Here is a 72,089-nt window from a genome sequence, read left to right on the forward strand (position 1 = left end):
AAAAGCAAATGTGCATGTTGCACTTGGAAAAGACTATCAATGGCCCTGGAAAATCCAGGCAAAGCCATTGTGATCAATTAAAAAAATATGTAGAATTTAAAGGTAGTCTGCCAACAAAACATTAAAGTGCCTCCAGGTACAGTGATGCACTACTTGGAATAACAAAATCTCTTACATTCTCTGTTTACATACAATCACCTGCAAAGGGTTTATTCATTAAAATGGCAGATGACTGTGTATTGATGCTCTACCAAAAGGGTATTTAGGAAAAGCAGGAATGGTATTTTTATGAGAAAACCTATAAAGGTGTTTTTATTAAGATGGAATATTATCACTTCCTGTGTCTGGGAGGAAATGTACTGCATTTTGAAGAAAACACCTTAAAAACAATGCATCTCTCCTTCCTCTAACTACTGTAAGAATGTAATTTTAATTCAACACAGTAAACAAAACATATGCACCTATACAAGCACTTACTCGTCTGCATTAAAAACACAGAAAAGAAAACACAAATTTCTCCTTAGAGCCTAAACTGCTGCATTATTTCAAAATGCTTATTGTATGATTGACACTATAAACTTCAGGGAACATAAATTTAAGCCAGGGAAAGATGCTGAAGGATTGAAGGAACTTGAAGGTGTCTATTATATGAAATCACATATTGAGTAAAAGGACAGATAAATTTCAGACCTTCTGAGTTTTCAACTCTGAGCAGTGGATAGAATTTATGTTTCAAAATTCTCTCAAGACCATGAGAAAAGTCATCACCAATTTAAGGAGATGCATTTTTTTCTTCTCTAGGGCACATATATTATCATATGTGCTCCAAAAATCTTCCTCCTGCATGCATTTTTCTTCTTGTCCTTTTGTATCTTTGCACTAGTTCCCTTATCTCTCATATAGACAAAGCATAACCAAAATATTTATCTTTGCTATTAAGGTAGTTTTCCTCTTGGATTCAGAAGTAGCTTTTGCAAAATGTAGTAGGAGCAAAAGATTATGAAACTTTTGTGTCACAAATTGGAATGGAATTGAATGGAATGGAATAAAATGAATAGAATAGAATAGAATAGAATAGAATAGAATAGAATAGAATAGAATAGAATAGAATAGAATAGTAATTTTCCTAATGTATAAAATAAATCCCTGTATCTGTATTCATCTGAGGACTGAAACCTTCCTATGAGAAATAGAATTCCTTTTTAGAAAAATCTGGAAAGTGTTTTCTGAGGGAGCAAGGGGGACACAAGGGTAAATAAGAGTATTAAGTATTCTAGCCTGAATAGTGTCTAAGTTGTGTTCCTCAATGACCTGCACTTGGCGTTGGAGACAGGAGTCTATTATACAGTGAAATAAAGCAGAATTTATAGCAGTCTTTACAAAAACGTCAAGAAGTGTTCAAGGAGAGGGGATTTTATTAGCCACAAGTGCAAAAAAATCGTCATAAGACCCTCTTCCCATTAGAAAGGGGTGGTCCTGCTGTTATTTTTTAAATGACAGTGGCATGGCAAGTGAACACTACCAGTAGATTCCTACAGCTCGTTCTGAAGTGTGTTCTTGGGAAGTTCACAATCTTTTGGAATAATTTAACACAGGTATACTTCATTAAATTTTTCATACTTATTAAATTCTCATCATACTATAATAATATAGTTTGCAGACTGTATCTAAAAAGAAAATCCCCACAAAATTTATAAAGTTACTGTTTTTTATCATATTACAGTTAGAATGGTTAAGTCAAGCTTTTCTCAGCTTTGGTTGTGCACCAAAGAAGCAGGCACTTTATTTTTACTTGATCAGTGAGAAGATAAAAAATAACAACCTTGATCTACATTAGAATTTCCAAAGTTACATTGATAGTATTTGGTAAACCACATTATGCAGTCTTTCTACTGTCATTGCATGATTAGAAATTTAGGTTCTAATGCAGACATTTACATGCTTTTTTTTATTTTCATTTTCTATAACTATTATATATTATCTTCTTTTTCTAGATTTTACTGGTTTTTTTTTTAAATTTTGACCTCTTCTTCTCAAAATGTACTCTCAAGAAAAGACAAAGGAGCATTAAAACTGTTGTAGGGAACTGACTGGAAATTAATCATAAAACAATAAACCCCAAGAAATTCAGTACAGAAGGAAAATTAGAATGCTGCCATTATGTGATGATCTTTACCCAATCAATACATTATACCTCTCCTCCTCTATTTAATATAAAGGATCATGGTACAAATAAATCAGAAATTACTGTAGATCTACATGAGTCACAATTGTGGCAATTTTTATTAACTAAGAATCTGTCTGACATGGCCATTTTTCAAGGCATGAAATGAGTCATATTTTTTAACACAATAGCAAAGAGGAAATTCAATAAGACAGAAATTTCTTTCCTTTTGCCATGCTCTCTTAACTCCCAGTCATGAGTTGCTGTGCTCCATGCCAGAGAAGTGCTCCTTTTCAGACTCATGGCGTGTTCCAGCTCCTACTGAAGCTGGGTGGATTCGATGGGAGTTAGGTCACGTTCTTAAAATGTGTTCTGAGCAGGCAGCAAAGAGCTTGGACCAGCTCCTCATGAACCAGTTCCATTGCAGTCTGGCATGCCTGAGGTAGCACTTCTCCCACTGCCTTCTCTCAGTCCAATGGCAGCTTGACCATCTGTCTATAAAGGAGAAAGCTTTGAAATGTATGAGTCACTCAGCTTTTACTCAGCTTGGGAGCATTCTGCACATCAGTGTGAAATGCTCTTGGAAAACCTACCATGACAGTTTTATGAATGGAGTCCATTGTAAATTTCAACTTTGAAATAGAATTTATGGACTAGGCTTAATGCATAAAAATGGACTCAGCTGGGGCGGGTATCTTGGAAAATCTCTATGGTTCATGAATAGTGAGCTCCAACTTTTGTTTTGCACTTCAGAGAATGATTTTGATTTAGATTTGAAGAGATTCGTTCTCCTTCATAGTGCTGATGAACTAAAGTAAGGAGAAAACAAATTTAAAAAGAATAAAAAAGAGCAAAAAAAAATTAAAAGTTTTTTAAAAAGTTCCTGCACCTAAATATGCACAAGCAATTAAAGCATCAACAACATAACCAGCAAAATATGCTTCTTTATTTATAGAGCAATTTTATGTTTCCAGGAAACTTAAAGAACTAGAAGTTTAGATTGAACTATTCATGATACTACCATGCAACAGGCATTATTTTGTCCTGAAAAAGAGCTTAGGAATAAAGGTTTCCTGTGTTCACTATTCAGATGGAGATTTGAAGACTCTGACACCTTTTATGGACAGGTTTTCCTTTGAACTTTAAGGCTTATTAACATCATCCAACAAAAATTTATTTCTAGAAACAGCTGACTGATTGTTGTTAATGGCATCTTGAAGTTTTTTTCTACCATAACTAACTACTACTCCTCTACATATTTTAGTTGCCTGATCCAAGAGTGTTCATCATTTAACTACACATTTTTCAACTGCATTTCCACACTTTGTCAACTCTTCTTTCCTTCATTCCTAAACCCTTCCATGCTTTTCAATTTCCTTTCCATCTCTTTCCAAGTGGCCAAATGAACCCCTTCCTCTACTCAGATACTGTCACCCCAAACCATCAAGCCATTGTGTAATTGGTTAACCCCAGTATATCCTTTCTGTGTGGGCATTTTGCCTGTTTTCACTCTCATCTGACTTGTGTTTTAGATTTTGCATTTGCTAGCAGAGACAGGCTAAGAAAGTTGGTTTGGCAGAGCCAAAATAATTAGTTCTGATTAGTAGCTCTGCATTACAGATTTTCTTTTATACAGTCTTTGATCTAAGCCTTTGATAAGATTTATTTTGCGTAAAATGGTGGCTCAGCTAGACAGTCCCCTGGATACCTGCAAGAGCTGACTAAGGTATCTCTGAGACAGGCAGCTTCATTGCCTCTCATTCTCTGGAAATACTGTTTTTTCACAAACTGCTTCACTTTGCTGCTCCTCACACTAACACAATCATTCTGGGACCTAGACCAGGCCAGCTTCTGCCAAATGACCAAAGGGAGCACTGAGCCATCCTCCCTGAGGCATATCTGGAATATGGTGAAGGGAAAAAGAATTTTTGCCCAATTTACTATGAATCTTCTCTACTGTTAAACTAACTCCAGAAAATATTGTCATGTTCCAGACTATTTCAGCATGCAAGAGACGTTGTTATTGAAGTAAAATTTTTCTGTATTTTCTCAATTTAAATGTTTACAATACACTGGGCTTCAATAATATTTCTTAAATCAGAACCTTTCAATTCCTCAAGCCGATATTGCCTGCATCTTAGAATTTCCGTCAGCTGCACATTACATTGATAACTTGCTTTATTTCATTATAAATATAGACTCAGATAGTCTTTCTAAAGATGTTTTCTCCATTTTCTCCAACTTTTGTAGTGAATTGCTCTAATCTCAAACTCTAATAACACTCTTGGTAGCAACAATGTGAAGAAAGTGGGGAAAAGTGTTTATTAAAATTGCAATTTATTTCACATATAAAAACAAATTGTTGAAAAGAAACTAAATTTATCAAGTGCATAAAAAGCCTACTGATCTTTTACTTTGTTTCTCAGCACATTATATATTGAAATAAAAAACAACAAACATTTAATAAAAGAAATAAAGATAATTTCTTTCCATGACATATATAAGGGGATGCCTTATTTATTCCCCTACTGGTAGTTGGAATTCATAACACTGAAGGCTGATACAGCATGAAAGCCTGAATATTGTATCTACTTAAATAATTTATTTTCTCATCAACAATAAAGGGATGGAAGCTGGCCAAGAATGATCAGCACCAGTGCCAAAATGAATATGCATCTCAGTGTCTACTGGTATGAGATTCTGGAATGGTTTCAGGTTCTGGCTGTATGGTAACTAAATGTGCCACTTAGTAAATTATATTAGTACTTTAATTCAGCAAAAGGACCAAAGAGACTAGTGAAGTCAAATGAGTGGTGAATTTGAACCCCTTCATCAAAACACAAACATAATTTGATTGAAACATTTGCATTAGGCAGGGTTTTTTTGTGAGTGAATTAAGTGTAACCCTTCACCACACTTGAAAAAATTCAGAACAGTTTTTCAGAAGGAACATAGTGATGACCACTGATTTATTTTCCTAAATATATATTGTTGGCGTGTTTTTTGGTAATCCAAAATGTCTGAAATAGTAAACTCCTTGCATAAATCTTATGATTACCAAACTCTCAACAGGCCAATGTCACGTGTTGAAAATGAGAGTGAATTATGGTGAATAGCACCCTGACCTTCCAGTCAAGTACTCATTCACACAAAGCACCCTATCTTAAAATCCAATAAGAAGTATTATTGGCAATTGAGCTTGTAGAATTACTTTTCGATTGTAGAGACCCAGGTTTGAAATCCAGTCTAATAAATTTCATTAGCTATAGCTGTTCCTTGTTTCCCATATGTTTCCTGTCCTAGAAAAGAGCTACATTCTAGTCAACCCGTGTGAAGCTTTAACCAATAAATTCATGCTCAGATTTATCTTTTGTTTGAGATAAATTCATGTCTCTCTTTAAAACCATGACAGTACAGGTAAGCATCACCTTTAAATGATTGAGGGAATAGCAAACAGGGTGACGGGTTTCTTTCAGTTTTAGAGATTGTCATCAAAGGTTGAAAGCGACTGTGAACAAAGTACGTTAAGGTAAGCTTCTCACATGGTCAGTTAATTTATCAGTCTTTTTGGATTTATCTGGCCACAGGATAAGTTAGGGCACACTTTAAAGAAATAAAAATAATCTTACTTCAGTAATTCCTTTAGCCTGAGAGCTGAACGTATTCTCAGGATGTTTGTAGCCAGAACAAAGCTAGATACAAATGAAACTTAAAATGGTCTGGTTCAATCAAACACACATACAGCTTCTGGAAGGAACACTGTGATTTTCATGGCTCCTGAGCTGGTCATATCTTAAACTTGAATTGGACTCAAAAAGAAAATGGTACTTGATAAGATAAACTATGATTAATAAAGTATTTAAGTGTGTGAAAATATTCCTAAATTCCTGTATACCACCTTCCCATCAGATTGGCTTTGCCTTCTAAAAGCATTTGCTGCAATAAGGGAACAAGGTCAATTAAACTAGACCAGTCTTTCTTCTTTCTTCTCCAAAAGTTTATTTGAAAAGGAAAATAACTTTGCTTTAACATTTAAAAAGTCATTAAATTCAGGAAATCATTACCAAAAAATTTAAATTATTATATTATTAATATGGCTTTATCTAGTGAAATTATGTTAGTTTTTCATTCTCCTGCTTTGTAGTAGTGTACTCTTTTCAACCCTACTCTGATTCTGGCATCACTTGGAATTTCAATTACTCCTTTTACTTTAATCATCAGGAATAAAATCAGATTCCAGAGTCACATGCTGCCTTATTCTTCTGGAAATGTTCATATATTTCTTGATTGCTATAAGTGATGAGACCGCACACAAAGTGAAAGCAGACTAAGGACAAATTACAGAAAAAAGCCCACAACTCTATCCCTCATGCTTATCATGTGGTTTGGACTGAACAGAGCACAGTGCGACTATCTCATAAATAAGCCTATCCTAAGATGGCAAATTCTGTACCTCTGAATATGAATAGACTGAAAGCAGCAATTTGGTTTCAAATAACTCCATTCAGATCCTTAGGCAAGTGTGTGTGCCTTGGATTTTTGAGCTGGGAATCTTAAATCTTCTCAATAGATTTCCAGCACTTTCTGGTATCAGCCAGCATGGAAACAGCCTCTGAGAATTTAACTTACAGATGTGTTTATTAATCAGCTCAACCATCAGCATCTAAAGATCTGTAAACTCTGCAGAATTATGGCATCCCTAAATTTTTCTTTCCCTGCCCCTGCAAAAAGTAGTATTTAAACAAGCAGTAACTGTAATTTGCAATGTAAATCAATAGTTAACCCAGAGGCTGGCTAAAATCTCCACTATTATTAAATGTTGATTAGACAAGCCTTGAGAAAACACTCTCTTGTTTGGCTTTTATCGTGTTGGGGTTTTTTCTCTTCCTCTTTTCTTTTTTTTTTTTTTTTAACATTTGAAAGAAGTGGGAACTTTAGACATTTGCAGTAATATTAATAGACCTCAGTTCCCTTGATTTTCTAAAATAAGAAGATTATTCATTCATCTATGACATATATTGCCCACTACTTTAAAAATTGCAAGGGTTTACTTGAGTATTTCCTTGTCTCTGTAATAACCTTCAGAAAATAAATCATGTAACCACTCAATCCCTAAGGTGCCTTCAAGATATTTGCTCCTGGTGTGCACTGAAGTTAAGCTACTTTGAGCATCAGGCTGTTGAAGGTTCCACTTTCATGTATTTAAGAAAACTTGTATCTAACTTAGCTTAAAAAACCCCTTATCTGTTACCACCAATAGACTGGATAAAATGAAAAGTCAACAAAATTGCAATTAAAAATTTAAATCCAACAGAGTTTTTTTTGAAAGGTGAAAACCACAGTTTGAGGTGGTTCATCTGCACAGTAAATTTGTCTTATTGTCAATTGCTGAACACAGCTGGCTCTGTGGCAGGTCTCAACTGGCTTCGTGTATTTCATCTAGGATGGTTATTTAAAAATAAGAAGTTCTGCTTCTGACAATATCATATTATGTTTTTTTGGGTTACAGAAGGAATGTGGGAAGGTTTCTATTGTGCCAGAAAAGAGGAAAATGTTCTGTAGAGGCCAGTGGACACACATGAGCAGATAATTCAATATGATTTTTTTTAAATGTTGAAACCCTATGTTTCAGGTCAGGAATACATACCAAAATAAACCAAGGATGTGCTTTCATCTTGTCACTTACCATGTTATGACACCTCATCTTTTCAGTGCCCAACAGCCTTTTAGACATTTTATTTTCCTTTCCAAGCAATGGAGATAAACTGACCTTTTTAGGTGTCCAAGAAATCTAAGAAACTTGCAGTGGTGGTTCAAGATAATGTTTCTAATAATCTATTTTTATTTTATACTGTGTACTTGAGAAGAAAGTGCTCTTTAAAAGTCTGATTTGGACTTCTGCAGAACAGTTTTCTGGTGTTGTTTTCTTTTGTTGGTTTGGGTTTTATTACTTCTTTGGAAACATGAACTTATTTATTATGTTATGAAATCTGATTACATTTTTACATATATATTGGGTCTAAGCCCTTACACTGCTTGACATGGTTGAACACAGCAAGAGAAGCTCTGGATCTCTATCCTTGTTGGCTTGTTAGTGATTCTGGTTTTCATTTCACTAACTTCTGTTCTGCTGTGTGATCTTCTCACCTTTTACTTCAAACTGTCAGAAAAAGGTCGTTCATGTATACATTTAATTTCATTAGATCTTGAATTTTGTTTCTGGCTGTTCTCTCACCTTGGATCAAAAGCACTCACTTAGGTAGATGGACTGTTTAATGCCTTTCTGTATAAAACTGCATTTGTCTACAAATTCTTCCTTTTAATTTGTTACATTTTACATCTTTCATTTTAATTTATGGATGTGAAAGAGGAATAATCAACAAAAATATCTTTAAGTTCCTATAAAAAGGAGAAAGGGAAATCAGTTCAGGTGATCCAAAGAGGATGAAATTATTTGTGGGGTTTTTTTTATTTACTGTGTAATTGCTGATAATATTTCCACCCTTCTTTCACTTGGAACCCCTACAACATCTGTTTAACCCAACATCTTACACTTTGGAAACCATTCTGAGAAAATGTGTTAAAACTCTCATTCTTAAGCCAAAAGTTGGATTTATACAAGTGTGTGAAACAACCCATTAGGGGAATCACACAGTTTTGCCATAACCTTATATTTACATTGGGAAAAGAAACCTCTTTTCCCTTCCTACATCACAGTTATACTGACAAAGACAACTATTGATCAAAACGGTTCCTTGCTCTTTATCTGAGCAAACCTAGCCCATGACAGCCAGATATAAAACTGGAATTAAACCTTCTGGCTCTCTGGGCTGGTTGCTGACTGCCTTCACCAAGCTCTTGGCTGCTGACTGCTCTCACTCTTTTCCTAAATGCCTCAGTTAAAGCAACTTCACTTTGGTGTTCTTCTGAACATTCCAGTGTTGAATTCTACATGAAAAGTCTCCACATTCAGGCCATGTATAGCTGATAGTAGAAAAAAGGAAAGCACATAAGCACATAACATATGGAAAGCCTGGAGGAGGCTTTTCTCTCTTCACAAGAAAGTCAGAGCCAACATGGTCCTCCATGCATGAGCTCTGATTAGCAAAAGTTTGTTTGTAATTTGATCATAGTCTGATCCCTCCTTTTGCCTCTATCTCTGCTGTGGAAGCAGAGCTGAAATGCAGAGAACCCATATTTCCCCTTTTCTATTTTATTTTATTTTATTTTATTTTATTTTATTTTATTTTATTTTATTTTATTTTATTTTATTTTATTTTATTTTATTTTATTTTATTTTATTTTATTTTATTTTATTTTTTCTTCTATTGTATTTTATTTTATTAAAATATTTTTACTCACAAGTTTTTTTCCTTTTAGACAATCTCTGTCTAGAAGTGTTTTGGCTCCTCACCCAGCCATGCAAGTCTCATGCTGTTACAGGGAGACAAAGGGGGGAATTTCCCTTTGGTTGACTTTGATTAGCTTAAGCCAGTTGTGAGTCTGGAGCCATGGGAGCCATACAGGTGTGATAGCACACTTAGGATGAAATCCTATTGGTTTGGGCACCAGAACACAGAGTTCTGACTTGTGAGATATTCACTGCAGGACATCAAGTGTCCCTGAGCTCCTTCCTGGTAAGGCCAATGCTGCTGGTGTGGAGCCAACGTGGCAATGTGGCTGGTTTTACCCTGCCCAGCTCTGCCTGGAGCCAGTCTGCTCTTCATTTGTTCTCATACATATGTGTTTAAATAAAGAAAAAAAAAAAAAAAAAGAACAAAAAAACCCAAAGAAACAAACAAACAAAAAAAAAACACACAAAAAACCCCAAACAAAAAACAAAAACAAACAAACAAACAAAAAACCAAACGAAAACAAAAACAAAAAACCAAAAAACCAAAAAACAAAAAACAAAAACAAACAAACAACTTGGTTTGGTATCCATAGTGCCATAGTGTAGACAGGATTATTTGAAAAGCTATGTTTAGAATAAAAGCCTGGAAGCTTTGCCTATAAGGCTACAGATATACATGAGGGAAAATCAGGTGCTAAGAGAGGACGGGGTCTTACAGTTATTTTAGGTCCCTAGAAAATTAATTTGTCCAGTAAAAATCCAGATGAAGAAAGGTGAGTATCCAAACCCACCACAGTAAACTATTTTAGAAACTCAGTTTGTTGTCATGCTAGGTTGCAATAAAATTTATGCCAGATTAGATTTACAAAACTTTTGCCTCAATCCAGAAAACACAGATTGTTTAAACATAAATTATTTTAAATTCTTTAATTAAGAAGAGTTCAAACATACTGTATTGAGGGATAGCTTAGAAACGGCTTATGCTTATATTTTAAAATGTCAGAGAAAATAACATCTGGAGGAGGTAATGTCTCAAGAAAAAAATAAATGCATTTCCAAGTCAATATATGAGCATAAAATTTTAGTTCAATATATTGTGTAATAGACTGACCAGGCTATATACACACATGTATTCCTATAAATATCTATATATTTAACTACTTATGCCATAAAACACATTTTAAAAATATATACAAGTCTCTAAAAATTTTCACAGTTAACTACAAGCTGTATTATATCAGCATAGAGCTTGAGGTCAATTGGAACTCTCCAGTACTTTTTAAGTGAAAAAAATCATTCTGTTTCTGAGCTTCCAGCAGTTTTTAGCAACTATGAGAAAGAAACCTGGTGCACTATCTACAAGATTATAGAAACAATCTGGGGAAAGATAAGACTCCATTCTTGAAAGAATTCCTAAGATTTCTTCCACTTTCAGTAGCACTTAATAATAGCTAATACTAGTTCTTTGATTGCCAAAATATTTTAGCATCAGTACTGTCAATTATTTTGAAGGTCTTAAAAGGGATCCAGACATTTATCTGGCATTTTGCAAGTCTAAATCACATTATCTTGATTTCTGGACTAGTTTTCACCTGAAAACTCAACTAAATTCACAGTTCTCATAATTTCCACCTTAGCTGCTTGATTTAAAATAAAATATAGTGTAAATCCACTGAATAAATAAATCTATAAGGACTGGTTTACAGTCTGACAGGTCACTGGTGGGGCTCCACAGCGCTCTATCCTCAGCCCTGTTCTCTTCCATGTCTTCATTAACAACTTGGACACATGATTCCAGTGAATACTAAGGAAGTTTGTCAATGTCACTAGAGCAGGAGGAGCTTTTGACTCCCTTGAGGGCAGAGAGGTCCTGCAGGGAGACCTCGACAAGTTTAAGAGATGGGCAATCACCAACCATATGAAGTTCAATCAGGGAAAGGGCAGGATTCTGCACCTGGGATGGGGCAACCCTGGTTGTGTGCACAGACTGGGGAATGGGAGGCTGGAGAGCAGTGCTGGGGAAAGGGACCTGGGGGTCCTGGTCAGTGGCAAGCTGAACATGAGCCAGCAGTGCCCTGGCAGCCAGGAGAGCAAACCATATCCAGGAGGCATCAGGGCTAGAGAGGGGATTGTTCTGCTCTGGTCTGCACTGGGGTAGTCTCACTTCGTGTCCTGGGGGCAGTTTTGGGCACCACAATATAAAAAAGACACTGAGTTATTGGACTGTGTACAAAGGAAGGCAACAAGGATGATGAAGGGTCTGGAGGGGAATCCTTATGAGGAGCAGGTGAGGTCACTTGATTTATTCAGTCTGGAAAAGAGAAGACAGAGGGGAGACCTAATTGTGGTTTTCAATATCCTAATGAGGGGCAGTGGAGAAGCAGGTTCTGATCTGTTCCCTCTTGTGGCAAGAGACAGGACTTGAGGGAATGGCAAGGAGCTGAGTCAGGGGAGGTTTAGTCTGGATATCAAGAAAAGGCTTTTTGCCCAGAAGGTGATTGAACACTGGAACAGGCTCGCCAGGCAGAGCACTAAGCCTGATGGAGTTCAAGAAGCACTTGGACAATGCTCTCAGGTCCATGGTGTGATTCTTGGGCTGTCATGCTCAAGGCTCCATTCTGATGGATCCCTTCCAACTCAGCACATTCTATGGTTCTATGGTTTTATGATTCTATGACTTGCACATCAGATTGGAAAAGAGGTTTGACACCATTTTCACAGTTAAAGCCACTTTAGACTGGCTGTTACCCAGTATGCAATACTTGGACTAGCACAATATTTGGCATTTCTCATTTTCACTAGACCTGAACACACAAATCAGTGTTAAGGGTGAATTGAATCCATGGAATCAAATGAGATTATTTTTCCTCTCCTATGTATGTGCTGCTACATAATTGGTGCATGGAATCTCTCACTGCTCTGCAGACTACTCTTTGAACTCTAATGTTTGTGCATTGCCAGATTCCCTTCTCTGGAAGAAATGGTTTGTGATAACAACAGAGCTTTCACAGCATGGCACACAATCTAACTCATGCAGCATGAAAAGTCTCAGAGTATTGGGCATGGTAGTTTGAAGCAGCCTGCTAAATTTCTGGAGCTAAATATTTAGCACAAAAAACACCTGAAGAATATCACCATGAAGGTAGAACAAATAATTTGTAAACTTCTGAGGCAAAAGTGAGCACAATTTACTTTTTTAACTGTTCTTGTTTTAATATATTCCTTAGCTTCTAAGGAAGCTGCGTTGTTTGAGGATCTATGCATCACAAGGCTGGTTTTATTTCTTCATTTCTTTTGTAATAGCCTATCTACGTAATTACCTTTGCTGCCCTCTGACTGGCCTCAATCTGTCAGACCAGCTTTGTCTCACTGTCAGGTGAGGAACATTATCTACGATGTGGCAAGTTCTGGAACATCTGCAGAGGAGTGACTAACACCATGAGTTTGTGCATCAATTTTTCAAGATACCCTCTTTCAGAAAACCTAGTCCTTAGTTTGAAGAGAAGGAGGTTTGTGTCAAGAGGTGGTTGTTGCTTGGCATGTGGAAAAGCATCTACCAGCACAGCTAAAAGTAGTTCATGTACAGTTTAATGTGTCCCTAGCCCAGCTCCTCTTGCAGGGATGACAGCCTTGGTTACAGGGTAACACACACTGAGCTTCTCCTTTGTTACTAATATTGAAGTTTTGCAGCAGTTTCTGGGCTCTGTCTTAAAACCTTCTATATATTTTTGAGCCTTATTCTGGGATCATCAAAGACCTTTCTTTGTTATAGAAACTGAAAGAACTTATTTTGAACTTTAAATGCATTATTACTTGTGGGAAGTATCTCACGTTGGCTTGTATGTCACTGCATTAATGTAATTTAGTGAATATGGAATACTTACATCATGTCCCTTTGAAAGGGTACTCATGGCAACTATGATGAAAACAGCATCAGCTGCTTCTTTGAAGTAATCCATTTCTTTTCATTGCAATTACCGCAAATGCTGTTCAGGAGCACATCACGACCCTCTTTATTAAGGATACCCGTCGACATTGTGAAAAATGCAATTTTCTTGTTCTTTTCCCTTCCCTCTTACAGCCTCTTCAATTGAAAGCTGTGGAGAAGAAAAAAAATTAAAGGAAAAAAGTTGGCCAAACAGTAGTAAACTTTTTCATGCAAAACTACTCTTATGTGTATCTAATACCAGGATGTTTATGGTGATAAAGGATTCAGCTGTTTCAGTCTTCCAAAATCATGTAGGGAAGCACATTGTTCCAAGACAGAGAATCTAGATCTCACTGCTCATCCAAACCCTGTGGCACAGTTTGCAGAACACACGTTAATGATGCACCAAGAAGTCTTTAATGTGTTAACTGCAGCAGCAGACAGAAAGCACAGTTATAGTGCAGAGCTGGGATTATTTTCTGCATATTTTGAATATGTAGTCTTTTTGCAGTAAGAAAACCATACTAAGGTTGTGTTTTCTAAAAGATTTGACATTTCTGTTTAGTTACACTTGAGGCCAAGTTTTTGGATGATTTTTAGAGGTTTGTTGCTTGTTGGGGTTTTTTTACTGAGGACAAAGGGAAGTTTGTAAGACAGGTTTATTGACTGTCTAGAGTACTTTATATTCCAGTTTCTCTTGTCACCTACACAAGTAATCACATATGTTTTTAGCTTAGTTTCAATGCTTTCAGCCAGACTGATGTCTGGGTTTTTATTTCACAGAGTGTCTGGCTGTTGCTGAGAGGATTCAGAGCTCCACTGGGCATTCCCTCCTTCCATGCAGAGCACTTACACAACACATGCTTCACACTTCTGTCAAGAATCAGAACTTCCCCAGATTCTGCCATGCTGCATTTTTATTACTATCCTAAAGGATAAAGGGATGTCCTAATAGCCTTTCTTATCAGTCTATGAAACTAATTTTCTTCATGCCACAGCACTGACGTCTAGTTTGGAAGATATGCTGTGATGGTATCACAAGAGTTAATTTTTGCTGCATTACATCTCCTAGTTTTAATTGACAGTTTCTATCAATGCTGCTTCTTCCATATCAGACTAGGCACAAATTCAGAGCTATGGCTCACTTCAATACATTCTCCTGGACTAGATGCTCAGCAACTGCTTTCTCTTTGTCATGTGTGTGTTGGGGGGGGCGGGTAGGGGGAGATTGGATTTTTTTGTTGTTGCTTTACTCATGCTTTTAGGTTTTTTTGTTTGGCTTTCTCATTACACTTCATGTTGATGCTCTGCACAATGCTGACTAGCCTGTTTAAAACAAAAGTGTTCAACCAAAGACTGAAGCAAAAAATCTGTAGTTCTTTTGGGCAGCTACATATTAAAAAGTAAAGAAGAAATGCTTTTTGGCACATACTGGTTGAAGAGAGGCCAAAGGTAGGGTTATTTTGGAAGCATAGTCTGTCTAAGCTTAAACATGCAGCCTTTGGCGTCCTTGGAATAGCTCTTTATTTTTTCTGTAGCACCTGTAGTGCTGATATCAACTTTTTGTGATGTAAATGCATTCATCACTGTAGACTTTACATGTACTCTGAAACTAACTATTTTTGAATTCTGATCAACATAAATATTCCTGAGAGAACACATAGTGTGAGCATAGGTTATAGGAAACACAAATGAGAACATCTGTAACACCTTGGGGGTCATAGAAGGAAGAGACAGGCTTCAATAAAGTTTTTGATAGGGTATCACAAAGCAGCCCTGTAGTCAGATTATTGCCAAGAAGGATATGGAGTGGACAGGTGGACTGCAGGGTAGGTGAAAAGCAGCTTGTGTTGTTGGATCTGGGATTATGTCAATTCTTTGAAATGTTTCACTTTAACTGTGCATAGTTTCAAAGAGTGGAAGTACTTTAATATAAAACAACAAGCTACCATTTAAATCTGACCAGTGCTGAGCCACAAATAATGTTCCTGAGGGGTTGGTACAGTGCCTATATTGTTTAATTTATCCACTGAAAACCTGGAGAAAGGGACAGGAAGACAGCCTCACCTCGTTCACAACTGGTTCCCTGTGGAGTAGTGTCAAACCCCAGCAGGGAAGGGCTGCTCTTCAGAGGAAAGAGACTTCGGCAAGATGAAATGATGGACCCAGAGAAGTGGCAGGAGTTTCAACAAAAACACATGTGAAGCCCTAGTTGAAGCTCTGTCCTCAGAAAATTTCAAAACACATGCTTTATTTTTAATCTAACATTGAATTTAGCCATCCTCCAAGAGGCTGGATTAGAAACCTCTGTAATTCTCTCAAAATATTTTTTTTCTGTTTCTGTAAGTTTTCTGTAAGTCTTTGCTTAGAAAAAAAATAAAGAAAAAAACCAAACCAACAAATTAAAAGAGCTTGAGAGGAAGTTAAGTGAAAAGTATTCATAGAAATAGAACCAGTAGCACGTTAAAAATTTGGATAGAGATTACTCTTGTTCTTCTGGTAAACAATTAATGGTGTCTATTAATGGGTCCTGTTGAAGCACTCTGTATTATGTGACTGTATACTAACTTAGAATCAGGTTCCAGAAGAATTTTTTGTCCCTGTGACTACATCAGTAGGGACGGTTGGATGATCTGAGTTTCATTCTGATAAAGGAAGGTGCTTTGAATCTCTTCTGATCTTTTCTTGTGACTTAGTTGTAACTTTTGGTCTTGAGTTTGAAGGCACCCTATGCAAATGTCCTCCTCGCAATCCCCCACTTCTATGGCTGTTATAAAGTTCTCATCTGCCACAGAAGTTTGGTTTCTGTTCCAGAACTGACTAAGTAATCTTGTGGTGTCTAACTACTAAGGATCACCCATGGTCACTTTTGAACTTTACTGTATCCTGTATTTCTATAATCTCTAACTTTTTTTGCTTTGAGAGACGTAAGAAAATTCTGTGGGTTTACATAGAAGTACACATCAGAGACTAAAATTTGCTTTATTTTGTATAAAATGCAGGCTTTTCCCTTGTTCTTGCTTTGTTATTTTTGGAAGTAAGGAGCATTCCTGTGCAGTGTGCCAGTGTGTTGGCAGATACTGAGCTAACGATGTGAAGTGCTTCTGCATAGTGAAGGCTGAAGAATACCAGGCTAAGCTTTCAACTCTCTCCTTCACCCCTAAATAGAAAACAGCAGTGCTTTGTAAATGCTGTGAGCTGAGGGTTAGACTGCTTCTTTGGTGAAGAAAAACTGGTGGAAATGTCAAAATGACAGCTCTCCCTGCAGCACAGAGCCAATGCAAATAGCTTGAGACAATATTGCAGGGCAGAGTCAGTGATGCCTGGCAGTAACCTGCTAATCTGGCAATCCAAAGCTACTGCAATAGCTTCAGGTTTCTTCAGGCCACGAGCAAAAGGATTCTTAGAGCCACTCCAGGCTTCATAAAAGGAAATGAATTGCACAAATATGCTGTGCCAGTGCAAACACCCATGTTGAGCCTTCCTTCCCAGTAATTAATTGGTGCAGCACAAGTACAGATCTGAACATCAATATCTGCTTTCCTAAACTTACTTTTAAAAACTGAGTTTGGGCCCATATAGAGGGAGAAATACACACAAGAGGGTGGATTATATCGTTATTTTTATAACTGTCATAATTCAGGCTTATTTGATTTTTCTTCAGTCACGGTATCTTGTATGAAATTCCCCTTTTCTGTATTCTCCAAGATGACTAAAATAGTTAAAGAGGTAAACATATTCAAAGAACTTTGTCTCAAATGAGTATGTATGAAAAGGCAAGCAGATGTTAGAGAGGATATGACCAAGGGAGTTTTTGGTTCTATCACTGTTGGAATAGAGAAGCAACCTTAATATAAATGACATATGTATATATATATATATGTGTGTGTGTGTGTGTGTGTGTGTGTATTTGTATAAATTTTAAATATGTACATTGACATATGAAAGGGTACACACATGAGAACTGTGACCTTCAGTTGTGAAAAAAAAATATAAAAGCAAAACTAAATAACCTGTCTTTTACTGTAAAATTTCTGTTTACTACTGTCTAACATGGTGACAGATATTTCCCTAATGCCCTGTGATTTCACAGAATGGTCAAATGCAAAGGTGACCATTAGAGCTAAAAGAGTCTCTGGACCTGAATCAATGCTGCTGTAAATATTGCCAGGACTGCAACATTTAATAAGTAAAGGGACATAATTCATGCTGCCAGTAGACTCTTATGGTCTCAGTCTACATTACTTGTTCAGAAATTTCAAAACAAATCTCAAATGATTTTAGACTGTTTTGGACCGAAGAGATTATTATAACATGATTATAAAATAATCGTTAAAAAGTGTGATTCTCTTGGCCAACAGCAGACAATTTAGAGCTCTATGACAAACATTGAAGTTGGAATTAATTGCCCAACATTTCTTTTGCAGTGACGGGAAAGAAATAGAACAAAACCCAACTAGTCTCATCCAAATATGGGAGTCAAAGATAAATCAGCTTTCCTACAGTTGTTTCCTACAGGTATGAATTTCTCTTCACTGACTGTGAAAGGAGTGCAGGATAATCAGCTCCCATGTGAACAAACATCTTGCAAATCAAATGGTAAGAATTACACCTGAATGCAAATGGCCTCAGTTAACCTCCACTGGATTTTGTGAACTGTAACTCCAAAACCAAGTAGGACACCATAAACACATTTGCAATTGAGGCTCCCACTCCTGTCATTGACTGTCTATATCTGAAATCAGATCCAGCAAGTTTTCAAAACAAGCACTCACCTTGCTTGTGCTCCTTCTCCTCCTCTATAAGTGCAAATATTTCTCATTCATTATCCTCTCTTCTGTCCCAGTCTTCCTTGTCTTTGAGGGACCTTGGTCTTTCCAATATTCTGAGATGAGCATTCATTTTCTTGCCTACTCTTTTCCTTATTATTTATTTTCAATAATCTTTGGTTAGGTTGTGGACTTGACAGTGTTGAGTTCATGATTGGATTTGATGGTCTTTTAGATCTTTTCCAGCCATAATGATCCTATGATTTTTTTTCCTTTCTGTTATTTTTGTATGTTTTTTTCCTGCAAATAGAAATTAAGCTGCTCACTCTGAAGGCACAAACTGAATTTGTTGTAACTGTAGTTGTTGCTCCTCCTTTTGCTTGATCTTGTTTTTGCCAATTTCATATGTACCATGCTGCCTTTCCTCAGTCATAGTGGCAGTCAGGATGATGATCTGCCTGGTCTTAGCCATGGTCACTTGCACACCAGACCACCTCATCTGACCAGTATCAGCGTGGTCATGTTCCTCCCATATAAGAAACCCAGGATATCTCCCTTTCCTACCCATCTTCAGCTAAAGGTTTTGTCCAAATCTTTCACCATCTTGCCATTCTGTCATAAATATCCTTTGCTGAGCTTGGCCAAATGTAGTCCCACACACCAAACCTGCTGTGAGAGCTCCTGCCCTGCCACATCCATTTTGCCGTACTTGTGACTTCCCTTGACACCTGTAGTGCCACAATGGTTTGCCTTAATGGTAAGGGCTGTCCTGTCATCTCATCCTTTGCATTGAAGCACAGGCTTCATCTCCAATCTTATTACTGCTTTTCATTGCCCATTTTCAAACTCTGTGAGTTTTGAGGCATGTAACTTTTGATGGTTCTTTTCCCATCTTGCCCTTCATTTCATTTAACAGTAACATATCTGTTGTGTTATTTCCCTCAAAATCCTTTCTCAAACACTTTTTCCACAACAGTGAAAGAAAACAGCAGTTTCTGAATTAATAATGTGCTCTGGATAATTTTTTTTCATGACTTTCTCATAGTCTTTGATTTTTATGACTACATTTCTTGTTTCTGATACTGGATTCAAGTCGGAACTCTCCTGATACAGAGAAATAATTTTGGTGCTCTTTCTTACTGCCATGCAAAACGACTTGGTCCATGAATCAGTCTTCAGTAGTCTATTAGGGAAAAAAAAATCAAAATTTAAAATGTATTTTTAATGCAGTTGTGCTCTTCCTGTGTTTTAGCATCATTCTTGTCCAATATTAAACCAATATTTGGGCCTGTGGGTTGCCCAGTAAAGATTTCAGCATGAGAGGAATGTAATCAGATTGTGTGCTTCTAGATCCATGCTGTCATGAATAAAATTTTTTACTAACAGCAATGGCTGGATGACACAGAAGGTAATATGACAAATATAAAAAAACTGATTGCCAGAATGTATTAACAAATGTAGGACTTTCTGTAAGATTTATCATCACAATGCACTAGAAATATTCTGTTGTCACTGTCATCTCCAAACATATTTCTGGCATTTCTACAAAATACATGTTCTGTGACTCTGATCCCTGCATGCTACTGCAATTTAGACACCTAATAAGTCAATAGGAGTTGAGATAAATACCAAGGGACTATCAGTGGCTGTGTTTGGCTGGAATTGTATTGAGATCTATGAAACTGGTTTTCACTCACTAAGGATCTACCAGACAGTCTGCAAAAACCAAAAGTTTCATGCTGGCTCCTTTACAAGCGTAGCAGTTCAAACAGAGTCTGGAAGTGGATTAATAATGTGACTCATGGATGTGACAGTCGCTGGGACCTTGCTATAGTCATAACCAGACTGGAATGTGAGAACTGTAAATCATAAAATTGTCTGAAAATACATGAAACCTTACTGACCCAATGATAGAAAAACAGTTTTAACTTGTGACATCCCCTTGCTTCTTTAATCAGGTTTATAAGATTTAAAGGAAAAGTTCAGGGTGAGAAGAATCTAGTGATGAGATGGGCTTTTATTTTTGCTATGTGTAGACAATAATTTTAAGTGTACATTGTTCATAAATCTTATTCAAATCTCTATGGTTTCGTATACTCATATTAAAATTCACAAAGTTTAAGAACTGTTGTACCCAGAGGGATCATAAAGTACTTACACTTTTTTCAAATAAAAAATGGAATAAATCTCCAAACTGGATTTTATCCAATTCACTTTTTTTCATTGCATTTTATTTCATGGGAGTTCAACATGCTTTAATTTTTACGAGAACTTACAGTCCATTGATACAGAAAGACACGCAGTTCACTGCATGATAATAATTGGTGTGAGGTAGCATGCAGTGAGATGATGTGTTCCAAGTGAGGAAAACTATAAAACATAAAAATAGTTCTTCAGATAGCATAGTAACCTACTTATCAGTGTTTGGCATTGATTATGTGTTTCTTAATTCTGCATTTTCAGTATGTCCCTTCACTTTTCACAACATCTGCACATTTTTAAGATGAATTTTTCTTCATGGAGTTCCTTTCCAACAACGATGTTCTTTAAATGAAAATAGATTTTCATAGCAGCTAATTTTTCACTACTAAATATCCCATCAAAACCATCCTGGGTGTGCTTGCTTCAAGCTAAGTGATTCAGCCCTGAGCAATGGCTGTACCAGTCCAAGGTCTATCTAAGAGCAGATCCACCCAGACTTTCTTAAACTCAGATCATCTGCCTGGTCTTTCAGGTGCAGGGGGAAGGGACAAACAATTTATGACAATACCAGCAATAGTTCTTGTCTTTTTTAAAATCAGATAGAACAGTCAATCTGCTGGCAAGCAGAGCATTTTCTAAATGTTTGCTGTTTCTGGGTATGTAGAGAACTGTCATCAGAATAAAGCATCTCTTAAAAGATTTCCCTACTGCAAAAGCTCTATTGAGATTTTGTCAATAATAAAAACTTGTCCCAGACTTGAAGATCTACCTGGATTTGAGGGCTGAGAAAAAGATTGTCTGATATCTTAAAGATAACTTTGGAAGCAAATTCCTATCAGATTTAGTCATAAAAGAGCTCCACAGGGAAAGAGGGCTCAAGACACATATCTGCTTAGAACAAGAGATGCTGTTATTTCTAAAATTCATTCATTTGTATATCCTTGAGTGTTTGAGCTAGGAAAAAAAAAAACAAAACAGCCAAACCAAACAAAAACACTCATCTCAATCTCTTTATTACACATAAAATTTTTGAAAAGTAGCAATAATTATTTACATGGTTTTAGTTTTCAAATTATCTCATCCATATATCCCTGCACAGCAGTCATAATTTATTTGAGAGGTTACAAACTTGGTTCTTAGAATAGCAATTTAATTTTCAACTGTAAGCTAAGTAAATATTTTCTTTACTGTGAGGGTGGTGATGCACAGAAACAAGTTGCCCAGAGAAACTGGGGATGATGCCATCTCTTTTAGTGTTCAAGTCTTCATTGAATAGGGATTTGAGCAATCTGGTCTAGTGGAAGATGCCCCTGCCTGTGGCAGCATGGTTGGAGTGAAATGATTTTTAAGGTCCCTTCCAACACAAAACATTCTATGATTTTATGGTTAACCTGCCATTTGGAAACAATATGTTAAATTTATCTTTGAGTTAAATATAAGTTTGGATGGCAAGTTTACATTTGACTAAGCAACGTATTAAAATAAAAATTATTTTCAACATCAAAGTGAATGAGGATGGAGCCTGAAGGGGATAAGCTGTGTCTTGCTTAGGCAATGTTTTAAAAAGTTTACAGGCACCTATCCCCGGGAGGTTTACTTGCACTCAGTGCTATAAAACTTGTCCAAATAAATGAATGGAGTTTACCCTAAAGTTGTTTTGTGGGGGGGACACCACAAGGATATTGAATTTATGTTTGACTTTTTAACACAGAAGAAATGAATGTTTCCAAAACAGTTTGGCCTCAGAAACTGCAGGTGACCAAGGTACTAACGTGATTCTTTCACACTGAGTTGTGGCTAAATAGTGTTTACCCTGGGAATTTCTTCATACACAGCCAGGAAGGAAGATAAGCACTTTTAGGAGAAGCAGGTTTTATAAAGCCTGATTTCCTGTGAGTTTCATACAGTTCTGTTCTGTGTGGTTTATGAAGTATCTAACAGTAACATATTTGACTTCTCTGGAGATATTTTTATTCTTCAGCTGGGGGTAGTTATCTAGGTATTCCTCCTCTACTCAGGTAGAAAGGTTTTAATAATACTTTGATACCCTCTGTCAGCTACGAGTTAAACTGGGTAATAAGATACAAAATTCTTTGGAAGTAATGTAGAGATAAAGGTAGGTATAGAATAAAACTGCTATAAGGTATACTTTTAAGTCAAGCACTTGCTCAGATACCCTAACTCTCCTGCCCCCAAATTTCTCACAGAGAGTATGCACACTGCTAAAGCATTATTTAAAATAGTGCTTATTCTGTGGGACATTTCAGTTTTGATCAGCCTATACCACATAAGAAATAATTAATAGGAATAAAAAATTCCATAGCTAACAATGATCACATTAATTTTGAGCACTGATTTCATGCTAGTCCAGAGCAGAGGTTTGGACATCCATTTTATCATCATTTTCAAGAAAACTTTGTGTTGTTAAATATCTGTATCTATGCACGAAATAAAATATATCTAAACTAAATCTGTCACTCATGTCTGTACATTGGCAATGGAATGTTAAAATGTATGCATACACAATCTGGTGAATTCATGTGAATCTGAAAACTTAGAAATAGAATTGATGTCTTCTTCTGTGACCTCAGATATTCAAGGACTACAGGATTTTCAACATTCCTGATTGAACTCCAAACACACTAATTTTTGAGAGATCCGTTCATTTATTTCAGTGAAGCCTAGGAAATTATCTTAATGCACTCTGAAATAAACTTTGATTACTTTCTTCTCTGAGAGAATTTAACCTACAGCTGATTGATAACAAGAGAAGCTGCAGGAGTCTATGGGGTCAGATTTCATGGCTGCGTTTGGAGAGTTCTGATTCCCTCATCACAATAATCTGCTTTGGCTTGGTGTTGACAAGCAGCATCATCTTCATTGTCACCAAAGTTGTTGCAGAGTTCTCAAGCCTGGGAAGAAAAAAGAGTAGTGTTTTAAAACATATATGGTAATAATTTCTATTGGAAGGTTAATGGCCTCTTCATTTGTTTTCATATAATAAATACCAAGTTTCTTCAATTTCCAGTCTGCACACTCAATCACATTCTAGCTAAAACACTGCAAAATTAGTTTCATATGAGTTACCTCTAGGGGATTAATTGCTCAAAACAGATGTAGAAGATCTCCCCAGCCCGACTTGTTGCTGTTCTGCACCAGAATCCCGTCGGGGGAGCTGGCTGAGGCTGCCCTTTGAGGGGATGCTCAGCTCTCAGCCTTTAGGCCCTGTGCATGCTGGAATGAGAGGACACAGTGTGTGAAGGGAACCTTGACTGGCTTTTCATTCTCTAGCAAATACCCACATGATCCCAGAACTGTCACCATTGAGCTTCCTAAAGGCTACAATTTATCCTTTGGCCTTGTTGACATCAGTGGGATATAAGTACATGATGAAAAATAAAAAATATTACCTTTTTATTTTTATTTTTTTCCTGGACTAAAAGAAAGTCACAGATTAAATGCAAATACTTGTGACACTTGAAAGCCAGATGAAATACTTAATAACTCACTTCTTCCCACCTCCTTTACTATGCTCTGTCCTTTCCTGGAACCATTATTAGGAAACAAATATGCATTATGAAATTTTGTGCTATAGCTGAGCCTCTGCTGGGAGGTGAAAGCTGGGGGAGAAAGAGAGTTGGGAGGTGAAAGAGGGAACAGAAAAAACAGTTCTTTTAAAATTAAATATTTAATTTAAAACAGAACTGAATACAGTTTTACAGCTTTTATCTCTGCAGTAATAAAAGGCCATTTCAAAAGAGACATTTCAAAAAATTATCCTTCAGGTTTTTTTCTTTTTTTTTTTTTTTTTTTCTTTTAATGAATCAAAAATCAGATATTCTCAAAGCCTTGTTCATAACCTTAATTAAACACTTAAGTTTCTAAACTTTTCTTTAGCCAATGCAACATGCCAAGCATAGATTTTATACTTGACTAGATTTGTTTGGGAAGCAAGAATACATTTCTATAAGAAAGTTGACTAAGAAGATTCATCCAAAGAATTTTAGCATCTTTATTTTGTTCACTTGTAGGTCTTTGGTTTGTTATGGTTTTTTAATCTCATTCTTTGAGTGATAACCTTCACAGTGCTTGTCAATAAATTTGCAGAGTGATTTGGGAAACACCCTAAATAGAAATTATTTGATATTTCACCATAGTCTTTTAGATATTAGTGATCATGAGGGGATTAATAATTTAGGGCCTGTTTTTAAAAATAATTGACTACTAGTTTAACAATTTAAAACCAGTTTTCTTCAGAACAAAAGACCCTAGCTTACCACATTAGTTGCAGCTGAATGTCTCAGTGATGCAAATCATTATATGTAATTATGATTTATATTGTTATGTGCCATCTCCATTCTTCCTCTTTAATGGCCCAGTCCTTATAAATTAGCCATAATAGGCTTTGATAAATTCAATTAATATTTCTCCTTAGTGCGCAGCATCTTTCATTTCTCTTTCATGAAAACAGCAAATCATTATTTCACCAACTCTGTAACAGAACATGTCTTAGATTATCTCCCTACTAAATTTAAAAGAGCTTGTAATTTATACATAATCTAAGAAAAGCTAAAGCTGTTATAATTAAGAAAATAAAGAATAATGGAAAGGCTTTGAAAAGTCCCAATTTCAGGTTTAAATCAATCTCTTTTATATGAAAGATTAAAAGGAAATCTTTCTGGAAGAAATTATTCCTATTGTGCGTCCTTTGCATCTTTCCTAAAGCATCTGGGTTTTATCACTAAAACAAGCAAATTAGAACAGCCCTGCTTTTCTGTAACATCTCATTAGCTCTTTCTAGATGAGCAGAAGACCTTACCACTGTCATTCACACACAGGGTTTTGGGTTTTTTTCTTATTTTTTTGAACTACTCTTTAGTGTTTAGGAGCTCTAGCATCTGGAGAAAAAAATAAAAAAAAAAAATTAAAAATGAAAAAGAAAAGAGCCCTTTTTGTCTCAAAACTTATGGCATCCCACTCAGATACCTAATGTCTCAAAATAATAATTTTTAAAAAATCTAAGAATGTGTAGCCAGTTCCAATGCTAGTTTGGCCCTCTTCATGGCATAGACAATGGACTCCAACTTCTGTGCAGTCTGAGTGAAGCTGCAAGTCATGATAGGATTTCTGCAGCAGAATTAGGAAGCCAGTTAATAGGCATGAGAATAAAGCACTTCCTTGAAAATTTCTGAACAGCGGATGTGAGTGTTAGAAAATTGCCAACTGATGATATGTTTTACCTCATTAAATGATACTTTGTACCATTATTATTTTTTTTTTAGTGCTCCACATTGTGACTTTTCTTCTACTTCCTTCACCCATCTGTTTTTCATATAAAAGAGATCCACTATCTAATGCACTAAGTTATTTTAGTTTTACAGGAGTTTGGAGAGGTTTTTTAGCTATGTTAATCCTTCTTGTTCGTGTCTGTCCAGGTTTTGTTCGGATCTAGTTTTCTTCTAATTTACTTTTTTAAAGGGAAACTCTTATGGAAATGACTGAGTTTGACTTGTAAAATATTTTCAGCACTTTTTAGTGTAGCTCCACTATATGCTGGTGTATTTTGCAGCCCTCTAGGCAACCAGCTGGCTAGAAGCCTGTGTTTTACATGGGATATCTGAAAGATGCCCTTTGCCAGGACCAGAGGTAGCAGTCCTCATTTCATGTATATACATTTACACGAGGATTTAGAATTCTTGCCTGCACTTCATGCATGCTCCAGACACCGTTTCAGCCACCTTCTGCAAAATAAATATTGCTGTTCTTTGTGTTACTTCAAAGCTCCAGGCTAGGGTATGTGCCACTATAGACATGCCTTCAAAAATAAAAATAAAATGGCCATGGCTGGAGACTGCACTCCTTAAATGTGTAAGGGAAGAGAGAAAAATGCTGATTTCTCCCTTGTGCCTCTACAGGATTGTGAAAGGCAAATGCCACTGCCCAGACCAAGCAACCTGCACTTAATGAAATTTATTAATATGGCCCTTACTTTCTTTGGACATGATTAATAATTAGGGGCTAGAATATGCTGCACTTTTAGTCAGTCAAATATAATTCATTCAGCTCCAGTCACCAGGCTTCAAATTGCTAAGGAAATACAGTGTAATATAGTGTAGGGAGTTCAAATGTAGTGATACAGAAAAAGAAATAAACAGGAGAAAACAAATATAAGAACACTAGCTACTAAGTTTTTTGTATTCTGCAAGAAAAGCCTAAAAAAACAGGCCATTAAACTTTTTAAACACAACATTCATATCAAATCAGGCTTTTGACTCCAAACTATTCTTAGCTTTTCCATGTAATTACTCTTGCATAATAAAATAAAAATAGTAACAATGTTAAACAGAGTTTATTCTGGTGAGAGGTTGTTTATTAAGCAGATTTACTGCTGTGGGACAGTATAGTTTTTCAATCTTTAGCTTCCTGGAAAAAACTAACCACATTTTTTTTTCTAGGACAAACTAAGTCTTTTGAATGTGCTACAGCTTTGATTACTTTGTTTTATTGAGGACATGGGCTGTAGAAGAAATCCAGCAGGCTTTAATTATGCCTTGTATATTTTATTCTTAGGCAACCGTTAGTTAATACTAAAATAGAAAAGATTTAATGTGCATACATTTCCTCTGCAATTCTGGGGGTTAAGAACTATCTACATTTCCTGGCAGTCTTTGGATAAAGAAGCTTCTATTATTCTCCTAACAGGACATGGCTTAAAACACTGACAAAAATATGGATTGAAATTCTGCAACCCATGTAATGCAGGAGTTTGGACTAGACAAGAACACTTCTTTGCTTCCCACCTAAAATAATACATAGTTGAGGCAAATATGGCTTATATTATACCACGCTGCTCACGTCAGAAATAGGATGAAGCTCAAAGATTGAGCTATACTAGAGAAAAATGCAACAATACAGTCAGTGCAATGTCTCCTACATCTGCATGAGGATGGCAGTTCAGCCTGTGCCCTTGCATGAACATAAATATGAAAGCTACTGCAGACTGATGGCATACACCAAAAGTTAAAAATTAAAGATGTGCTCATGCTCAGGAAAAAATCAAAGAAGTCAGGTTTTGAGCTCACACTTCATCTGAGAGGGGCAGAGCTGCAGAACTGAGCAGCAAGGACAGAGTGGCATTGTGCCATCATGAGGGTGGGACATCTCAGACGCAGCACCCAAAGTTTGTCTGTCTCCTGCTCCTGAGGAGTTCTGGATGACAGGAATGCCTCTGGGACAGAGCAGGCATGTTCTGAGAGGACAGAGATCCTTCCTTGCATGAGGACCAGAGCATGAGCTAGCACTGGTTTTTAGTGTAATATTGACATGAAACAAAACTGGCCTCATTTACCTGCAGGAAATGATCACTAGTACAAGCATCAGCTTGGATATCAAATTTAACACTCCACTTGTGGAAAGCGCCTGGAAGAATATAATCATACATATCCAAACTCTAAATTATTTATTGCTGTTTTTAAGAAAGATACTTTCCTAGAGTTATCTTGGTTTAGTGGTGACATTACTACAGTAGTTGGAATTAGTGAAGAGGAGGGTAAAGAAAAAAAAGCTGCATTAGACCTTGTGCAGACTGAGTATATGAAACTCAGATTTTAAAAAATTAATATTTATGAACAGTTTTAATCTTAAATGTCATATTTACCCATAGCAAAATATACCATGTCATTGCCCTATGTTTCCTTTATGATATGATAAAGAAATGACACAATTTAAACTTGAGCTGAAAAGGTGGAGCACCAAGACAACTGAGCTCACTTGAATGCTTGGTATCTTCTTCAGGCTGCACTCAGAAGCCAAGAGCCTGCAGCAGGACTTGCTATGTGGGAAATCATTGATAGATAGCAAGTAACTCCTGGCTGTGGTGAAATAAAAGATGTAATTATGTCCTGTGAAATTAGAGACAGTAAATGACAGCTTCTGATGTCTTAAATAAAGAAGTACTAAGTACAACAAAATCATTTTACCTTTACAATAAATGTAATTAAAAGTCCATTAATGGAATAATATGTCATGTTCAAGTACAAAACAATATTAATAAAGTAAAAAGGGTTCACTCAAATGCTCTGTATGTAATTTATTGCACAGCTAACATCCTGAACTAATATTAATTTTTTTTTTTATTCTTTAGGAATTTTAAAGGATTTTAATGCTTTCCTTCTTTTACTTCAAAGCATAAACTGACCAATTTCTTTTGTCCTCTGTCATTACTCCCCCTCTGCTCCCCTTGACAGGATCAGAAGTGTCTGTTGTCTAGGGCACTAGCTCAGGACAGAGAAAACTCAGTCAGGTCCCTGCAGGGGGAGTGTTGATACATCATTAATCTATCACTTTAGCTGATGAAAATGAACCGCAGAAAGTGGCAAAGAGCAAATGCTCTGTGTATAAGACAGATTGCTGCACAAGTGTTCTTGCACAGAGTTAACAGGGTACATCAGAGTTGTCTCCTGAAGAGGATCATGTGTGAGAATAATTGCTTCTTCACTGGTCTAGAGGAAGAACAAGAGGAGGATTCAAGAGCTAAATCAGTGTGGGCTTTGCAAGGCACAGGCTAAAATGCCCCTGCAAGTCAGAGTTTGGCTCAACTTGATCCATTTTCTTTCTATTTATTTTCCACTACAACTTTCCTCTTTATACCAGGAAGATATTTTTAGCAAATTATTTGGGGGGGGGGGAAAAAACAAAAAAAACCAACCAACCAAAACCCAAACAACAACAACAACCACCAACAAAAATAAAAAACCAACCAACCAACCAAACAAACAAACAAACAAAAGCTACCTAATTTCTAAATTCTAACTTGTTAAATTTCTACGAGCTTACCTTTTCTTGCAAAAAAACTTCTGTTGAAAACTTTCTTAACACATATATACGTATATCCCAGTCTGTGAATTACAGAACCTCACACTTCCTAACTTATTTTTCTGGATTCATCAAGAAAATGACGGCTCAGACTGTGTGAGCAGGGGATCATTCACAGACATGGCTTGCTTTCTTTAGAGCAGGGGTGAATTTCCACTCTTGGGAGGTGAAGGTTCAAGGAGTTCTTGTTGCAGATTCAGGTGCTGACCTGTTTTGGCCATTGTATGGCACACCATGTGCAGCAATTCACACAGCAGGGGTTTAGGGCAGAGGGAGAAGTGGCAGCCTCTTCTTGGAAGACAGGCTGTTGTTTCAGCTCCTCTGAACCTGCTTTGAAAGAAAACACAAAGAAACACATCTACTGACCTTTTTTTCTTCCTCTACTTTTAATGCAAAGCAGAGCACCTATTTGGGTAGAGTTATTGTTTCTGGGTAGATCTTTATAATATTTCTTGGTTTACTTATTTTCTGACATTCTTTATGCTGGTGTTGCTGCTGTGTGACTGGAACAGATAAATGATTCATCAACTGGTAAACATTTCAAAATAACCTGTGGCTCAAATAGATAATACTCAATATTTTTTAAATGACAACTACAGGAGGATGCTCTGCCTTTGGGGCTCTTGGGGAGCAAAGTTCTTGGTGAATGGCCTTGGACTCCTTTATGTTTTTTTCTTTAAATATCAAAATTTTGGCCTGTTAGACTATTGAGCTTTTGATTGCAGCATATGTTGTACCCAGCATGAGACAAATACAATAATAAGAGATTAAAGTATTTCCATCTGCTTACATAATTTACTGGTGATTGAATGGTAAGAAAAAGTCATTTTATCCAGACACTTGGGAATTACAACACAATTTTAATGCAGTCATAGGAAAAATCACTGTAAAATTGTATTGGTTTATTGCTACTGGCTTAATATAAGATTCAAAGAAGTCTTTTTTGATTCCCTTGTCAACTGCAATGTCTTGGACAACTTTGAAAAGTGTCCATTTTATTAAATACTCACAGGAGACATTTATAGACCTGCTTTTATGTTTGCAAATCATATTGAACTGGAATTGTTTGGTGATTCTGGGAAAGGCAATATGCCTCTAAACCAAAATCTTTATAATTCCTCAATTGCCTCTGTTATTGAAACTTTGTGTACTGTTCTCCTGAAGGGTAGTAAAACCAGATTTCTGCTACGACAGCTGCTTCTTTTATCTGAAAATTGATGGCTTGCCTGTAGTACTTGTAAGTTTTCAGGAATTATTCACAGTTCATGTCAGAATTGTTGGACCACAGAGAGCATGAGTAATTGAACCAAGTTCTTGGTAAACTAATTTCCTCTATATGAATATGTTAGGGGTTTTTTAGGGAAAAAATTTGCATATACTTGAAATGTAACTCTTATACACACAAACCATTGTTATTAAGCCTACATCTGATGATATTTTCTACTCTCTGCTGAACAACACCCCGTTTTGAAATTTGATTTCAGTAGCAATTTCTCTTGAAAGTGCTGCAACTTTCTAATGTCTGTCTAGTTATTAAAAAAAACTCAATGCAGAGAAGAAAAAAAAAGTATCTTTATTGAACATTTTCTTTAAATTAAAGGGTCAGTTAAGATTAGCCTTACACTTTGGGTAGATCTCCCAGCGCTGTAGAAGGAAGAAACGTGTAGAAAGAAGAACAGGCACACAAGCATTACCTTCGTCTTGAAACATATAACAAAATTACTAATTGTCTTAGCACAGTATTTTAACAGAAACACAAAGTCAGCAAACCTTAGGGCAAACTCAGCTGAGGAGAAGGAAATGTCGTGAAAAAGTATTGCGTGGTTATGTTTACAGTGTTTGTAACACCATCAATCCTTCCAAACAGAGATAATAGCACAACCCCATCTTATCTTTAAACAAGAAGACTTAGTTCTGAATTTGTTATCGAAGACTGTAAAAGTATTTGATAGGGTTTTTTTTATGGAAAATGGTCTTCTAAATAAAATTATATTATTTCATGCAGTTACTGTATTTAGAAATGTTTATTTTTTCCTAATATTTTGAAACAAAATAAAATTCTAATTTAATTTTAAACAGGAATAAAATCTTATAGGACTGACTGCTGCAGCATAAGGAAAAAAAGATAAAATTCTATATATGGGATTTATGGGGACTTTGTATTCACTCATGACCAGAAAATGGTATTTAAGCATAATTAAAGTTTTTAAAGACTTGATGGTTTAAACATTTGGCCCAGCTTCTGTTCTTAATTTTTTTTTGTTGTTTTTTGGTTTTTGTTTTTTGTTTTCGTTGGTTGGTTGGTTCGGCTTTTTGTTTGTTTGTTTGTTTGTTTGTTTGTTTAAATGTGACTTGCAATAAAATTATATGTATATATTCCACTAAACATTTTTTCTTTAAGGATTTGGTAAATTCATTATGTAGGAAATATATGATGCTAATTTGTTTAATTCTATTTTGGTTATAAAAATTTGAAGCATTCAGGATTTTTCTCTTTTCAATAGTGCTTTCAAAAAAAAAAAAAAAAAGAGATTGATAAACTTATATCAGCAAACCCTACGTTTCTACAGGCCCAAATCTTAAGTTTTAGATACCAGTATGAAGAGGACCACTGACAGTAGTAGGAGTTACATGCAGAGCAGAGCTTGACTGAATCCCTCTAAATTCTACAACTGGAAGAACATCCAGGATTTGTACACAAAAATTTAAACACATATCCTTAATTACACATATCCTTAATTACATGAGCTAAGGTCAGTTTCCAGCTTTTAAAGGAATCTTTCTTATTAGAGAAGTAATTTTTTGCCCCCTTTCCCTACCTAATAAATTAGAGCTCTGAAGAGAGACAAGATTTGGCCAGAAGTCCAGTCAACACCACACACTGTCTCTGAGCAAGTGAGTTTTTCATTCCTGGGTGTATAGAGGCTCAATTTTGACAAGAAGATTAGTCAGTGAACATTTTTATCTACTCTTCTTCTTCTGTGAGAAATACCAATAAGGATATATTGCAATGAGACATGAGAAGGGACAGTATCCTAAAGCTCTGACTTTCTATGCACTGCTCTAACCACTGTTGGGAAGGGGGGATAAAGGAGATTTTTTTAAGAGGAAAAGACTGTGTGAAACAAAAACACATTAATCTGTTTCAGACTCTGAATCTTCATAACACAAGAGCACCTAAGCTGGAGAAAGTGTCAGATAGAGCCCTCTGCAACATTCAGTATTGTCCAGTTTAGGCACCGTGTGCACCACTGTGTTGTGGCAAATCTTGCTCTCATGTAACACATGGGAAGAGCTGGAGAATTGTATGAAACAGGTGGTGAAGCCTCACAGATGGTGAGCTCAGGTCACAGGCACAGCACTCTTACCTTGGGGCCTGCAATAAGGGTCCTATACACTGTGCCTTAAATCCACATTTCTGTTTGAACCTAGCCTTAAGTCTGATCTTAAGCATCTGAAGGGCTAGATACAAAATCATCTGAAAATTAACAACAGAAGTCACATTAGGTCACAATAAAAAGGACAAAAAAGAAATCATTTATTATGAACAAATAACACCTATTATAATGCCACATAACATTATAACCCCTGTTATATATGTTCATAAAAACTCCCTGTTTCCCACTCTGATCACGTGAAGAACATGGTCTTTAGTAAAAGAAATATCTAAAATGTGTCTGGATCATGTAACCAGCCTTCTGTGCCAGGGCCTCAGAGAACAGAAACCAGTGTAACTTCTATAGATCTATAATCTCTTATAGGGGTTAAGTATATGGCTTGATGGTTTTACCCCAAAATAACAGATATTCTATATAAATAAATTTACACTATTGAAAACATAGCAGACTGTGATTTTGTTTATTTAATCTGAATCAATTTAACAAACTGACCCCAAAAAAAGTATTTCAAATACCATGACTTGTAAATGTTGGTTGTTGAGGTTTTTTAAAGAAACAATAAGACAGATGGTGTGTTAGATTAACCTGAGCTAGGAAAATAGAGACACAGCCAAAATTATAGACAAAGACTAATATCTGTGCAAGGAAACATGCTGAAAACAAACTAAGTTTGACCTCTGGTAATGCTAACAGCTGGGCTATACTATACACGAGTGCAACCTCAGACCTGTTCTCTTTAAATTGCTTTTTAAGGGTCCATTTTGTTGGACTCTCCCTGATAAATTAAGTCTTGGGCGAGCTTGCTGCTATTTTCTTTTTTTTCTCTAAGGAAAACCTTCAGACCAATCAACTGAGAAAAGAAATGAAAGTTCATCCTGTGGCCTTTTGCTGTATATATTTTCATAAGAAAGAAATTTATGCTAGGCCCAAAATGCTGAAGTAGTGAATTAGCACATCTCCTGTAGATTCCTGTCTTGCAGTAAAATTTTCTCAGCCAACAATTTCAAAATAATTTTTTCTATTAATAGTACAATTTTGCATATATTTTGTGTCCATGTTACAGGTGTTTTCCAATATTGCAGCCTATTCTCAACCACTGGCTGCTACCTGGGGCTGCAGTTCCCTGCCCCTTTTATGTGCCATGTTGTGAAGTGAGATAAGGAATTACTTTTGTCTTTGGTGTTTTAATTTGGGTTTGTTTTGTTGTTTGTTACTTTTTTTGCTGGAGTTAGTGTTTATTTCAGCATATCAGTGTGACTGAGGGGTGTGATAAATTACAAGCAGAGATGAGCAGACAAAAGTCTCTTAAAATGGTCATTTCTGCAGCTAAAAATGTATGTGCTGTTGCACTTTTGTAGACCTTGGAGCAACATGCTATCAAAATATCAGTGAGAAATAGTTTTGATGAGATTAATTAATTAAAAAAGGGTATCAGGATTTTATCTAACAGTGGAGATTTGGTGAGGATGGACTGCAGTGCTAAGGCAGGAGCACTCAGATGAGATGCTCTCAGATTGTGTCTCCCATCCAAAACTCAATGTAAGACCCAGGTACTTGCATGCAGATTGAAAACAGTAACTGAAATCTGATTGAGAAGTCCTGGTCTAAGAGTGAGTAGCTTGTCTCTAGACATGAACCGAGATTTTGCTCAAATCTAGTACAATGTACCTCCGTAAAAGTTTATTCTTTAAAAAAAATGGTGTGTATTTAGAACAATACATTAGCCTTACATCATGTTTAAATCAATATGACAGCTCAAATGTGATGTAGCATACATAAGCTTTCATACAACTCTCACACCTCATGATTTTTCTTGAGACTGCAGCACTTTTAATCTTGACCTAAAACAGTTTAAGGACATGGCAATCTAAAAAATTCTCTTACTGTGATGCAACACTGTCATGCAATATGAATGTCTTACTGAAAATAAATATTAGAAAGTATTAGTACCAAAGGGGGATAAAGAAATGTGCCACTCTATTTCTTTTAAAAAATAATCAAGGCAGTATTCAAGACAGCTCCCATAGTATGGAACATCTGTGAGGCAGGGACCTCCATCCTAGACTATTGTATATGAACTAGAAAAAAGTTACTTTTAATTGTATAGCTTAATATTTTTACAACAACTTTCATCTTCTGCCAGAAGACTTTTAAAACTGGTATAAAAGACATGTAAGATTGGATGCTCTTGGCATCAATATTTAGGACTCCTGGATTATGTTTCTGCAGCTGGGCAGCCAGGGACAAATAATTTCTCTGATCAGGGCTTTTATGACCCCAATAAAATTGATTAATAATAACACTCCAGTTCTTTGCAAAATGATAAATATACATTGACAAAACATGAAGTCTAATATCTAGTGTATTATTTATTTAATTTCTGCCTCTATGTGCCTGTGAGGTTTTAAAACCTGCGGGTGCTCTCAGGCACCCACACTGTCAGGTTATTTGTCTTCAAAAAGCCAAGCAAGTTAATAGTTACTATAAAGTTGTTTATTGCAGAAGCACATCAGCCTCAAAGGCAAAAACAAAGCAAAGCAATGGCAAAAACACATGGCATAAAAGCAAGTGGCAAAAGCAAGTGGCAAAAGCAATGGCAAAATGCAGGTGGCAAAATGCAATGGCATAAAGCCATGGCATAGAGCCCCAGCTCTCCCTGATGCATGTTCTTTTATAGAAACTTCCCAGCTAGCTAAGACACAAACTCGGACCACTACTCCTTAACCTATTAGAATTCTGGTTTCTTAGCACACCAGGCTATGTATAGACTATGTTCATGGCCTATCTTGTTCTAACTGAAAAATGTAAGCAATATTCTTAACTATAAATTATGTCTGAAGCCAGGTTCTTGGAGCCTCGAAGGAAACACTAGTTTGTTTTTCAAGGTTCACTAGAGCATGTACTACTTCTCAGGCATCTAAGACCTTTTACTCACTAAAAGCACTTAAAACTTATTCCATTTACTTACTTACTTACTCACTCCATCTATTCACTTACTCATTCCATCCAAAGGCTTTAATTCAATCCCTGCACTCTGATCTGTCTCTGAAGGACTCAGAGAGACTCCTGACTTACTGACTCCAACATGTGCCCTTGGTATATAAGCACCCTTAAAGAACTGAGCTTGAAAAGAATCAAAAGGTGTCAGAGAAGTTTAAAGGATTTCTGAGACAGGCAAAACTTTTTTTTTTCTTGAGCACAGTTTTTTAATGCTGTCTAAATTACTTCAGTGAGCAAAAATTTAGGTTTAACCCAAAGATAAAATCTCTAATGTTGCAGGTTTCTCAATCCCTATGGGTTGAAGCTTCTTTTATACTGAAAGATTTTCTTTAAGGAAAGAGTTTATTGTCATTACTCAGAGGTAAGATGATTCATGATCATGAACTCCACTTTGCAGAGGAATTTTGCCTGTATGCAGTAACTGGGTAGTTGCTCATTGTATGTTTTCTAGTCTTGTTTAATACCCTCATTCAAATTTTGATCAAGATCTATTTTGTTAATCAGTCACAGCCATGTTTTATCAATTTATTTTTTAAGGATTCACTCTCAACCATACATATAATTATTCCCTCACAGTGACCCATCAAGAGATTATGGTCATTGCCTCTTTAAAGTATTAAAAAAAAAAAAAAAAAAAAGCAAAATGCTTAACGAAAGAAAATGCAAATTTTAATCTGCTTGGTGAAGATAGGAAGAAAACAGTCTTGATGCTCATCTGAGAGTCATAAGAGTAGTTTGGAGACTCTCCCACTGCTGTGTAGTTCTGTGTAAGCCGTAAAAAGTAATTTACAGCTTGCACAGAACTATAGCGTAACTGCCAGGAAGGATCCTGAATTATCGAACTTAGTAAACCTTAGATGTGACAGCACTGAGACAACACCCCATATCCTGCATTTAGGCAGAGATCCCAAAGAACTTCTGTGTGTCTGTGTACCTGACCATACTCCAGCACATATCAGATTGTCATTGAGAATAAGAAAAGTCTGTACTAATTACCATTTTCACAATTTATATTTAGTCACCTTGTATGCTCAAAAGGTAGCACATGGATCCACTTTCAAACTCTCTCAGTGGGGTGATAAAACTCCCTGATATTAGATTACATTTGTGGAACTAATACACCTATTATTAAAAAATAAAATTAAAAAAGCTTGTTAGCTCATTTGTAAGAGTTTGTGGTTTTTTAGAGAAAGGTAAGGTCTGCATCATCCTGTTCAAGCTTAGCAAATGCACTGTCTTGCAGTCAACAATTTTACTACTCAGTTTAAAAGGAGTTCCGTTAAAATGCTTTAAATGTCATTCTGCTTTCTATCTCATTTCCTTTATTTTTCAACTTCAAACTTTTTAAACCATCTGTTATCTGAATTTGTGGGATTAATTGCCTACCTTACACGTCTGTACAAGTTTTCTGATACAGACTGCTTAATCAAGACTGCTTAATCACTTCTTTCACAGCAGTTCTTAACATTTTTGTATTGTCTGTGGTGAACGGGCTGATATTTTATTTCATTTACCTATACCATATCAGTATCTAAACAAATGATAGAGTGTTATAAACAACTATATTTTCTAAGCATAGGCTTGGATATAAAACGCTACACCTTACACGATTCCTATCTTAGCAGGAAATTTGGGGACAGGTGTCTCAAATGTATTTACCCAATCATGATTTTGCAGAGGCACAAAAGGTACCTGCTATTTTATTAATAGCTTTTTCTGCAGTCAGATATCTTTTTTAATGCTGACATTGTACCAGAACAGAACTGAATGCTTTACTAGGCTTTTAAAATATTATTCATCTCCTCCTACCTATAGAACCTTCACTGTTGATCCCTGCTCTGAGAAATGAGTCAGATATAATTTAATTTAATAAGAACGATCCCTTGAGCCTCTCATTCCCTAGAAACTCCCACTTCATTCCATTTTTCATATTCAAATCATAGAAATATTTAAAAATTATGCTCTTTTTAAAAAATTTTATATGTGATCCACAGGTCTTTCATATCTTCATATTCCAAAAGTGTGTCTTATACATAATGCTGAGAATCATATTATTTTCATTCCTTTCAGCAGATGCATTAACTGATTTTATTAGTTATAGTACACTATGACAGCATATATTAAATCAGCAGATGTGGCTAGACTTTTAACTCTCCATTTATCCTCTGAGAACCAAATTCTGAAAGCTGATTAATTTTTCAAGACTCCTGAAATATCTCATTTGATTGAGAGTATATGTATCCATCTGAATATATGGAAAATCAGTTACCCTAAGATTAGTGTGCTTATCTGATACATTTTTCCCCTATTGGGTTTTTTAATTTCACTGTGGGTGTTATTTCAACTACTTATTTAAACACACTGAAGATGGGGATAAATACAGAGAAAGTATTGTGAAAGTCTGTTTCTACACTTATGCAGGTCAAATGTAACTGAAGCTCATTAGTGACCCTGATTCCACCACAAAAATCATGACAACTTTATAAAATATACATTTAACATATGTTATGACATTCATGTCTAGAAAAGGGGATTTGATCAGTTAATATGAACACTACCAGGGTAGTTCCATTAATCAGATTTTGTTTCTTCTATGGATATGAATGTAAACAGTTGAGCAAGTGTGAGTTTGGGAAATGTGTTTATTATGTTATCCTTTTAACCTCATGAACTGTTTAGTGTATTTAATGTAGAATTACATCAATCACTCTTTCCAGACAAGACTCTGTATAGATACTTTGCATTCCTGAGAAATCACATAAATAAAGTAAGAGGAAATAATCAATAAGTAAGTCAAGGAAATCTACATAAAAGGATTTTTGCTAATTTTTATTTTCCCCTGTGGTGGTAAATCACTGCTGTCCTATAGCAGGGTCAGGTAGATTGCTCAGGGGAATGAACAGTGGCTCAAGAGCACTGGGAAAGTGGGATGGGGGCTAGAGGGCAATTGCAGCTCCAGAGAGGACAGTGCTGAGCTGGATGTGCCAGGCAATGCATCTGCCCAATGGCCCAGCCCCACAAGCAGGAGTAAACTAAGAACCTCCCATCATCACAGTCATGGACCTTGCCAGGAGATAGGACTTTAACTTTTCAGATTTCCCCAGGCAAGAATGAGTTTTCACCACATCTTCTTCTTCTGGTTATGGTCTTTAACTTACTAGGTAGCAAAATCTTCTGTCAAGCAGGGAAGCACATTCTGCATTAAACTTACCTTAGAAGAGGCAGTAAATGTATTTAAGAAGAGTCAGAATAGGTGAGAGGGTTTGCTGGATTCTGGGGCTTGGCAGAACTTGACAGATCTATCAGATCTATCCCTTCATCTGTGTTCTTTGAGAATGGACAAAGATTACAGTCAGAGGAAAAGGACTGAATGGAGAGCTCTCTTGATATACTCTGTGATACAAGAGAGATCACATCTGGGCCTTGCCCATCTCAGCTGGAATGTTCTCACCTATGGCTTTTATACAGAAAACAAATTTGCATGTAATCTCAAAGCATTTCCTGGTTCTTCTATAAATTACTTAACTTAATAAGATTTTTTTGAACCTTAATTGTTTTCAATGCAAACAGTTCAACAGTGAGCACAGTGTATATGTACAATCAAAATTTATCTGGCTGTGGTTTCCCCCAAAGCAAAGACAAGATGCCAGGTCACTGCTGCCATCACTGACCCCTCCTGGGTTTACCCCCGTGCAAGTGGTGGCTCAGTGGAAACTAAAGCAGCATCAAGACATTTTTTATTTCCCAGTCAGAGGCCACAAGTGTCACCCCCACAGAATCAGGATGACTACTAGACTCATCATCAGTTTTTTTGGTGACACAATATCCTGATACATGTTCAGGAATTGGTGGCTTTTTCCAATCTATGGAAGACATGACCTGTTGTAATGCTGCTGAGTGACTCTTCATCCTCACTGAAATCACAGGTGACAGGGTTGCACTAATATTCCACATTCAGTAATTTACTTTAGTTTATAAATTAACCTCTTTATGTAGGAATGTAAGCTATTTTAGGATAAATTGAGACTAAGAGAATGCTCTAAATCTGTTTCTCTTTAGAGCCAGCACACAATGAACTAGAGTGAACAAGCTCATGATCTTCATCTTTCACCTGGCAGATGCTTTTCTTGCTGTGTGAAAAGTGATTCATTAAACTGGTCACAAAGGGCAAATCTCAGAGTAATTTTACTTAAAATCTTTGTTCTGTAGGTTATTATACACAAAATAGGAACAGGCAAAATTGTTTTATTTTATCACCTTACTCATACAGCATACTTTGGCAAATGAGATGCTTATCTCAGTATGGAGAGCATTTTTGTCTGTTTAGTCAAGCTGGAAAGGAGATGGATGAAGACATGAAAAAGGAAAAAGAAGAAAAAGTCAAAAGGGGAAGTGTGAAATAGGTCAGAATTTTAATGAATGAATGTATATATAGTGCATATAATGCATAAAAATTGTGGATATCTGATACCTTCCAGCAAAGGATTATATGCACTTCATTTAGGAAATCTCTTAAATCAGCCAATATTTACAATGTTTCCAAGACAGATAAGACTGTCAGAACTGACATCCAGGCTGAAGCAAAGTCCAGAGCCTTTTACCAGATGATTTTCAGTAACTTATTTCTCAGGCAAAAATTGCATAACGTGAGAAAAACATAGGCTAATTTTTCAGAATGGAGACCCTGCCTGCTTTCAGCATTGTAGGAAATCTTGAGCTAGGCAGTTCATCGAGGCATGATACACTCATATACATCTACATCAGAGGATGAATCTTTACCAGATTAATTTGTCAGAGCTCATTTTTAAACTCGTATGCTCTTGTGGTCAGAATCTTACAGAAATGCATCCTAAGGGTTAATTATGTGCATTTGGAAAATGTACTTTTTTCAAAACTTCTACATTATAAATCTGAGGAATGATAACTTCTCTCTATGACTACTGCCCAGTACAGATAATGACTTTACAAACCCCTGTAATCTCTACAGTCTACTGCTTTCATAGTGAACTTTCATCTCTGGATTCCAATGCTTTCAACAGCCTTTCATGGCTTGTGCAAATCTCTGGTTTAGAAACCTTATTTTGTTTAATGAATTTGCACTAATTCAATTCCTGACACATTGTCTTAATTAAATGGAAGCGTCTTCCATGAATCACAGTATTTGTTTACAGGAGTGAAAAAATAGTCTCATATGTGTGGAGAAGTTCCTCTGTATGCACAAATTTTATTCAGAAAATAGAGTGTGGCTGCACTAACTTGATTAGTACTGATAGTTATGTAACTGGTATGGGTGGTAAGGAAACATCATACATCAACACAATCAGGTCAATATGCATTTATTTATGTCTTATTCCACAAAAACTGTGAGATAACTTGAGAATGCCCTAAGTGCAGAGTCTTCTGTATTAAGTGCTTATGATCATTATTCATTCCACGCCAAGCTGCTGTGTTTTACCAGATGCTCAATTAAGCCCGTAAGAACCACTAGATGGCATTTGTTAGCTGCAAATGAACTAAATCCAACTAGCTCTGAAGGAGGACTGGAGGGAAAGGATTTATCTACTGGGAACAGTCATTATGGATGGTTTTAGGTGAACAATACCGTGATTTAGACAGGGGAAAAAAGTTAGAGTTAGGGCTAAAATTAAATCCAGAACATCAGAGACACAAAAGAGAAAAGTCTTGTGGAAGTCATAAGCACAGCTAGTACAAAATCAAAATTCTTGACAAGGAAAAAAATACATTTGAGCCTGACTGACAGACAAGCAAAAAACTTCCAAGCGGTTCTCACAGGTAAGAGTTACTTCAGTTTCCGGTTACAGAAGTTGCATTCCTGCTTGTCCAAACAGCTCAAAGCCCTGCCCTGACCTCCTGTAGCCCTGTATTTCACCTGGATCCCAAGCCACTCTCTGGGATCTTGGTCCCAGTCTCCCCCAGCAGATCAATGTCTCTGCATCTGCCATCCAGAGCTCCCCCCCGAGCCATCTGAACGCCACCAGCCCCTGACCATTGCAGCCATGCCCATCTCTGGACACTTGTCCTGCTCACCTGGACCCCACCTGCCACCCTGCCACCCATGGCTTTGTCATCTCCTTGTCCCCACAGCCCTGCCCATTGCTTTCAGGCTCTGTCCAACCCCAGTTCTCCTCTCCAGATCCTGCCCTGCCCCACATGCAGGATGATATCCCAGCCTGGCTCTAGTCAGTTGAGTTGTTCCATGCCAGCAGGGTGCTTGAAACAAAATAACAGGAAAGGTTACAAAATACATGCTTTTCCTACTTAAAAAAAAAAAAAAAAAATCTAGAAGAAAACATCTGAGGTTATTTGTAACAAACCTCAGATGGAACTTGAAAAAATGGCTTAAAAGCCTCCTTTTGGGGTTTACAGAAGCGGGGGATTGTCCCTTTTCGTGCTTGTGCAGCCCAGTGCCTCCCCACCCTGCAGTCCAGGCTGTTGGGGTGCAGTACAGGGGACGGTCAGACTTGGACACATGACGTAAAGCACTGGAGGGCATTTCCAAGTCTCTGTTTTGTTTTGTTTTCAGCCAAAGGGTTTTCAGCTGTCAGGTGTTCTCTTTTTCCAACAAAAATAAGAGATTAAATTGTCTGCAGAAGGCAGGCACCTTCCAAAAAATCTCCTTCTAAAGAAAACCCAATATCCTGTTGGAAAACAGCTTCATGAAAAACAACCAACAAGAACTTTGTGTGGTTTTGTCCCAAAGCCAGCTGCTTCCCTTAAAACTTAACCCACTTTTAGAGAGCCACTTGCTGCTTCAGTGTAAGAGAAGGGAAAAAACAGAAATCATGTTCCAGTGGTCGCTGAAAGGAAAGTGTCAAAAGCGAACATCTAACGATGGATCAAGCTCCCTCTGTTTAATTTAGGAGACACACTTGTGTCAACCAGACAGTTTGCATTGCTGTTTTCCTACTCTGGGCATTTTGTGAAGAATTTTGCAGAACCAAAATTGTATTTATATATCAACAGCTTATAATACTAATACCAATATATTACTCAAGTTGGAAATAGCACCCACAGCCTGTTGCAAATCATTCCAGTGTGTTAAAATTATGTCTGTGTTATCATCTGTAAAAAGAGCTTATATTTGATTTATATTGATAGATTATTTTCGAGCTGAAGTGGTCCAGAGAAGAATATCTTTGGTTATGGATTATGAATGTTATGTATTCTTTGAAGATCAACATGTTTGATAGTCCAATAAATCTATTGCATTAGTTTTACTGTCATAGACATAACTGCATACCTGTCATTAAACTTAAAAAAACCAATAATATAACAACTGAGCTATTCATAGATTAGGAAATGGGATATTAATTTCAGTTACCAAATATTGTGCTATTATTGTATTTTACTTAGAGCTGAAGTGAATAAAATATTTAATTTCAAAGCCAATCCTGCTAATGTTTCCAAATTGATTTTGTGTAATTCTTTCTACAAAATTTACCAAACCAAAGTTCATGATGGGTTAAAATTCCCCATAAAGAGTTGCTGATGAAATATTTGCTTAAAAATAACCTCAGAAAAGTTAAGCTTAACTGATTCTCAATCATGAGGCTATACATATAGATAAAAAAAAGAATACAAAATAGAAGGAAACCATCTCTGTCCCATATTTGCAAATAGGGAAAAAAAAAAAAAAAAAAAAAAAAGGAAAAAAGAAAAAGAAAAAAAAGAAGGTGGCAGGAGGCAATTGAATCAAACTCTGGGTCAAAATGCAAATAATTTTTACGGACTTCTTTGATTTCTCAGACAGTTCTTAGAAAGAACAATAAAGTAGTTTAACGATCAAAATATTTTGAAGATACTTACTAGAGCTAAAGGCACAGATTTGGTCTAGTGGCTCTGCTATTTTTACATCTGTTCTATGAATTTTCAAGTGTCTGAAGTTTAATACTCTTGTCACCTTCACAGAGGAACCAAACACCATTCACGAACCACATCGAATGTTCCCAGAGTCCAGCAGATCCCTCCTGCAGCTTCTTGAGAGAAAAAAAAAAAAAAAAAAAAAAAAAAAAAAAAAAAAAAAAAAAAAAAAAAGCCAAACTGAATTCATTCCTGGTTCGCTGGTGGCATCTGGCGGCCACCCTGCAAACCAGCAGCGTGTGCCAAGTAGAATTTGCACGCCAGGTTCAGGGCAGGTGATGGGAGCCCTGCTCTCCTGCCCTTCTCCACTGCCCAGAATCCCTCCTCTCTCTGGTTTACCAGGTCATTTCTTGTTTTTCCTGCCTCTTTTTGCTGTTCCCTCCTACTCTTCGCTCTCAGCGGTCGAAGCAGGTGATTGTCACTTTCTATTTTGTGGCCTCATCTCGAGTCCTGCGCGCAGTTTTGGGCACCACAATATAAAGAAGATATAAAGTTCTTAGAAAGTTTCCAAAGGATGTCCACAAAGATGGTGAAGAGCCTTGAGGGGAAGCTCTATGAGGAGTGGCTGAGGTCACTTGGTCAGCTCAGCCTGGAGGAGACCAAGAGGAAACTTCACTGTGGTTTGCAACTTCCTCGTGAGTGGAAGAGGAGGGACAGGTGCTGATCTCTTCTCTCTGGTGACCAGCAACAGAACCTGAGAAAATGGCCTGAAGCTGTGAGAGGGTCGATCTTGGAAGAGATTCTTCTCCCTGTGGGTGTTTGGGCACTGGAAGAGGCTCCCCAGGGAACTGGTCACAACACCAAGCCTGACAGAGTTCAAGTGCACATTTCAAGAAGTGTCTGGACAGTGCTCTCAGGGACATCGTGTGGTTCTTGGGACTGTCCTGGGCAGGAAGTGGACTCAATGATTCTTGTGGATCTCTTCCAACTCAGGATATTTTATGACAGCATGCTGATTACCCACCTCTCTCTGGTAAAGCCCAGATCCTGACTGGGCTGTAGAGCAAGGTGGTGGTCCCTGGGAGTAGCTCACTGGAACCCCTGCCCTCCCATCAGTGAGGTGAGGCTGCTCGGAGGTACCTGGGCACACCCCAGAGCTGAGCGACCCTTCTGTGGGTTCAGAGCTGCATCCAGGGCTGATGCCAGAACACTTAAACCATTGGACTAGGACTCTGAAGAGAACGGTTTAGATTTGGGCTCCAGGAGAGGCGAGAGACATTTAAAATATGGTCTAGATTTAATTCCTGACATCTGCACTATTTATTCTTCTTTCCCATAACTACTCCTACTGCTTGACTACTCTTTGTTGACTCCTGGGAATGAGTAAGTTCAGAACATGATTAAGACATAATAAGGATGGCTGAAAGCTAGCACATGCCTGTGACATCTGCTCTGACTGGAGGAGGTGGAGACACCGAGGGCAAAAGTTAACTTACTCCTTCACTCCATTCTTGGGAGAGCCAAGAATAAATAATAGTTCATTCTCATTCATGGGAATGCAAAATACAAGGAAATGTAGAGCAAGCCAGAGACTAGAGAAGCCAGCTATGCTCATAAACTGTATGTGTGGAACATTTCCATAGGAAAAGATTGTTCCATGTACTGATAGCAATCGCCAATGGTTCACTTAAAGATTAGCTTAAAATAAACAGATCATGTCTTGAGTTTCTGAATTTCAGCAACTATCTGGAAAAGCTAGTAAAAAAAACCAAAACAGCTCTGTAAAAAGTTGATGTATTAATGTTGTATTTTACTTACAATGCATTCATGATAATTACTGAAGGCTGTAAGAAAAATAAATAACTCACAATAAATTACTTAACAGCTATTTCTAATTTGGAGGGATTTTTTCCCACAAACACAAGTAACTCCCATAGTGGACACTCCCCACTATTTTCCCCATGCAAATTGCATTTGGTGGACAATAAAGGATCAGGCTTTTATAACTATATAAGATTTCTATCCCATCCATCAGGGACCACCAGTACCATTAACATGTAAATCCTCTTCCCATACTCAGTCAAGTTATTAACTAAAAAATTGTCTCTCCACAAGGTATCCAAATGCATCCTAAACAAGATTTAACATATTTTGAACCTTTATGGCTACAATGCTTCATTAAAAGTGGAGGTATGAATTAGTTTTATCACACGTATTATTATTTGACAAGTCTGTGAAGCCCTAGAAGCTCTGAAGTTTGGTTTTATTGTAAACAAGACAAGAAGACAAAGCCTTAGGATTTTTCATAAAATGCAATATTTCAAAATATTTCATTTTATAATTATAACCAAAATAATGATGTCTAAAGGAATCACTTTATTGCATTTGTAATATTTAGAGAAATCCAAAAAGGACATTATTTTGACAGTTAGTAGTTTTTCCAGTGCTGCTTCCCTCTTAAGGTTAGAAGATACTAAACTTACTATACAAATTTTTAGCAATTTTTACTATTGAGCACCCCTGTTTTGGACACTCCTTCTCCAGCATTTTTTTTTTTTTAATATCACTTGCTAATAAAACTAGAATCATAGAATCATGGAATTATAGAATGTTTGGGGTTGGAAGGGGCCTCAAAAGTTCATCTGATTCCAACCCCCTGTCATGGGCAGGGACACCTTCCACTAGACCAGGTTGCTCAGAGCCCCATCCAACCTGGCCTTGAACACTTCCAGGGATGGGGCATCCTCAGCTCCTCTGGGCTACCTGTTCCAGTGCCTCACCATTCTCTGATCAAAGAATTTCTTCCTGACATCTAATCTAAATCTCTCATCTCTTAGTTTAAAACCCTCCCCGCCTTGTCCTATTTAAATCGGCCCGCGTAAAAAGTTGCTCAGTGATGCAAATTTGAAACATTTGAAAGCAAATGAGAAGCAGCCTTGTCTTTTGTCTATCTTTTTCCCTCTGTACTCCCTCACTGCACACATCGGATAGGAAGAGCCTGGTCTGAATCCCTTCAGACCCATTCAGGAGGAAAGATGAGGAGCTCCTGCAGCTCTTTCACCAGCAAACCTGAACAGCATCCAACCTTGCAATATTCCTGCAAAGAGGGGCTGTGCTGCTATTTTATTCTCAGGCAACTGAGGCCCGGCTGATCTGCCATCCCCAAGCAGAGACAACACCCGAGTGTCCCAAGCTAACGCCCCAAGCGCTGACGTACAAAGGGACTGGAACAAATAAATCCCCTGCTGGTGCTAAAGCGTTCCAGGCTGAAGCGCCTGCTTTTCCAGAGCAAGGGGAATGCTGACACAGATCACACACATGTGTTGGTGGATGGTGTCTGGGGTTAATATGCCCCTGGAATTTTGACATCATTATATGCATATTTAGTCATTTTAGCATTTCCTTATGAAGGAAGACCATGGTACCTGGTACCAGTGTTTGCACTACATGACATCAACTTTCATTAGAAAATGAAACTTTTTTAAAATGTATTTTTACATCAGGATCCTTTCTAATGCATTTCTCTCCTTGTCATGACTTGAAAAGAATTTTCCATTTTTGCAGGTCTTAGTCATTCAATTTGTTCCTCTCTGGCTGCTGTTGCCTTTATTTCTGAACCAGGAAAAACCGAACTTTAACATAATTTTCAAAGAAAAATGCAAAAACATATGCATGTTCCAGTTTCATTTAGACCTGTCGGAACCCTGGTCACTGAGCATGCTTAATATGTTTACCAGTAAAAATGTTCATTATCATAACATTGATACAAATTTTAACACATGAATAATTTTCGTGAAGTTAATGTGCCTGCTGATGAAAAGATGAATGAGATTTTCTTCTACTTTCTCAGAAGTAGAATCTTAATATTTACACTTTCTGAAATCTAATTCCTCTTAACTAACCCCTAATTGTAAAATTTGAAATACATTATAAAGTAAAGTCAAGAATCATTTTATCTGGGGGAAAAACCACACCAGGGTATACAGGTTTATCAAAACCAGAACTGTTACTTTAATAATGCAAGAAAGTACAGATGAGTAGCCCAGTAAACTGATATTTAAACCAACAGTGTTATTTACCTGGTAATGTAAAAAATACATGTAATGCAAAAAAAAAAAAAAAAAATAAAATATAGGGGTTTTCTTTTAATAAGTGGCATATCAATTTTAAAAATGAAGGAACGTTTGCATAAGCATGTTATAGAAGCAGCCATCTTACCTTAGTTCGTGCAGCAGTTCCCATGATGTGATCATGAAAAGTCCCTTGATGTTTTTGTAAGACTTGGTTTGCTAAGCCAAGTGTCCTGGACAAATGCCACTACATCTGGGGCTATAATGAGAATACTTTTTCTGCTGGTGCTCAAGTGATTCCCAGAATGAATTTTCATTTGTTTGCTCATGATCACTGCATGTTCAGTTAATCCAAACATTAAGCTGTAGAGCTTCAGCTCAACTAGAGTCAATGTCTTAGAAATCACCTCAAAGATATAATGGTCAAAATTCACTAAATTTTTGTTCTAGAACATGTATTCTCCCTCAGTGTTTCAGGACAGAATGCCAAGTGGTTTATAGGGTTAAAACATGCAGAATAACCATAATTGAAAATAATAATTGTAAACTAGTTAAATAAACAAATTGCAGTGAAATGAACATTTCACTGAAGCATTTGAGAACAGGAAAAGGAAAAAAAAGCTGGGTGGATTTACTTTTCTTATTAAGTTGCTTGGCTGAGCTAATAGAAATATTGCACCTGCTTAAAATCTGAATTTTACTTGAATTAAATAAGCAATCTTCCATTTATTCTAAATTTTCATGCAGTATATCAGTCCCTATGGCATTTGGAATTATGCTTACCTGAATATTTCCTATTATGAAAATAATTTTTTTAGTCTTATGACAATTTTTTTTTAAGTATAACCCTTTTCCCCCATATTTTCAAAGGAAAAGGTTGATATTTAAAATAATAAACTCCACAAATTTTCATAATCCAGATGACTTTTCAGCCACTTAACCTTCATAGAATTGTTATTATCATTGCAATATTCTGTTCTGCTTTGTGAAAGTCACCCAACAGGAGTCAAGGTAGGATTCTGACTTTCTATTTTGTTTGTGAGTCATAAGTGAAAAAAACTGGCCAAAAAAAAATTATATGTCAGGTGAAAGAGAATAGCTATCCGTATTTGCTTATTTTCTCATACACCAAAGATAGAAAAAAAAATTAACTATCTTACAAAGAGCACTGTTACTCTTCTTTTTTTCGTGTTTTCTTTGGATTTTGAAAATATAAAGCGTGCAAATTAAATAATATATACTAACAAAAATTCTTTTTTTTTCTCTTCCTCACTAACTGCCCCACTTTGCCAGTTCAAACAGGAAATGAAGAAATACTGAAAGCAGAAATATGGCCACCTAATTTTCAATGCTTATTTCTTTCTCGAAAGTCTACACATGTATCTGACTTTCTAAAATATTTTTGTCCCTTAAGGTAACCTAACCAGTCTGATTTCATCAGACATCTTCGAGTGTGCTAATAGATTCCCATAGCAATTGCAAAAGAAAGAGTTTATTTTCCAAGTTCAGTGTGCAGATCTTTCAATACCACTCCAGTCATTATATTCTAGGATACATATTCTTACAGCAAATATCTAAAAAAAAAAAAAAATTCAGTGAACTATATTTACAAGAGTAACAAGATATAGAACTGATGTGGCATACTCCATTTACTAATGAAAATATGAGTTAAAAGAATTGTTAAATTCTGCATGAAAGCTTTTGAATGAATGCTCTTTCTCAGCAAGTTTTCTAAAAATTGTCCTGGAAAACATCCAGTCCATAGAATATTAAATATGGGAAGTGTCAATACCAGGGCTACACTTCCCCATATGTCTTTTTTCTAATATAGAGCAGAACTTTTAATTTCAAAAGATGATGTGGTTTCGCTTGCAGCCACTACATTGGTTTATTTAATCCAAAAAGATTTTTACTTTTTGGCTTGCTTCACTAAAATCTATTCCCTCAGCTCTCCAGACTGACCTTCATAAACAGCCTTATCTCTGTAACAGGCCAACCCACAGGCTTGGATACATTTACTGGAAATCTGTGCAGCTTTGGATGTGACGTGAACTTTGCTTTCTAGGCTGATGTTAATGGCAATATAAAAAGAGCTGAATTCTGAATTTCAGCTGGTGAAATTAGGGTCCTTTACAGCAATGTTGATTTAATCTCTAAAGATCTCATGCTGTGCAAGTAAATTGTTAATGAGCCTTAAAATGTCAAGAATTATATAATTTTAGGTGAAGTTTAAAGAGAGGAAAGAAAAAACTTGCTCCTGGAGGAGAGATTTCTTAAACATTCATGGTTAAATCTTAATATTTTGGGTTTCAGAAATATTTTTACTGTTCAGAAAAATCTCAGATGGGCATTGAAAAGTATAAGCATGCAGTCTGCAAGTGATGATGATAACACAAATCTGCTTAATCTTAAATACTTAAAAGCTCTATTTTCATCTCTTTCCAGAAGATGGTAGCATACTCTTAAAGACTTTTGCAGAATTTAACCAGTCTTCTATAGTGGGAGTACTAAAACTAAGACTAAATAGAGTAATTAAGAAGAAAATAGTCCAAAAAGTTGCACTTATAAAGTTTCAGCTGCAAGGAGAGTCACTTTGGTCTGTGTTTTCATGATCAAATTTGGATCTTGTATTTGCTAACATCAAAATATTATTGAATAAATGGGTTACAGAAATATTGCATAAAATGGAGCAGAGTATATTTTTTATTCTGAAGATTATTTTGCTGTATCTGAGAAAAGAACAAATTTATATAAATATGTAATACCTTGTCATGCAGAAAGCAAGCACAAGAGGACAGGTTTCAGAACCAATCACAGTAATGTTAATGCTTTTCTGAAAAGGACTTGTAGGAGCAGAGAAAACATAAAAAATGCTATTTAAAACAAACAAGATATAAAATCAATTAATACTGCTATTTCAAATATGCATTATGAGTATGGAAGTATGTCTGTGACCAAATACTGTCAGTGTCCACAGCTGTAATATTTCTGAAAAGGAAGTATTTGTTTTATTTACTAAATTTAAGTTCTGAAAAACCCTCGTTATATTTACTGTTACTGACTGTAAATTGTAGAGTGTTGCTTGCCCTTATTCACAGATAGGTTTTCAGACTTGTGAAATCAAACCAAATCAAGACAATCCAAACTGAACTAAGAACAAACGAAACCAAACACATACACAAGGCCCCTGAATAGTTCCCCATACTAATTACTCTTTGGGTATCACTATGTTTGATTTAGTTATCCATTGTCTGAATTAAGTAAGTGAAATTTAATTAAATTCTACCAACTAAAAAAACATCCAGTCCAACAGAGAATTTGAGATTTTTCTTCTTTTTTTGGTACTTTTCACCTGTAGTTAACCACTCACAGTTACACTGTGTAGGCAATAAATCAAAATCAAAGAGTTCTGTTTTGTATTTTTAGTTGTATGGAGGGTTTAATACCTTTCTGGCTTAAAACAAGATCCAAATTATGTTAAGTATTTCTTTCTCTGAAGGCATTCACTTTAATTAAGTAATGGCCACATGAATTATCTCTTTCTAAAAAACTTGCATCTTTCAATTAAGGGATTTCTTCAGCCACTGAAATAATTTTCCTCTATTTTATTAGTTTTTGTTCATGCTTTATAAGCCTTTAAAAAACTCTGAACATTCAAATATGGAAACTGTATTCCTGGAAAGCATACAGAAAGAAAATACTTCTCTCATCACTCCTATTGATTGTTTCCATGTAAATAAAGTCCAGAATAGGACTTTTTTTTTATGAAACAGTCATCTGTGCTGCAGAATTTATGCTTTCTTCTGTGATATCCCCTGGAAGACATCGGGATACAATGATGAGTAATGTCAGACACCTTCAATCTTTCCAGGTGTGGAACTTTGTATTTTCAGCTTACAAAGCATTTTGAGGAATGGGTGTTGCCAGGAAAGCTGCATCTCTGGATAGAGCTATTCCATCTTCTGCTTCCTGCCACAGTGACAACTTCGTGTCACCTGTGTGCTGTTATTAATTAGGTATCACTTCAGATAATTCATGAGAGTGCTGAATTCTTGGTCAACAGTCTGTCATTCTGAAAGCTCGTTAGGAACCCCTGCTTCTGTAGGTGGCAGCACACGGACAGCTTCTCTCTGGGCTCTGACAAATCCTTCTGGAACCCTTTCCTGCTCTCTCCTGTGATCGTTCTGCAAATGTTTTGACAACAATGCCATAAATCCACAATAAGGAGTTGCAAGGGTTATTGCCTTGATAAATTGTAATGCCCAAAATGAAGAGAAAACTCTTCAGCCCTGGAAAAGTGTCCATAAAATACTGATCTGCAAATCTTTGGCTATTATCTCAGTTTCCCATACTAACAAGCCTTAGATCTAAAGTAAAAAAAAAATTAGAGCTAAGCTTTTGCAAAAAAAATTAGTCTTCCAGTCAGTCTAATCAAATTTTACAATACTGCTAAACTTTCAACATTTTTCTTTGTTTGTCACAGATTTAAACAGACTTTAAATTAAAATACCTGAATTTTAATTCGAATTTGTTTTGGAGGTATTGTAACTGCCTTCCCACCATCTGTTGGGGCATCTACCGTGAGTAGTTGCATTGAATCCACACAAAATCCTTGCCACAAAATACAGGCGAAAGGGGATCTTTCTTCTTTAGGAAAACCACAAAAATGAGCTATCCATCTCACTAACCAAAGCTGCTTCATTGCAACAAACTGGAAATACAGTGATGTTTGTTTAGGGTGACCCTGTGCGTCATGGTTTGATTGTCTGCATTTTTTCCAGATGTGACTTAACTTTTACATTCTTTCTAATGCAGAGTCCTCCAACTAAACGCCTCTGGATGTAGCAAAATATATGTGAAAATTAACCCCAGCCACTAATAGATCTTCTACAGACCTGGTGGTGTCAATTAATGGTTTAATCCTGTGTTTTTAAAATGTTAACTCCTTGTAAATGCGGTTTATCTGGAAAGTACCACATTTGTCTAATAATTGTGTCATCTTACTTTCCAAATACAGGACAGAAATATTTATACAAGATAAGTGCAACACTGAAGATCATTGTCATCTCTATTCAGTAACAAATCATTACTGTTGCTAAACTTTAAAAATTATTGCTTTCCTTCATCATACTTGTACTTTCCTTGTCATACTTCTTTCTATTTCTCTTATTTTCTCCTATTTAGTTTATTTTTAACTCTTTCTTTCTCTATACTCAATTTTCTTTCTTTCTTGTATCCTTCTCATTCTTTTCCACTCTCTTTTCCATTTTCTCTTTCATTTCTCTTTCCTTCCTTCTCTCACTCTCGTCTCACTCTTTCTTCCTGCTTTCTCTCTTTACTTTCTGGTTTATAAATTTCACACTACTCTATTTCCTTCCGAGCTCTTTTACACATTCTCAATCTATTTCTAACCACTATATTTACTCTTCCAGTAAATCAAATGTATTTTTCTCTTTTTTTCTTTCTAGTTTGTAAACAATGGCTTTTCAGCCATGTGAGAAAGCCTTCTTTACTTTTTATATAATAACTTTTTTTTCAATCCATTTTGTCTTTCTTTGTCTTCAGAATAAACCTACTGATTACACATGGTCAGATAGGGTTTCTTACACTGACCATAACAAGACAATGATACCAAGTCCCTTGTCAGACATAGCCTTACAAAGTTTAATAACTTCTTTTTATATAATGAGGTCTAAAATATTGTTTTCTCATGCTGGGTGCATTATTTTTTATATTATAAAATTATTATCGACTTTTTTTCAACTCATCACTGGTGTGTTTTAGGTGTTTTTTCTCTGTAACAGATTATCTCTGCCAACATTATTAGATTCTGTTAATTAGGACCAACTCATCTACACACATTGGAGAAAGTGCCCATCATATTTGACCCTTTTGTATTTATTTTGGGTTTTTTGGTGATCCACTGCATTACAATAAGAATTATTAGTTCTGAGTCTTTGATTCTATAAGCTTTCTTTTTCTTTTTTTTCTTTCTTTCCATGATTTATCTGTTACCTTCTTCAGTCTCTGGTTCTCTCAGAGCCACTGCTGACAATCTTTTCAGGAAGGTTTCTGGCTATTTCAATTTTCTGTTGCAGGAAATGTTCCCTAATGTTTCTACCTGGGTAACACAAATCTCGTGCATGCTGCAGTGTCTGTCCCATGGAATTAGGACCCAGCTCCGTGCTGCTGGGCTGAGCAGACAGCTCTGACATGCAGAGCAGCAGGTACAAGACAAAGGCTGTAGCACTGAAGCAGCCATAGACAAGTTCAGAGAGAGTTTTAGTAACCTTTTGTCAGAAATAAGTACTCAAATAATGGGGTAGTGGGGAACGAAAGACTGAATTAACAATGTCTTTAAACACTGGGGATATCTGTAACTGTAGGGATATGCGTGAGAGACGTTTGTTTCAATATTGTGTCACTGAACAATGAAATTAAAGGATTTAGACAGTTACCATCTGTTGTGTCTGGTCTGCAAGTGTCCTGACACTCTGAGTTCCTTATGGCAGTGGCTTCTTAATTTGATTTACTGGCTTAGTGTGTTAATTACTTATCTGGCCATCTCACTCCAGGTTGTATTGTTTTTAGAATCTGGACAGGTCATAAAAAAGTGAAAGTCATTTTTGGAATAGTGTGTCTCGAGAAAAGACCCAGAAATAGATACCACATAGAAAGAATAAACTTGGTTATTTCATAAGGGATTGGGCTAGATCCAGTTCCCCTGAGGTACTGTGAGTTCTCTCCATATCACTTCATTTTTCTCACTGGATGATTGTAAAGGCATTTCAGTGTTTCTTGTGAAAAGTACTTCATTGCACAAAGAAAAATATTATTTACTTGAAAGAAATAAATGTAAACCTGTGATTCATGTACCCACACTTACTAAGCATTGCTGTGCTTACAGTTCCCAAAATATTCACCAAGTGTTCAACAAACTTTTTAGGCACTTACAAGTCTCCTAGTTCAGGGCTGCCTTAGGCAGAATTCTTAAGGGACAAGCTCCAGCTAAGAAATTTCTTAAAAGTTCCCAGAGTGATCAGGTACAAGAGTCAGAGAGAAAAAAAGTAGGGTTTCCTAATTTTTTCCTAATTTACTAAGATATTAATGCTCCTTCAAAATCTCTCCATAAACTTGTCTACCATGACCACCATCCTGTAGTTAATAATAGGCTTGATGATGTGGTGAATCCCAAACACCAGACTATCCAGGCAGTTTACTAATCTTCTTGTTTATTAGATTATTTGAAAAAAACAAAACAAAAAAACAACAAAAACAAAGCCCAAAACACACAAATACAAGTTGAGCAACTGGTACTCTTGGTTATTCAAGTTAGACAAGAAAAAATACACTTTAATTCTTTCAAAAAAACAAGTATGGAAACTCAGGTCTGGACATGGAGGTGTACCTGAAATACCTGCATTAGCTGTGACAAGGCACAGGAAAATATATAACTCTGCATTAGCATTTGCTGTCATAGAGATTGGTTGGTCCTGGTAAGATGCACAGGTTTGAATCAGGCAGGCTTTACTTTGTTGTACACTGGCAAACTCATAGCTCCAGTACCACTGCTTTGCAGTTACCAAAGAGTAAAAGAAAGATGCAGGTGATCCATCTATAAATCTAAAATAAGGAAAATGTCACAAAAGCAATAAAAATCCAGGACATACAAGAGCCAGGTAAAATAACCACAGTGGACTACCTCTATTTCTGTAACATGCACAGACACAGCAGGCAGATACACTCTTGTGGGATAAGCAATCTGTTCAGAGTGTTTCATTAAAATGCTTTACTGCCTGCAAAGGAATCTATCATTATCTCTTGATTCTTAAGTAGAAAGGCAGCTGATGAGAAGATTCAAAAGCAATTTCAAATCTATTTATAATAGGACAGTAGTATTCTATGACATAGTAGTGTAAGTAACAGCATGAAGGTGAGTGTGATGCCAAGCAGAAGGTGGAGAGAAATACATAAAGTAGAACATAGCCATCCATACAGAAATTTGGCAAGGATACTGATGTCAAGTTTCAAATTCTTACAAAAATGGGTATATCATCATTAAAGTAAAAACTGTTCCTGGTTTCTATCCTATCCAAGGCAGAAAACTTTCTAAGATAACATATCCTTCCTTTTACTGGCTTAGTTTCAAGTTAGAGAAGTATAATTTTTAAATTGTCTTTCAGCACAGAAAGCAATCCAGAGAGCTTGCTCCAGATTGTTCTCACTTAATTTTAGGCAAAACACTTAGCCTCTAAAATAGAAATATAGTTGTCACAGAATTTTTACATACTATTGTGTTGTAGAATAAAAATCCACATAGAAAAAAATTCAGATTACAGAAATATAATACTGTATTATTTTGAAAGTTTTCTTCTCCCTAAGTGTCACTCTTAAGTCTGTAATTCAGTGAAGCAGATATATCCTTTCAAAACAACTTTATTTTTATTTTACAAAATCGTAGTCAAACTATTGTGAGGTCACAGTCAAACCACGACCTTATGTCAGCAAGGTGCTCTCTTGATATTAAATTCAAATTAAGATATTTCAATTTCTGATTTCTTTACAGATGTTTAACAGAATGGACTTGCTCTTACAAAAAAAAAAAAGTTTCTAATCTGTATTGAATAATTTTCCTTCACCCACTGACCACTATGTAAAAAGTCTGATGACACCTTGAAGGGAAATCAGGCACTGATTGTACCACTCAGTGCAGCCACAGGCACGTTGCTAAGAGCAGAATGGCAGGGTTTGGAATAAAATACACAAGTACCATTATTCTTGCTGGGTATCTTTATTCTCAGCTCACTCAAAAGTCACTTCAATCAGTGGCTGTAAGTGTAATAATATCATTATTTGATCAAAATGCATCCTGCTGGAAAGCCTAAGCACTTGCCAAAGAAAAAGTATGAACCAATTATTTGTGTTGTCTGGAAATAAAGAGGTTGCAGCGTAAGGACCAAAAAACCCGGAAGAATAAATGCCAAGTATTTTTATTTTTATTGTGCTGTTCTTAGTTTCTAAGCTGATGGGATTTACTGCACACAAAGTATCTTAATATTTTTAGTTTCCAGAGTATTAGAGACCTATCTTATTAATAAAAAACTGTCAATATTATTTCTCACAATAAAATAAGTGAAGTGAATAAGTAAATATTTATCCAAACAATTCAAAGGAAGAAAATGGCTCTGACTTGTGTAACATATGTTATTTTATATGCCAGACTACAAACAGAAAGTTTGTACGTCCTAAGGAACAAAAAAATAATTACTGTTATATGTACCTCCACTTTTCCAACAGCCAGTAAATCCCTTGCACAAACATATATCTATATAACTTCAAAACTTGCATGAACACACGCCAAAATATTTTCAATCTACTATCATTTAACATCAAAAATTAATAATATCTGTTATTACTATTTATATTTAGAATGATATGCATGCAGAGACCCATGACTAAGGTCAGATAACCTTTAATCAGCACTGACAAATTCCCACATGCAACTATTGATTAAAAATCCAAATTATTTCACAACAAAGGAGTCAATATGCATCTGTCTGATGTTGGGTTTCTGATATCAGAGACTGGTGAGCATTGTTCATTAATAAATATTGATAAACTGGGGTATATTTAAAAGTTTTTCACATAATAACACTTTGCTGCTGGTGTTCTCTGATGTATTACTGTTTCTCTTTTTCTTATGTGTTATAATCTGTTAATGGCAAACATCTGTAATTTATTAAACACTGTTTATTAGTCTATCTTATTTTATTTCTACTGTTGTGCTCAGAATCTTGTTTATGGGAAAAGAGGAAACATGCCTTGTATATAAAGCAGATAATTTATTGTTAGCATAATTGAAATCTCAAGAGTCTATTCAAGAATCCCTGTGAGCCCAGATAAATTTATTCTAGCAAGAGAAAATGAAAACTAAGAAATTAATGTTTCTATAATGAAAAAGTATGATAAAAATAATAATAAATAGTAGTAGTAGTAGTAGTAGTAGTAGTAGTAGTAGTAGTAGTAATAACAGTAGTTTAAATTGTTCTATAGACACTTCTTTGTTTCTATCCCTTTTCTTGGTGGTGCACTCACCTACCATTTCTCCTCTGAATCCCAGGTTGGTGGCTGAATCTTGTGCTGTAGTGATGCCATGATCAATTGTCCAGAGTTTTCACTGGCAGGAAGATGAAATGTGTGTCAATCATTTATTCTTTGTCACTCTGTGGTTCACTTGGGCAGTTTGCTACACCTCTTCCCATTCTGCATTGCTCTGTAACTCCACGTTACATCTGAATTTACAGAATGTGGTGAATTCAGCAGATGTTGCATAATTATTTTATTCTCTTTGTTACCTCTAAGAGAAACTTTGGCCAGCTGCAGGTTGGCATTTCTTCTGCTGACCATGAGTGAGTTGTTTGCAGCCATCCCTGGCACCCTTCCCAGCCCTGAACTCCTCTGCTCTGCCTCCTGCCTCTCCTCCTCTCAAGGTCTCTGATATTGTGCCAGCATTGAATGTCTCTACGTGACATCATTGTGTTAATGCTGAAAATATCTCATTCTGCACAAAAGAATTACTTGTCAGTACAACCTCTATAACTATGATTGCACCATTGTCATGATTTAACCCCAGAAAGCGAAGGTGAACCAAACCAGCCACAGCCGCCTGATCAGAAGAAAATTTCTATTTCAGCTAAACCAAGAAAAAACAAATTTGTAGGTTGGGCAATGAAAGTTTACACAAGCAAATCCAACAAGCCTCAGCCCCCAAGCCTGGCCAGCTCAGTAAAAGAACCTGTGGCCTGCTACCAGAGATAATGAGTTACAGGAGTGCACAGTTAGGCTTGTAAAGGTTCAAAACGTTATCAGTAAAAAATACCAATATGGGCTTCCCTATATCTCACAGAGTAAATACAAAATAACTCTTCATAGTCCTGTTAAAAGACATATTCTGTCTACTGTTGAAGTTTCAGATCGAGTTAAAAAAATATCCATATGAACAGTTTTCTGATGCAAATTTTTGAGTGCATTCAGGCAAAAAAAAATTCCTTTGAGGTACAAAGCTTGACAGATAATTCAGGACATTTAGAAACTTTGTTTTTGTCTCATACCCTTAAGACAGCTAAAAAGTTTTTAGGAAAAGTTGTCAATCACTGACGTTAGTGCTGGACTAAGATTTAACAGTGCTTTTCCTTTTCAGGCATTGTGAAAAATGATCACTAGCTTCAAAGACACTAAAAACTAAAGTTTTCCTAATGATTTATGAGATTATTAATATTTTCTAACATAGTTCCATAATAGCTAGAATGTAGTGGGCAGGCATCTTCCAAAGTGTTTTGCAGAAACATGAAAATTTATGTTACATGAAAACAAAAATCGTGAATTCTCTTTTTTTCACACATTTTTCACTGCAATGCCCCCAAACATTCAATTTCAACAATATAAAGCTGAACTTACCCTCCAGTCAGTTAACTACCCTTTCTTTCTATGATGTTTTTTCTGTTGTCTAGGTCTGTATATAATTTTCCAGGGCTGTGAGCCAAATGACACTTGCAGAGGGTTCTGCTTTGCCATGACTCAGTGAATATATCTATAACCAGATAGAATAACAAACTAATTTATATATATATATACACATATATACATATATATATATGGCCTAATTTCTCAAATACACCTTACTATTTGCCAAAGTCTGTCAAGGAAAAGCTGAATTATGCTTTTAATTTTCTCTAATTGCACAGGGCTAAAATAACATTTGTATAAAATAAGTCTTTGATGAAAGTGTGAATTACTACTTTTCTATTGCTGGGCATCACCCCGGATTCACTTTCAAAGGCAAGCACCAGTGTTAGCCCCAAAAGGTGCACTGCCAGCCACAGTTTTAATGCTTTGAAGAGAGTTAATGTTGCACAGAGTCTGAAGAAAGGACCTGCCAGTCAATTTGTCTGGGAATTTGTATGTCTTTGTAATCTGTTACCAATTAAAAGAAACTAATCAAATCACAACCTCTCAGCTAGTCTTCCCTTGTAATGGTGTAAACAGGAAAGTAGTTCTAAATGCTTATCTTATTAAATATTCCATTAAATGATTTAATAAGTTAAATAAAGCTGTCTACTCTTTCCTGATAAGTGATCTTTACTTTCAGAAACAAAATATCATATATTCAATCCATATTTACATAAAGATTGATATCGTTTAAAATAATGATGTGGCAGACTAAAGAACAGTGGATGTGCTATGAGGCAGTGAATGGTTGAAATAAAATCTATTAACAAAATGGCAAAATCTGCCCTGAATTTTGTAGTTGCCAGCACAGCATAGAAGAATGAAAATAGCTCTCCTTAGCCTCAGATTCACATGGTCTGTCACACTTTTTCCATGCCAAATGTAAAAGGCACCTTGCCATAAGAAGCTCAAGCAATACAGATTAAAGAAGTTGGATTAATATTATCAATTGTAAAATACAGATTCTGAAAATGGTATACAGAGCTGAGCTTCACAATTACTGATCACTAACATTTTTTATTCTATCACATCATTAACTTAAAATGTATCAAATTCTTCAGACACAGTTTATTTCTTCTAAACCACGGTACAAATAAAAGGCAATTGAGAGATAAAACTGCATTTTACCAAAATTTTTTTTTTCCTTTTCTCTCTGCCTTTTCTGGTTTGTTTTTTTGTTTGTTTGTTTTTGTTGTTGTTGTTGTAGTTGCCTATGGGCTTAGGCTCATTTCCACTTTTAAGCCTATATTTGGAAATAGTATAATCAATCTTTATTATGCAATGGCTTTCAGAATTGACAATAACAACGAAGACCATATTCTGGTGTCAATGCATTTCTCTGATTTAAATACATAGATTCAGATGTGAAAGAACTTTGAAATCTAATTCAAATTACATGTGATTCCCATTGTGAGCCAGATAGGTACTTTGTCAAAAAATATCGTTTCTAAGATAATTATAATACAAACGGATCTCTATTTGGACTAAAAAGCAGACAGGCAGCTTAATGTACTGAGTGCCAACTTAACTGAAAGGTTGCTTTATATTAACAGAGCATATAAAGCTAAACAGTTGTTTGCAACTGAAACTTTGTTTATATCCATGTTGAAAACTTGGGTGCATAGTTCTCATGAGATTTCTCCTGGATATTTGATTCAATGACCCTATGAGTGAAAGCAATGTATTTTAATGTGAAGAAAATCAGCATTAGTTAATTTTACCACTTTTGAGAGCTGCTGAGCTGAACTAGCTGGGGAGTGCGTCTATTTTCATAGTGGGATACCAAACAGTGGCATTATTTCAAATTTATCTTCAGAAGTTTCAAGAAATCTAATTTTGAGTCTTTAAAATTTGGACATCAATAGGGTCTCATAGCCTACTCTTTCTTTAGGTATGAAGGTACATTCAGAGGGTGATTTTTCCCATCCAGAATCAGTATTTTCAGGATTGTTTCATACTTTAGGTTAACCTTTTATCTGGCTATCAGATTTTGTATCTCTACAATCTAGAGATTTTAGTATCTCTAGTCTTTGCTCTTATATCCAAGGTCAGGCAGAGACTTTGGATCTACTTAGGCCTCCTTTCACGTATTTCTTTCTACTGGACACAGAGGGAGACACAGAAAAATCTCCCTCCTCAGTTTTAGAGTTCAATTATCAGCCAAACCAAGGCAGTTAACAGCTGTAAAAATGCTGATGGGTTGATAATTCTTGCAAAATATATTTGTCCCATCCCACCCGTAGTTAACTCTCTAGAAGTGTTTCCTTCACCTGCCCAATTGCATTATTGGGTGGCCTGTGAGTAGTTCAAAATGCATTTAATAAGAATCAAAAGGATAGGTCACAGCAGATCAACACTTTGTATCATATATGCAATAAAGCAAGCATGATGTTTCATCTGTGTGTGAAAAGTTTGATTATTTCAGAAATTGGAGACACATTACACAGAAAATTCCATCTCTGGTAGGCTTTAGTGTCATCTCACTGATAAAATGTTTGAATCTCTTTCTGTTAAGAATACATTGAGGCAAATTTAGGCACACATACACACACACACACACACAAAAAATCCAACATGACATATTACATAGTACCTGTGAGAAATGGCAGAGGTATTCTCATTTTAGCTGTAATTTCATGAAATTAATTTCACAACTTCTCCTCTTTGCTTTTATGTCTTCTCCATCCTTATTTTCTGTACAGTATTATGGAAAGTAACTGAAAGCCTGTGAGTATCTCTGCTTGTTATTTACTGCAGAGGTGGCTATAGCTGTCTTTGTGGTTTGTTATTTCTCAGCCAAATTCTCCTTGACATTTCAGTTCTTAGCTTTACTACTTACAAACTCTTGTAGTTCACTTTCTTGCTTCACTGTGAGGTTTTTAAAGCTTGGCTACCTCTGCATAACTTAAGTACTCTTCTATCTATGAGAATTAGTCATCTGAAGCATAAACAGCCCTCCAGTCTAGGTTAAGCTGGTGTCAGCATGTTGTGTTGGCTGGAGTTCTGCTTTTGTTTGTTTTCACTCATGTTCAAAGACTAGACCTTCCAAAATGCTGTGGGATAGCCTGTGCAGACCTCCACATGCTCACCTCTTTTGTTCAGGCTCAGCCTTCCACAGAGCAATCAGTGCTGAGTGGAGAGCTCTCATTTGGCTCTCCCTGCTTTAAAATACACATGTACTAGCTTTCTTGGAAGTCTACAATGTTTCACTTGTCTCAAAGGACTCCTGGCAATGTCATTTTTGTGTTTAACACATTACTTGGCAACAACTTCTGTTTGCATGATTGGGATGAGACTTTAAACACTTCGAGGTTAAAGGATCTTTCAATAGTGGGTGGGCATATTGTGTAAGCCTCTTTTTACAGCAATTATACTTTCATATCTGAATCCTACTTAGTTTGCATTAAAGGGTCCTTCCATCATCACAATAGCTTTCAAGTACTCTGGGTGGAAACTCTAATAAATAAATCATAGAAGCAAACTGTATTTATAAAAAAGCTTTTTTCCTACTGTAACAACATAAGATATCTACAAGCTTTATAAACTATATCAAAATTGTTAATGATACTATAGAAACATGGTTTTGATTGCTTGGGTTTTTTTCCACCTCCACGGCTGGTCATGGATAGCACAGTCAAGTTAATCAATGATATTTACTCAAATGCAACAGCACCAAGCCTTAAAACATATATTATTTCTGAGATATTCTTCACTGAAAAGAAGACCAAATGGATGAAAAGCAGTTTTTTAGTGCTGATCTATACTTGGCTAATTTTTATTTTATATATATATATATAAATACACTTTCAGAAATTCAGCTTTATTCACGTTTACCTGTAGCACTTTGCATGATCTGAGCCTGATAAAGCAGCTTTTGTACTGTAGTCCTTTATAAAATTGATTATGATCTATTAAATAAAATCAGAAATTGCATTAAAAAAACTAATAAAAGCATGTGTATGTACTACACATGGGAGGGTTCACACAATGAAGTCTGTGTGGCTACTCAGAAATAAAACTATTGGAGCTGATGAGGTAAACCTTATTGGGAAGGTCGTTATTGACTAAAAAACTACATAAAATTCTGAAGCCATGATATAACATTGTTCTCTTTAAGGAGAAAAATAAGGGAAAGAAAAATAATCACAGAATATGCTGGGTTGGAAGGGACCCAGGATGATCATTGAGTCCAACTGCTGGTCCTGCACAGGACACCCCAAGAGTCTCCCCATGTGCCTGGGGGCATTGTCCAAACACTTCCAGAACTCTGCCAGGCTGGTGCTGTGACCACTGCCCTGGGGAGCCTGATCAGTGCCCAACCACCCTCTGGGTGAAAAACTTTTTCTTAATATTGAACCTAAACCTTCCCCAGCACAACTCCAGGCCGTGCCCTCAGGTCCTGTCACTGTCACCACAGAGCAGAGATCAGTGCCTGCCCCTCCTCTTCCCCCATGAGGAAGTTGTACCTGCAGTGAGGTCTCTCCTCAGTCTCCTCCAGGCTGAACAGACCGAGTGACCTCAGCTGCTCATAAAGCTTGCTCTCAAAGCCCTTCACCATCTACATTGCCCTCCTTTGGATAAAAAAAAAAAAAACAAGCAAAACCCCCCAAAATAATTCTGAATGCCTCAGTGAAGAAAAATAATTTTAAAAATTAAAGGTATTAATTGAAATTATACTCTGCTATAAATTTTAATATTGAAATTTTGAATCATATCAAAATTCTGCTGAGAAGCAAGGTAAAAGGTAAAGAGTTGATCAGGAGATGTAAAGAATTCAAACATGGCTGATATGTCTGGTAGATAATCGGTAGCCCAGCAGTAGAAAGTGTGATAGATTGTTTTACTGACATGTAGGACTTGACAGAATTTAATTTAAATTTTATTAGTTTTTATAAACTTAATTATAAACAGTGACCAAATAACCACAGTAATTAAACAACAGGTGGTCAACCCTGCTCACAGATCACAAAATCTTCCTGCTACAAGTCTTTGTTTTGCTGAGATCACCAGAGGGAAGTAAACATCTGGAAGCCTCAAACTAAAGCAAACATTTATGATGGTGAATCATAGCTCAGCAAGCAAAGAAGAGTATGAAATAAATTCTAGTCTTCATTCTGCCATCTTTGTTATTTTTAAAGAGTAAATTTTAATTGAAATAAGAAGATCAGAGACTTCTTACAAGAGATCCAAGTTAGGAATATATAAATATTCTCGAGATAGTGGAACCTACTAGTTCCACCATTAAGAACTATACAGGCAGAGGTTTATGTCATTCTTCATGATTTCTATAAATACACATCAGCATTGCTATACAGTCACATTATCAATCACACATTTCACTTCATGGCAGCCTTTTGTGTTTTTAGGGTATTTTAATTTTATTTCCCAGGCAAATCTGCTATGTGCCCAAGAGAGTGACACCATCATTTCTACAGCTCTATGATTCAAACAAGGACTGGATCTTGTTAGAGAATGGTGTTTTATAAACTGAAACATGTAGGGCAATAAGCACTCTCTTGGTAGTGATTTGCAAATGCCATTGTGCAACCACAATCTATTAATATTATTATTTAAATGGACACGACAGGGAAGAGAGAAGAGAAGAGAAGAGAAGAGAAGAGAAGAGAAGAGAAGAGAAGAGAAGAGAAGAGAAGAGAAGAGAAATATCCAAGTTAATTTAAATGATCAGAAGCAGTGACAGAAAGAGAGCTTCATATAGCTCAGTTTTCGCTTCCACTTCTGCAGTACTATAGCTGACTCTCCATTGCAGGACATATTTTATTTAAAGTAGATATTTCCAGGCCAGCTTCTGCTCCAGGTTTTTTCAACAATCTAATACTTCTTGGCAGTTCCATGCTTAGAACTTCATTTCCTTTTTGAAAACCTTAGAATTGTAATTTCTTGCCATTCATTCTGTGGACAGGATTTTTTTTTTTAATTCAAATCTTTCAATATAGATCTCTAAAGCAATTTGTCTCTATCAATCTACAAACTCTATCTCCTTTGAAGTTTAGATTTGCAGCAGATTCAAAGCATTCTCAGAGTGCTAAGAAGATTTTATAAGGCAATAGCCTGATGACATATTAAATTTGGGTGTGGAGAGCAGAGAGGGAGGAGCAGAAGGGCTGGCAATGAGTATGAACCCGCTTTTTTAGAAAAAAACTTAAATACCTTCACTTTTATTGTATAATTGCTTACTTTTGGCAAATGGAACAGAAATGGAAGGAGTCAAAACAGGTTAAATGTTTATATGAGTTAAGAAATGCTTTTTCCCTACAGCACCTCAGCACTTCCAGAATGAAAGGATTAGAGCCTCCATGTGAAGGCAGTAATTGTCAACGTATCTTATATACAAGAATTAAGCTAGATAAAACACAGGTGAGCACCAAGGCAGAAACACTGAATGGAAATGTTTATCCTGTAAGATAAGAAAAAAGTAGATACAGAATGTGCTAAGACATTATAAGTATTCTTGTTTTATAGTATATGAAAATATTAAGCTAGAGGGAATAGGAGCAACAAAACTCAGTAAATGGTAAATGAGTTTTTCCGTTATGGAATTAAACAAAAAATCATAAGCAGCAATAAAAAGTAAGAAGAATGTTAACTATTTAAGCACAAAGTATAGTTCAATTTCTTGCATATCAAATAAATTTATACTTGTGCTTAATTTTATGGGGAAATATTTTCATTTATAAGCCTCTGTTTTAATTATTAAAATTTTTAAACAGGTGTATTGTATAAGCCATACTGAATCATCAAGAATCATAAAAGATTTAGACTGGAATGAACTGACCTTCATGAGCACTTTCACCATAATTTTGCCAGGGACTAAGTTGTGACTGAGCAGCCAATGGTTTCCTGGACTGTCCTTGTCCTTACAGACCATGAGCAGTACATTTTCTGTGCCCATGACCTTGAAAAACAAGCCTTCTGCACCACCTACTTATGGGCCCTCATGGTCTGCTCTTTGCAGCTGATAAGCCATTATTTTGCCCTTAGCGTCCTTCACCAGTTGCAAATCAAACCAAATCAGGGTTTGGTCTTCCCAGTTCCATCCCTATGTGATCCTTCTACATTCCTTATGGGCAGATCCTCCCTGCTTCTGCCCTCTCCACATTTTCTTTTTGCCTTTCCTCTGTCATCCTCCATTCAGCTAAGCTGGCATCCTGCTGTTCTTCACAGGGAGTTTCTCGTAAATAAAAAGTTCTATATTACAATAGACTTTTCCTCAGCTTTCAGTCATGGGCAGACACTGACATCAGTTAAGCTGTTTAAATCCACTGAGTTCAGTGAAGGTACTCAGTTTGTACCAGCTCCAGATCTGGTCATTCACAGAGTTACAGCCAATTATGATTTACTGCAATGAAATTATGTTGTCCATGAAACCCTGCAAAACGTATTTACAATGTTTTTTATGCAGTACTTTGGCATAAGAGTTGATACACTGAAGCACTGAAGTAAGAATATGTGATTCTTTCATGTGAAATACATGATGGCATTTTGCAATATATTCCCTAGTCTGGATTGTGTGTGGGTGTGTTTGTGTGCATGTGTGTTAGAGCATTTATTAGAATTATTTCTTAGCATAATAATTAATTACTAGAATACTTAATTCTATTTTAGTTTGAAAATGAATTTTTAGTTAGTTCTATAGTCATGGTATACAAGTAAATCTATCCTTAAGATGTATACATGTGCTACCTCCTTCTTAGTAGTAGGGTCTGCATATATCTACAGGCACAAATATGAAATCATCTCTGAATGCTCAGAAAATGGAAGATACTTGCATATCCTCCACAATATTTTTTCAATCTATGGCATAATATCATATTACTGCAATTGTGGTTTTCACACACATAGTTCTCCATTTGAACCAAACAATAATGGTCTGCAGAATTTTGCAATTGTAAAATTAAGTATTCAATGGCATATAATGGATCATTATATGTGAGAAAAAAACAGTGTCTCACACTATTATGTTGTTCTATAGCTAAAAATTTGTTTCTGTTCATTACAAAACCATGGAAATACAGAACTTGAAGATATATGCATACTCACTATTTCTAATTGCAATGTTACATTATACTAATTTTACTTCTGTAAAAGATTTAGAATTATTATTATCCACCTATTGGTTAACATCAGAAGGTTGATTGGGTTGACAGCAAAGACAGCCTTGTGTCTGATGGAATCAGATTTACTAAAAATACTCCAATTTACCACTGTAGCTTGGAGAGGCTATTGAGATTCAGTTTTGTTTTTCAGTGTAATTATTATTTTTTATATATACCTGGAAGAATAAGCAACCAGTATATTTTTTACTGATTTTAATTATAAGAGTAGAACTTTTTAAAAGGGCTAATATAACTTTTAATATGACTATAATATACAACTTTGAACAAACTTATTTTCACAGAATTATAAACCATGATTTTTTATTATAATTAGGTAATCAGTTTACAGTATCAAGCGAAGCTGTATAGATTTTTTAAGATTGATATTGTCTGTATATCTGGTTCTATAAAATTCTATAAATTTCTACCAGTAGCAGTTCAGCTTACAAAAGCTGCCCACTTCTGATATCGAAATATGAGTCTCTCAAAATGGGAGTTTGTGCAGCTATTGTCAAAAATATGTAAACACCGGTAGCCTGGTGGTTAACATAAATCTCTTTCAATAAACTCTGTCAGTACCTGTGGAAAACCAAGTCAATTTATGACATTAAGATTATACATATTGGGAGACAGGTCAACGCAAAGTATAGAAGAAATCTGACAAAAATTGATTGATCAGCAAATGAAGAAAGAGTAACAATAAAAATAATAACGATGATAATAATTTTTAAAATTGCCTTTGCACCTTCTCAGCAGCCCTGAAAGGAGAGCAGTTGTTTATGTCCTGCCTGCTCTGCTCCCAGGTGTACTTTTATGCATTTCTTTGAACACATCACATCTCCTGCCCTGACAGTGGTGAGCAGCACCTCCACAGGCAGCAGGAGCCCGTGGGGCTCCCCAGGGAGAGATTCTGCACGGCAGCTGTGGAGCCTGCTCAGCCTCAGCCCGGGGCTCACACAGCTCTCCCTGACACACTATTCCAACGAGAATAATGCTGCCAGAGTTTTGGCAGCTCGACCTTAACACTGCAACCTCTCAGCCTGCACTCCTCATCAAAAAAAGACCCCAAAGTGCCCTAAATTCTCTAACAATTGCCCTGTGTCCAGATCCATTTAGCTAGTTTAAATCAAAGCAATCCCTACAAAGAAATACGCCACAGTAAACTAACTAATGGACGTTTTTCTCCTTATTGAATAGAAAACTACATTCTCATCATAAATAATCTGCAAAAATATATCAGCAATTTCCATGTTCACTAGCAGCCGGTACTATAAAAATACATTAATAGTGTTATTGACCTCTGATGTTTGCCTTTTATTTTGCTGTTTACAATACTTGTCTCAATTGTCACAAATTGTCTTCTATGGCTTGGGGAAGTGTGGGCTGGGGTGGGGAATAATGCCCTTAATACATAAAGTACAGTTGTGAAAAACATGGGAGCATAGTGTATTGTTCTTGGACAAATACCTGTAGGCAGAAGATCAAACAAATAAGTTAATTATTTGATTCAAAGATAATTAATTTAAAGAAGGTGATAGAAATTTCATGTTTTTTGTAGACGGCATATGGGAATATTATGCTTAATTTGTGAGTTATCCTTTCATCTTGCTTCCCTACTAACACAAAAGGTCGTTGGGGTTTCTGGAATTGTAAGTCAATGACTGCCACTGTTTAATTTTACATAAAGGTGCAATGAATGAACCTATTTCCACCTACATTATTGGAATCAACCCACTTGGCTTCAGCAATGTTTAAAATTCCAGCCAAGATGCAAACTTTGTTTTCCTCTTAGAAATAAGTGGAGTCAAAGAAATTTTTTCTATTTAAATGTCTTGTATTGCAGTCATCAGGTACAGCTCATCTGTGAGTAGATGGCACATGGAAATGTGTCTGAATCAGGGAAATTGAACTTTCTAATTTACTGGCAGGCTTTAGAGAAAAGTACATTTAGTCAATCAACCAAGAGGCTCTGGTATGAAATATCAAAGGCTTTTTTGAGGGAGACAATGAGTAGGTTTTGTTGATTTTTTTTTTTTTATAATTAGTGCTATTTTTTCACCATGGGAAAACTGCATGACTATTTCCATTTTGCACATACATATATTTCAGCTGCAAGGTGGAGGCATTTATATTCTCTAATAATTTTCAGGGCTTGAAAATTACTCCTTTGTTTGTAATAGGATCCTTCCATCAGATACATAGATCATCAATGTATACTAAAACTGCATCCCAGCAAAAGAGTCTGAATTGTAATTTAAATCTTTAAACTAGATCTATGGCAATAATTTAATAATATTAATTTCTTTATCAGGTACCTAGATCTAGCAGATTATTGTGAATAGGATTTGTATTGAACTTTGAGCCGGGCTAAATATATGGAATACCCTCCTCCTTGCATCCAAGCTTTATCAGCCATGATTCTACCGGAATGATCCTACTCCTAATTGAACTTCTATGAAAATGAAATGCTTTCACCACTAATACACATTGTAAGACCCTTTCTTCTACAAAGACAGATACAGAATGCATTATTCTACACAGTTTAAATGTGCATCATTAGAGTCATCTGGATTATTTAGACACTATAACTTTAGATAAACATATAATTCTTTCCTGGGTTGTGGCTTAACCATATTTATAGGTCTGTAATTCATCACAGCTTTATTAAGTTCGACTTTAACTGAGTTGCTTGTAACACTTAAAATATGAAAAGAGACAGAAAGCAAAGAAGGGAAAATCCTTCAGACTTAGGCAGATGCTTGGCAGGAGCAAGTTGCAGTAAACTGTTGGTGTCTGGCAAAATTATAATAGGATTGAAAAAGTTCCTAAACTTCCAAGTATTAGCCAATGTCAAATGGATTTTCCTGCGACCATAATGGTAATTAGTAGGTAGAATAGGTTATCAAAAATCAGTAAGGTTATTATTATAGTATATTACTATTCCCCCCTTCCACAGTTAAAGGAACACATTTGTTATTAATGATAATACTTTTAATTTAATTGACTGCTTTGGAGTCAATGCAAAAGTTATGGACACTTAGGAAACGTTTGTAATTCCATATGCTTAATATTAAAATAAAGTGCCTCACACTGGTACTCTGGTAGATGTCACTTCACAGTGAATTAAAATTGCTTCAGACCTCAAGAATCAAAGAAGAATTGAAAATTATTCAGCTATATAGTCACACTCACGGATATAATTAAAGGTCTGTCAGCACTTTCATTACATAAAGCCATTTTTAAGCAGTTTGTATGTTGGCCATGACATTTTGCTTAAAGTTGGAAATGGGCTGTGCGTTTCCTGGCCAGAGTGTTGCTTCTTGTGAATGTAATTGGAATCAGATTATTTTCCTGTGTTTCCTACCCATGACAAAGGGGTTAAAGAGCATTGTTTTTTACATTCCTCACACACATTCAAAAAAGCTCTGCACTTCAATTTAGCACCTTGCAAATAATTAGGCTCCATTAATATACAGGCAAATGAAACTCATCCAGGGTCCAGGCTAGAGCACTGTCCCACTGTTGTGTACTGTTTAATGTACAGCCCTGGAATGGGTTTTTTCCACCTCAGCTGGGGCTTTCCCAATGTTCAGATGCTCTTTGGGGAAAGCCACAGTTTAAGGTGGTTTTAATGTAGCTGTGCAGTTTTGGGAAAGAGTTTAGTCATAGCTCTGATGTAAATAATGACAAGATATTTACCTCTAGGGTCAGAGAAGAAACATTTTGTTTGTCTTTTTTATAGATGGCATGTAGATAAGCCTGTTTTTTGCATCTGTATGGACATATCCTTAAAGAAATTTTCAGAGATTTTCACTGTGCCAAGATGTTTCCAATTTGGCATGTGCTCACCATGCTGGCTGGTACCAGTCTAGGACCATTTTAAGATACTAATTTGGTTTGAGCTTAATTTTAGATAATAAAAAATCAATTTCTATGGGAGGTTCAAAACACAGGATGAAATTGCTCAGCTATTAATACCAGAAGATATCCAAAATGCATTATTATTTAGGCAGAGTTTCAAGAAAATCAAAGTCTGACATTATGACAGGATTATTTAAAGTAGGACAGTTCACAGAGACACTGCTTAATTGACTGCTGTGGGCTTTGGAGGTCAAAGGCAAGATGGATATATGCACAGTCACTGCCAAGGAATCCATTGAAAGGAAAGTGCTTGCTCATTCCCGAGAGAAATCACAAGATTATTCAAGAGGTTAAAAGAGCTCAGCGTGCCCATCCACCATCCAGACAAATCTTTTTCAGTGTATGGAGTATTTCCATCACTTCTCTCATCACCTTGAATTGCATCCCAAGTGGATCACAAGTTGTTCTCACGACTGAAAGATAAGCAGTACAGACTTTATTTATTTATGTGAAAGTGTCATCACAAATCAGGAAGTATGACTGAAACATTTTAATTTCATTAGAAGTCAGAGCAATTTTTTAATCATAAAACTCACAAAGAATTAAATCTTTGGTGAGAAGGTTACTATAGCCTGTTACATTTGTACAGCTGCTTAAGAAGGTAATCAGGAGTTCTCTGAGAGAAGCCGTGTTGGGAAGGTCAACAAAAAAATCTTAAATAAGACATTGCAAAAGCTATCAACAGCATAAGATTTTTCAGTCTTGCAAACATATGAACAGTTATACTTTCTACTCAGAAAATAATAATATTAATATGGTGGTATCTGTTCACTTAAGATGGAAGGAAATCATCTGCTTGCAGTGAGAATGAATTTCTGTAAATAAACTCAGTTTCTGAAGAAGGTAGAGCCCAGACATAAAAGTATCTATCAGAAAAAACAAACAAACAAAAAAGATGTCAAAAACCCAAACAAACAAACAAAAAAAGCCAAACCCAAAACAAACAAACGACAACAACAACAA

The 72,089-nt window shown here is 36.1% G+C and overlaps 1 long non-coding RNA gene across 1 annotated transcript; it reads right to left on the reverse strand.

Moving 5' to 3' along the window:
- Window positions 1-21,412: 21,412 nt before the first annotated feature.
- Window positions 21,413-57,887, reverse strand: LOC148223742 (uncharacterized). The gene is made up of 2 exons (XR_015804199.1): window positions 57,680-57,887; window positions 21,413-23,329 (listed from the first exon to the last, which is right to left on the reverse strand). It is a non-coding gene; the product is annotated as an uncharacterized LOC148223742 (long non-coding RNA).
- Between the last annotated feature and the right edge of the window lie 14,202 nt (window positions 57,888-72,089).

Source organism: Sturnus vulgaris, chromosome 5 (genome assembly GCF_052056855.1).
Source record: "Sturnus vulgaris isolate bStuVul1 chromosome 5, bStuVul1.hap1, whole genome shotgun sequence".
Classification (NCBI taxonomy): domain Eukaryota; kingdom Metazoa; phylum Chordata; class Aves; order Passeriformes; family Sturnidae; genus Sturnus; species Sturnus vulgaris.